Source organism: Amia ocellicauda, chromosome 15 (assembly GCF_036373705.1).
Source record: "Amia ocellicauda isolate fAmiCal2 chromosome 15, fAmiCal2.hap1, whole genome shotgun sequence".
Taxonomy (NCBI): Eukaryota; Metazoa; Chordata; class Actinopteri; order Amiiformes; family Amiidae; genus Amia; species Amia ocellicauda.
This window is the reverse complement of record NC_089864.1, coordinates 3230251-3302339: the sequence shown is the minus strand read 5'-3', so window position 1 is coordinate 3302339 and position 72089 is coordinate 3230251. Positions and strand designations below refer to the sequence as shown.

The window sequence follows — 72089 nt, the reverse complement described above, 5'->3', positions numbered from 1 at the left end:
TCAGTGGTCATAATGTTATGGCTGATTGGTGTATATACTGTTAAGGTACAAACACTTCATGGAGAAGTGAACCCTTTGGCAGCCCTGGACTAGGCTAACCCAGCGCCGTCAGTGCAGGATGGTGGATCCTCCACAGGATACGAGCTCGGGAAGGAAAGTCACAGACACAAAGCCAGTTCCTTTCGCTTCAATTTATTTTTGCTACAGCACACACTTTTATACATACCAATATGATGGTTTTGCAAGAGTTTCGGGGCAGTTCCTAAACTCGTGAGTTTCGACAACATTCTTAGAATAGAACCCTGAAGTTCTGTCTGGACAGGGGTGGGTAAATGTGGTTGCGGTGGAGAGGACATCTAGACTTGCACAAACCTCAACACAGATTTGCACAAATATGTTTTTTCCGCAGATGTTACAGGTTTCGGTTCCTCTCGAGCCCAGGGCCTAACAAAGCAGTATCATAGACAGACATTCAGGATTATACAGACAAAATAGTGATATAGTATAGCAGAGTATTATACAGTGGGTATATATAATTGAAGACTCTGTATAGGACGTTGAAGAAAGTGTTTTGTGATAATTATATAATGTTTTATATTAATACTAGCATTAGAAGTAGTTTGTATACAGACTGAGCAGATTAGACTTAGCAGGACAAGTAAAGGGTCAACAAGGTTGATTTGTTAGAAACTCCTGTCAGTAATGAAAGATCACACAGTGCCGAAATAGCCTACAAATGTCTGCTGAGAATTTGTTTATGACTTAATCGTTTCTCCAGATAGGCAGAAATTGTTTCTGTTAACAAGCGATTGACACTAGGTAAATGACGACCGTGGGATCGCATCTTCCTAGTGCACATCAAAGACAGACATCTGCTTTTTGTATCCATCACCTCTTCACGGGAGGACAGATCGTAAACGGACCAGGACCTGTATCTTCTGATTGGATGAACGGCCATAAGATGTTATGTCATTTTCCTATAAAGCTGTACTCATGTTTGTAAACATTAAGTCTCACTGAAGGAATTATTTCTGACGTGGGGCTTCCGAGCGGCTCGATTAAAGTTCTATTTGCTTTATCTCCGCGACTTCTCCACTTATTTCTGAGACGGTTCTACAATAATACATAGGGGGCAATTTTACCCCAACATATATATATATTTGGATATCCTTCTACATTACCGTTAATCCATATAAATAAAGCATTAACATATAGACTAAAATGTTATATAAAACAGTATTCCTGCTTTTAAAATCATCAAAGAAAAATGTTATAAGTACTGTACACATTACAATACTTCTGATAAGTGTATCAGTTTGTATTGCAAAACCACCTTGTTGTGGCTAAAAATACAAATACAAATGATATATTCACAAACAATATGTTTAGAAAATTGTATTAATTTATCAATATTTTTTATCAATATCATTTTGATTAATTACCTTTTAAAATATGCAGTGTGGCAAGCTTCTCAAAAACAGAAATGCATGATTTCTGTAGCCAGACAATACAGTGATTATTTGTCATGAATACATGAAAAATAACAACAACAACAACAACAAAAAACTAATAATGCCTCACACTGCTAACCAGGAAGAACTGTTTTGCCATCACACATATAAACTTCCAGCTGTGCAATAGGGCGCTATGGTTCTGTATTGGATAATCGAGATGCATAAATTCTAGGCTAAAGCCGTCTTTTCAAAAGTAAATGTGGTCTGTGTAAATTTAAATGTGAATTCAAATAACAGATTGTGGAGAACAATATTTATTTCCTGTACTGCTCATTGGTTGGTGCACTAAAGTGCAGCATAGTGACTTGTGGGGTGTGAAGTCCTTTAGGGGTGATCTGTAGTTCTGGCTACTGTAGAGAGATGATCAAGGATAATACGGTGTAAAGTCAGATTAATATTTTACTTTTAGTAAAATTACTACTCAAATATTGTGAGACAGACAGACAGACATTGTTATATAAATAATTGTATTATTATACATTTCTTTATGTAATAAAAAACACAAACCTTCAAATGATTATAATAACCTTCGAACCTCTGTCTAACGAACGAACCTTCAAACCTTCTAAGACAGCCCTAATATATACACAAATATGCGTAACACTTTACAATAATGGGCATTAATTCCTCATGAATTCCGATAGTACAACACAGGAAAAACACATGAATACATGACGTAGCCGCAGACCTGTCAGGGTGCCCATGCTGACCCGTCCACTGCCGAAAGCACCTACAATGGGCACGTGAGCATCAGAACTGGACCACGGAGCAATGGAAGAAGGTGGCCTGGTCTGATGAATCACGACTTCAAGGTGTTGACTTTGCCTCCAAATTCCCCAGATCTCAATCCAATCAAGCGGCTATGGGATGTGCTGGCCAAACAAGTCCGATCCATGGAGTTCCCACCTCGCAACTTACAGGACTTAAAGGATCTGCTGCTAACGTCTTGGTGCCAGATACCACAGCACACCTTCAGAGGTCTAGTGGAGTCCGTGCCTCGATGGGTCAGGGCTGTTTTGGTGGCAAAAGGGGGACCTACACAATATTAGGCAGGTGCTCATAATGTTATGGCTGATCGGTTTATATACATACAGGTGACAAATTAAAGGAAAAACCTGAATAAATGAGTTGAGGAACATTACAAATGCAGATGAGTAGATAGTAGGGTTTTTTGGGCGCGGCCTATTTTGTTATGACGTATGCCCTAAGCTTATTAATATTCCTACGTCATAATTGGGGGGCGTGATTTTAGGTAGAGTTATTTCCTTAATTATTCCTACGTCATATCCGTCAGAAAGTGTACACCCATAAAACCCTGAACAACAAGGCCTCCCATAACCGGTTGTTCTTGTTGTTCTTGTTGGTCAACTGTAGAGTGTGAATGGGTCGGCTCTTCCTGTAGTGGTTGGGGTCTTTTTTAAATATACATGTAATGGTCCCAGGTCTTAACAATGCCTGTTTTGAATAGTGTGTTTATCATATTCACACTGTCTCTGTCTCTGTCTGTCTCTCTCTCTGTCTCTCTCGCCCCAAGCATTTTATAAGATCAACAAGTTCTGTGGTCTGTAATGGTCCCAGGTCTTAACAAGGCCTGTTTTGAATAGTGCGTTTATCATATTCACACTGTCTCTGTCTCTGTCTGTCTCTCGCCCAAGCATTTTATAAGATCAACAAGTTCTGTTGTCTGTAATGGTCCCAGGTCTTAACAATGCCATTTTGAATAGTGCGTTTATCATATTCACACTGTCTCTGTCTCTGTCTGTCTCTCTCTCTCTTTCTCGCCCAAGCATTTTATAAGATCAACAAGTTCTGTTGTCTGTAATGGTCCCAGGTCTTAACAATGCCATTTTGAATAGTGCGTTTATCATATTCACACTGTCTCTGTCTCTGTCTGTCTCTCTCTCTCTCTCTCTCTCGCCCAATCATTTTATAAGATCAACAAGTTCTGTTGTCTGTAATGGTCACAGGTCCTAACAATGCCTGTTTTGCATAGGGTACTTATGTTAACCCCAATGTATATGGCTCTGTCTCTCCCCTCAAATTTAATTAAAAATAAAATTTAAAAAAGAGGGTGTGTGTGTGTGTGTGGGTGTTTGTGTGTATAGGTTAATTGTTTTTGTAAAAAAAAAAAAAAAAAAAAAAAAAAAAAGCTGTGGTTATATTTTATCTCACACATAATGTGTTCATTCGTTTTACTTAAATACATTCTAGGGTCTTAAAGCTCATAAGAGTTAGACTTAAGATAAGGATATGTTTTTAAGGTATTTTAGCAGTCTCAATCCCTGATGATAAGGAATCATTTAAAAATAAAAACAACTGATCACTCAATGCTAAATAGATCACAACACTCAAGGCTAAATCACTCACACCATGGGGGGCGGGGGTGGGCTCAGACAAACATAGGTATGGCGTGTGGTATCAAAACATTCAGAATACTTTTAAACTATATAATTTATAAGCTTTGTAAAATAAACCCAAATATCTCTTTTGTGGGGATAAACGCTGTTCTGAGTAGTTTGTGACTTGTTTAATACCAAACAAAGCATCGCTATTAAAAAAAAAAAAAAAAAAAAAAAAAAAAAATCACTGTAAAAGCGCTACTTATTTTAGATCTTTATAGTTATTTTCTTGGCTCAGGTTGTTTTTTAGCACGTATAAAGGCCTGAAATATTCTTAGTGTTTATTGACTATAGGTCTTGATGCTTAAAAATGTTTTTTTGAGAGACCAAAAGGTTCTAATAAAAGTTTAGAGTAGAGTGGAGAGAGATCGTCGCCATCTTGGTTTCTATTTGAAATTTGATGCAGGGTCATTTTATTGGTTGGTTTTGATATGTTAATTGGTAACAGGACGGCACAAAGGCCAGCCCAGAACAATGCCTTACAAGCAGATCCGGCATCTGGCCATCAGTATAAGTATGAAGGTCTGGTCTTCAGCTCGACAGACTCGTACTGACCTTTCGATTTAAGCCTAAAGATCAACAATGTCCGGAAACAACATCAACGACTTCGATTTAAACGAGTTTTTAGGTAAGTCTTCAGATTATTTTCATTGACTCAGAGCGTGTTGTGGGCATGTATTGTAAATAAGTTTATAACATCTGTTTTAAGTTCTGTAAAATTATTTTTCAGCCAGTCAACAGGAGTTAATTCCCAACGCTGAGGAGATCATCTGGAACAACGACGGTAAGATTTTTGTGTTTGCGCTCATGGGTTCTTATGTATGGGTGTGTGTGTGGTTTTGAAGCGGCTCATTAGAGTTATGAAAACGTTTTAATATATATTAATGCCGGTCTCTTTAATTACACAGAAACTATCGAAAGGCCTGTGATTAATGTCTCCGAGGATCAACCAAGAGAAGTGGTTGTCCCTAGACAGGCTGTCTGCCGACCGGGTAAGAACTAAACCCCTGTTTGTTTGTATAACGTTTCTGTAAGATGTTTGAGGCCCGTTTTGTTAATTTAAAAAAATTATCCTTCCTAACAGTATTAAGAAACGTGGTTCGAGACAACGAAAGGCCTTCCACATCGAGGGCTTGTTTCGTTTTACCTTCGAGAACCGTAACCTTTCAAGAATCTGAAAGGCCGTCAGCCCCTGTATCTGATAGCGGTGAGTATATATCTGCCGCTTGTAAGAGGTTAAAGCTTTTTATAAAGCGGGGTGGTTAAAGGTTAAACATGTCTCTTACCTCCACAGAAGTGCAAAAAGCTAAACCAGCTGAAAAACATAAGAAACGATTATTCTTTGGAGGTAAGTAAGATCTTTCAAACTTTAATGTTTTTAAAAGGGCTTTGTTTGCCCGTTGAGGGCTAATATTTAAGCGATGGGTGCCCATTTCCTGTAGGGCGGGGGGTTCTGGGAAAGATCTTTAGAAGTCCGGACAGGTCTAGGCTTGTTTCTGGGGCACGTGTTTAGAAATGACCGATTGCCCTGCCGTCTGGTTAGGAAGTAAAGCTGTCCGAAAGGTTTTAGTAAGTTGTTTGGCTTATCTCCCGCAATTATACTTCTGTTTTAAAGTGGCTGTAGGAAAAGGCTTGAAGGTGTTCATTGTATTTAATATTTAAACAGATCGTGAAAACGTTTGTGAAACAGGAAGTCCCTTGATCAGGAAGCGTTTACACTTGGAAGGTTCGTTTAAAAATGAAATGTGTTGTGTGTGTGTATAAAAAGTGTTTTATTAACAATATTACAGTTTTTAAAGAAACATTTAAGAAACCGTTTATTTACAGAGGCTTCTCTGTTTTACAATTATTATCAAGTCCTAATAAATATATTGTCTGTAAATAATAAGGCGTTGTAGTGAATGTCTAAGCCTATTTTCAAAGGTCTAAAAAAGCAAAAGGTTTTGAAGGTCCTGGACATGTTGTTTTAAGTTTGATTTCTGTCGCCGTTTAAAGATGTAAATGTAATGTATATTTTTATTCTTCCCAAGACTCTTGGGATAGTCATTCTGTGGATGAGCTATTGAGGACAATTACCCCGTCTAAGTGGGATCAAACATCTTCCCAGGAGAGATCACCGAGAGGATCCCCCACGGTGGTCTTGGAGACCCCCCAACATCTACTCAGGCCACAGCCTTCTGGGGGTAATTCAACAACCCAGATTCAGCCCGCCGCATTGTCGGGCGGAACAAATACAGGCAACCAACAACCTCAGGGGTCGCCGTCAGTCAGGGTTGACACACCACCCAACGACGGACTGGTTTCAACATCGTCCCCCCAGCCCCGTTTCTTGGCTACAGAAACGCTGAACAGTACACCGCAATTGGCCAGGGTGTCACCGCAAAGGCCTTCTTGGTCTCCGTCCGTGAGTATACACTCGCTCCCTGCCTCCTTCGACCGAGATTTACCGGAGCGACCATCCTTTGAAGCTGAGCCAGGCCACCATCCCCCGGAGCTACTTCCTGAAGGTCGGCATGAGTTGCTACATACTTTGTTACAAAATCAAAGACTTGTGTTAGTGGGGCAAAACCTTGTGATAGAGAGCCAAAACACCCTTATTAATACCCTTACTAACGAATTGTACCGTATTTAATGTTTTAATAGATACAAAACACCTTACTATTGTGGGTTGTTGGAAAAAAAAAAAAAAAAAAAAAAAATGTCCGGACTTGGTAAAAGAACTCACAAACTAAAGGATTATGAACAAGTTAGGGCCCAAAAAAGACCTTCCCGAGAGAACATCCCCGGCCCTGTTGTGAACTCCTCTGCTGTCCCAATGAACCAGGAACTATTACAAATGATAAATGATTTAAATAACCCCCAATCACCACCGATAGAATGTGAATTAACAGACTTACCGGTGAACCCCGACCTGTTACAGATGGTCAATGATCTAAATAACCACCTCCCAACGGTAGCGCTTATAGAGGTTCAACCCCTAGTTCACCCCGATTTGTTTGAAATGGTGGAGGCTTTGTAGACGCTACCCCGACCAAATTCTGCCCCTATTATAAATGATTTGAGACAATTAGAACACAGTACGGCGGCAGAAGCAGCCGTCACTATAGAGGAGGGTCTTGACATTAACCGGTTGGATATCTTTGAAGGACTTTTACAGGCTTTAAATGAGCCTCCTCAAAAAGGTGGTTTTGTAGATGTCAGCAGTGGGGGTGTTCGGAATGTGAAGGGTTCTGAGACTGATAAGGCTGTGGAGGACATGCTCTGTGAGAATGTAGGGGTTGAAGGCTTTGTTCAAAATGATGATGTGTCCAAGAGTACCAGTGATCCCGTGATTATAGATAGACTGGCCTATAACAATTTTGAAATGATTCAGCGTTTTAATTTTGCAGAACTTTTAAATTGTGACAATTATGCAGAAATATTTGTCAACATACACGAGGCCTTGCAAAACATGCTTGAACAGGTTGCTGAAAGGGTCGGACCTCGAGATGTTGTACAGTTAGAACTCAGAGGGGATGATTTTTTTAGCAACCTATCTGTAATGCTGAGTGGAGATAATTTAGATGTTGATGAATTTCTGGCTAAAATCGAAGCGTTATTGCAAAGTAACGCAGCCATCTTAGCTGATGAAAGTCTGTCTCTGGTAATGAATGTGGTTCGTAACCCTGAGGGTGGGGCGCTTAGAAGACTGTCGAAATGCTTGAAGAACGACATAATTAGGAACAAGCTCAGGCAATTAGTGGTGAGTTCCAATGGGGACAATAAGCTCTGTTTTGCTTACAGTTTAATAAAACTACTCACCCCCGACATGCCTGAACCCCAAGCCATGCAAGAGGCTTTAATGCTTCATCAGAGGGCCGGCTTAAACTCTCAACAGATGGTTGCCTTTTCAGACATTACAATGTTTGAGGAGTTGTTGTCTTTAAAAATTGTTGTGTGGTACCGTTGTGAGGTAAAGGAAGTATTTGTGAAATTTCAGACACATCCTGAAACCCATACACAGACACTGTTTCTCTTCCTAAGTGATAGTCATTACTTTGGAATAAAGAGTTTGACGGCTTTTTTGGGTTGTTCGTATGTTTGTCATTGGTGTTATAAGGCCTTCAATGATAAGCTTAAGCATCGCTGTGACGGTTACTGTAACGTCTGTTTCAATCCGCAATGTCGTAAGGGTTTGGCCCCTACCATCCGATGTAAAGATTGCTTAAGGATTTGTCTCTCCGCGTTCTGTTTTTCCGAACATAAGGTACAGAGGGCCGCTGCTGAGGGGGTTAAAAAACGGAGTTATTGTGATCAAACTAAATATTGCCTGCAGTGTTGCCTCCAGTACCGTTTTCATGAGGTTAAACCACACAAATGTCTGGAGCCGAGATGTAGGATCTGTAATGCTGATTTAACCCCGGGGTCTGAACACCAGTGCTTTATTCAGCCGGTTAAAAAGGAGCCGCCGCACAACCGGTATGTCTTTTTTGATTTTGAATGCCGGCAAGAAAACGGGGTCCATGTTGCTAATTATATACACTGTATTGACATGTTGGATTGTGAGTGGTCAGCTAGCGGTGAGAGTTGTGTCAGGGATTTCTTTACGCGGTATCGCGGGCCAAAATACCTCAATTACACGTTTATTGCCCACAATGCTAAGGGTTATGATTCTTACATTTTGATGAAGTATCTGGTGGAAAATGGGGTGACCCCAAAAATAATAGCTCAGGGTAGCAAGATCATGTGTTTCACCGACGAAGCTTTCAACCAACGTTACATAGACTCGTTAAATTTCCTCCCCATGAAATTGAGCGCTTTGCCTAAAGCTCTGGGTTTTGAGGCTCAGAAGAAAGGTTGGTTCTGCCATTTTTTTAATACTAAGGACACTCAAAATTATCGAGGGTCCTACCCGCCCGCCTCTTATTATGGGGTTGATACTATGATGTCTCATGAGAGGGAGGAATTCTTTAAATGGTACAATACGGTTAAGGGAGGTGTTTTTGATTTCCGAGAAGAGATGGCCGCTTATTGTAAAAATGATGTGGTGATCCTTAAAGAAGCCTGTTTGCGTTTCCGCGCCGAGGTTATCAACACATCGGGTCTCGACCCTTTGCAAAGTGTGACCATAGCGTCTCTCTGCATGAAAATGTATCGATCCAATTTCTTGCAGAAAAACACTATAGCGGTCACCACTTCTGACAACTATCGTGCTAGACAAAATAACTTTTCGACTGTCTCCATACAGTGGCTGGAATATCTGAGTGCCCGGGATAACATCTTCATCAGACATGCCAAGTCAAAATGGGGCCTTACTACTTAGACGGTTTTAGCGACGTGTCCGGGCGGCGTACCGCTTATGAGTTTGCTGGTTGTATTTACCATGGCTGTCCTCAGTGCTTCGATCCAAACACCTTTAACCCCGTAACACAAAAACTCTGCGGTGATATGTACTATGATTTCCAGGAACGAATTGAAACTTTAAAAAACACCTATGGTTTGAATGTGCTGGTGATTTGGGAACACGCGTGGACGACCCTGAAGCAACAGGATGTGGGGGTACAACGGTTTATGGAAACCTTGGACTTTCCTGAACGTCTAGAGCCCAGGGATGCGTTATTTGGGGGTCGTACCAACGCCCTCTGTTTACATTATTAGGTAAAGGAGGGTGAGAGAGTAGATTACTATGATTTCACCAGTCTGTACCCTTATGTCAACAAGACCAAAATGTACCCGGTGGGGCATCCAACCATTGTTTATCGTGACTTTCTCGAAATTGGACAGTACTTTGGTTTGATCAAAGTCACCATGTACCCTCCTCGCGAGCTGTTCTTACCCGTGTTGCCTTACAGGTGTTCGGGAAAATTGATGTTCCCTCTGTGTAGAACGTGTGTGGAAACTGAAAATCAAAATACCTCTTGTCTGCACAGTGATGACGAGAGAGCGCTGACGGGTGTCTGGTGTAGCATTGAGCTTGACAAGGCGGTGGAGAAAGGTTACAGAGTCGGTAAGGTGTATGAGGTTTGGCATTTTTCTGAAAAATCTGATACTATTTTTTGCTGATTACATTATGACCCATCTGAAAGGGAAACAGGAGGCATCGGGCTATCCCTCATGGTGTGTTGACTCCGCGGCCAAAGAGCGGTACGTTCAGCAATATTTTGAAAAGGAAGGGATCCGTCTAGAGCCGGGGAACATAACTGTAAACCCCGCCAAGAGACAAATGTCCAAACTGATTTTAAACAGTCTGTGGGGTAAGTTTGGGGAAAGAAAGAACCGTCTAAACACAACCTTGATTAAAACCCCTGAACAGTTTATAGAATTTATGTTTTCCAAACAACATGCAGTATCACACTTTCAATTCTTAAATGACCACGTGGCACAGGTCCAGTGGAGGGCCCCTAAAGATTTCCCCACCAAACAGGGGAACGTTAATGTTTTCATAGCGGTTTTTACCACGGCTTACGCCCGGCTTGAACTGTACAACTTAATGGATCAGCTGCAGGAACGCACGCTCTATCATGATACTGACTCTGTAATCTTTGTCACCAGGCCAGGGGATTGGGTCCCTCCCCTCGGGGACTACCTTGGGGAGTTAACGAGCGAGCTAGATCCTCAGGACCACATAGTGGAGTTTGTTTCAGGGGGTCCTAAGACTTACGCATACAGAACGGCTGCGGGTAAGACCTGTATGAAAGTTAAGGGTTTCACTCTGAACCATTGTAACAACAAGCTCATTAACATCAAGTCTCTGACGACCCTGGTACAAAGTTTTGTAACCGAGAAAGACGCGCCTCCTCGCGAGATTATTACAGCCGGAAATCAGATCTATCGCAATAAAAAGGGGTACACATTGGAAAATAGATCACTAAACAAACGGTTCAGGGTGGTGTACAATAAAAGAGTGTTGAAGACGGATTATACCACTCTGCCTTATGGATATTAGCAGTGGATTTGATAACAGACTTCAACACCCTTTCTCCTGTATTATAGCCGGTCCCTCCAATTCGGGTAAGAGCTATCTTATAAAGAACATCATAGAAGATGTGGACGCAACCGTGTCCCAAGCTCTTGACAACATAGTGTGGTGTTACTCTTGCTGGCAACCTCTCTACGATGATTTGGCATCGAAAAAAAATAATCTGAAATTTGTGCAAGGTCTCCCCGCCTCGTTGTGTGACGATGACCTGTTCCCGCCCGGACAAACTAATCTAGTGATCCTTGATGACCTGATGGAGCAGGCCGGTGACAACAGTGAAGTGGAAAAAGCTTTCACAAAGTACACTCATCATAGGAATTTAAGTATTATTTATTTAGTTCAAAATCTATTTTTTCAAGGTAAAAAAAGCCGCACTATTAATTTAAATGCCAATTATATAATTCTTTTTAAAAACCCCAGAGATAAACTACAGGTCACCGTCTTGGCTCGTCAAATGTACCCTAACCAGACCAAGTTCTTTTTGGAGGCATTTGAGGATGCCACCAAAAAACCCTACGGGTACTTGATTGCGGACTTAAAAGCACAAACCCCAGAAGACTTTCGCCTCAGAACAGGTTTGTGCCCGCCCGATTGGCCGGCAGTATATGTGCTAAAGAAAAGGAAATAAATAAGAATGTCTGTTCGGATTAAAAGAAATCTGCCGCTTTTGCAAATGTTATTTGAGGGGAGCCCGCGCCATAGGAAAGCTGTGCTGGCTGGGGCCCCCTCGGATTTGATCGAGACCCTGTGTGAAATAGCTTTTAACATCTTACAAGGTAATATACCCCTAACCCCTTCTCAACATTCTAAACTCAAAAAACAAAAAGCGGTTATCAAGATCATCGCTAATAAGAAGTATTCTATTAAAAGAAAAAGAAAGAAGATTAATCAAACCGGAGGTTTTATAGGACCGCTGTTGAGCATAGCCGTGCCTTTCCTAAGCAGTCTTCTAGCTTCCAGAGTGGGTTAATAATGGAATATGCTCAGAAAATGTTTTTGATCCCTCAGGAGCAGCTTGAGAAACTGAGAAAAAATGTTGTCGGGCCAGAGCCCATTAGACAAACGGCCGAAAACAACCTGGACTCTGAAATGAAAGCTATACTGGCCAGGGCCGATTTAAATCAGTATTCCAAAGCCCAGATGTATAGCAACACGTTACAGCGCTACCTCCGTCTGGTTAGACAGGGTGAAAAAGATCAAAACATTTTAACTTTAACCATGGCCTCTCAAGAAAATGGTTCTGGGGCTGATGCGGGGGGTACGGTTGATAAAGATGTTGCGGTGCCCGAACCTATTGAGAGTTCAGAGGGAGATGTTGTAACGGATGTTTTGAGAAACATGCCGGCCAGAAGCAAAAGACATGCAGAATATATTCTGCACAAAATGGTTCAGAAACCGCGGGTAACAACTTGGAATGAACAGGGTGAATTTGTTTTTAAAGGACAAGTGATCAAAGGTTCACACATGTTTGATTTGTTGAAGAGTGTCACTAGCACTAATAAGGTACCCGATAGTCGCCGACCTGTAGGCTGGAATGCTTTCCTACAGGCGATGGCCTGTCTGAACATGCCCCAATCAACAGTCCCTAACCAGGAAACGCGACAAAAAATCCGTCTGTGTAAAGAGGTGGTGACTGATCTGACTCCGATATCTCATTACTCTGACCGTGCTGAGCAACCATCCTCAGGATCTATCCATCGTTGGGAAGCTTATTAATCTCATGTTTTTATTTGTCTCCCCTGTAAATAAGGAACCGACAAACAATTTATTTATTTATTTATTTTTTTTCAAATGTTGTACATTTATTTATAACATAACCCTGCTTTGTATAAGATTTGTGTTGAATAAAAACAAAACTAATGATTCAAAGGCTGTTTTCATTATTTTTTCACTTTAACACGCATGACATCTTTTAAAATCCTCACAAGAACACCCCATCTGTATACATGGCTGGCTAGGGTCGTAAGTAATTGTGTTATAAGGGGGGGTCCACAGTGTCCTGACAAACTCTGCCACTTTTTTATCATTTTGGCCTAAATCCTCACTGTACAAGGACATAATATCGGGGTATGACCTTCCTTTAGATCTATGATATAAGAAAAAAACACAGTGTTGACCACAAGTGAAGGTCTGAAGACTTTGTACTTGACGACCGCTGTAAATGGTTTCTTGACAGTTGTTGAGCAGAAAGTTATTGATCTTCCGAGGGAAAGGTCTGAAATCCGGGGGGTTTCCATAGGAATCAAAAAATTCCCCACGGCGGTCCTCCCTTAGATAAATAGCCAGCCAATGTTCTCCGGGCATATTTTTAGGGTGTGTGTTGATTATGTACATTGCAGGTAAATTCTTGATCTTAAATTTAGGCAGCTGGTCGCAGGCGTAGACTCCTTGAAACACTTTCCGTGAGCCGGCCAGGGCATTCATGATGTGGTTGAGCTCTCTGGTGTTCATTTTAATAATAATCATACAGAACGTTTCTCCTCTGATTCACCTCAATAATGTTGTCAAACACAGCATACACGACCATATTTACAGTGCGTGGTAGAGGCTGCTTGAAACGCATCTCCAAACGCATATTGCCCGTCTTCATCAGTGAAAAATGTTGTCCACACTCTTCGTCAGGGGTCAGGTTGAAACCGTACAGGGTGTAACCGCTGCAGTATTCCCGGCGATCGATCAGCAGAGGTTGATCCTTGAGATGGCGACCCGTTGCCAGTACTAGACTGTAATATTCACGAACCGCGTTGCCGTTTTCAAAGTCAGGTTGAAAAGGTCTGGATGGAACCTGCACACCATCGACGTACAGCGCTATAAATTCCGCGTTATAATGTTTAAAGTTAAAGGGGTTCTTGTTGTAAACCCCGGTAAATGCATCATTATCCACGAGACCTATAATAACCTGTTTTGGGAGCTGTCCTAGAAACAGATTTTCCTGGTTCATCACCCGTGTCCCTGCGGGGATACTGTGGACTTTCATATAGACTCTTTCGATCGGGTACTTGGCGTTTGCCGTCATTAAAGCCTGCGCATGTCCTAGTTTAACCGCCGGGGAGACGGATACTTTTTTCACAAACAGTGAGGCCGATAATATGGTCAGTTTATATTTTTCAGTATCAGGGGTCATCAGACAAAAAGCACTTTTACTACGGATCATTTTAATTTTAATGTCTACCCCGTTGAGCATGAGTTTTTCTTGGAAAAATATGTCTGCATGGATATGTCCCATTAGCTCAAAGGTCCTCCCTTCTGTTGAAAAGGCCGTTCTTTTTTGCAAACCCTTATTGAGTCCCTCTGGATCCTTGTCGTCCATAGCTTCCGGGGTGTCTTTGAAGAAAAGGCCGGGGCTGAACTGTTTGCTTAGGGTCTCCTCACTATAATTAAGGATACACTCCATCATGGCCCTATAGGGGTAAGTATTGCTGCTTTGACTAATGAGCCGATCTCCCAGGGTCACATCCACCTGTGAAAACATGGTGGCCACCGGGTAATTGATGACCCCAGCGTTGGCCGTCTTCTCAATTGCATCGCCATCCTCATCAGTCACTTTACAGTTCATTAAAATAAATGTGTTATTCAAATCAATATAATCCTCGCCATTGCCAGCTATAAAAAACTCCAGAGGGGCCGTATCTGAAATTGCGGAAAGAGGGGGTATCTCTACATATATGCTCTTATCTATACACGTTTGAATGTATGGAACTGTAAACAGATTCAGTTCTGATTTGACGCATTCTTCCGATAGACTGTGGACAAAAGACATTTTTAAAAGATGTATCCTGAGGCTCTATTTGTCTTTCTTTGAGACTTTCTTTTTGCAGGTTTTTTCTTGTGCTGCTTCCTTCTCCGAGTGTTTCCACGATATGTTGGAGAATGAGAGATTCTTCGTTTTTTGTTAGCCGCGGATCTTCGTCGCCCTGGTGGACACATACTGTTTCTTCTTTTACCCCCCCTCCTCGCCATTACCATGAGACCCGAACCCTCCTGCTGATCATGGCTAGCTGCCCGGTTCATAACATTGGTGAACACGTCACTAACAATATTTTTAGCCGCTGATTTCAAGTGGGGTCTGGCTATAGCAAAGCCTCTCTTAAGCAGGGGTACGGCCATTCTAAAGAGACCACGAAAGAGTACTCCTAGACCGGCTCCATACATTGTGGGGGCTCCTACAAAACCGGGCAAGCCGTTACCGGCTTGCATCTTATAATAATCCACATAGGCGCTAGGATCTACATAACCCCTCGAGGTAGCCATTTTAATAATGTACACACTGTTTCAGGGGTCGAAAATGTAGTTTGACAATAACTTTACCGAAGCGGAAGGGTACGTTGATATTCTGATCCGATTTTACTTCGATCGTGATGTTGTCAAAGTGGGTCTTTGAGACTGGTACGTAGTGTGGCTTGTCATAAGTAATTGTGACCATGTCATTGCTTTTACCTTTAATAAGTACATTTCTCAAAAGGGGGACATAACTATCCCCGACCCTCTGGTGTGTTATGATATCCGTATACACATAAAGAGTGTAAAAGCCGCCGCTGTTGTCAGCCGGGAAGGGGGCCACCACTTCTGAGAACCTGCTCTCTGTGTCAGAATAGAACCCTAATATACGCCCCAGTTGTCCGTTGGTTTGAATGCTGATACCAGGTTTTGACACCTTGTACACTCTGTTTTTAATAGGGTTGTAATATAGCTTGATGTTGGGGGTGCCTTCTGAGAACTGTTTATGCATCTCATCTAATATTTTATCCACATTGTCATAATAACCTCCTTGTATCGTGAATGTCCATTGACTCTTTTTAACATCATCAAAAATGGCGAAGGTGGCATCCTTATCTTGTAAAACAGCCCAAGTGTAAGGATACTGTATTTCCGCCAACCCCACTTCCCACGACCCCCTTAGATCTATAGATTTTCCAAATTGTACCGTGTAACTGGATATTTCATTTTTAGGGTATATATCGAGAGAGGCGTTACTGGGTAGAGTCACGTAGAAGCCTCCTGATTCCATCTTGAGTATCGAAAGTAATGCCCCCAACACACCCGCGGGCACGTTGTTATAAGGCTTGAATATCACAAACCTGTTGTTCCGGGACCCAACTATTGAACTTTTCAGGCCATCCAAGCCATTTCACCAACACATATTTTTTCCGGTTCTGGGTTTTCTCAGCTAATATCTTTTCAACTCTGTATACAATGTCTTTACCCACAATAATTTTTTGTAACTCGGCTTCGTAAAACATTCCTTCTATATCCTCCCCGTCATAGTCTTTTAACCGGTACACGGGGGGGTCTCTAGCCACCTGTTCGGTAACTGTAAAATATTCGTCAGAAAATGTTTGTTCATAACCTTTGGCAAAAGTACTCCTTAGCTTTGAAACGCGAACCACATCGTTGAACTTATAAGTAGTTTTTCCCTTCTTAATAAATGGTCCGTATAATTTTTTATAGACCTTAAAAGAATGACTTTGATCAACATCTATAGGCTTCATTTTAATACTGGTGTGATACCCTTGGTTGTAAGCATCGATAAAATCCTGAACTTTATCAAAATACTTGAACGTGTTGACCGCTGTAAAATATCTCCACATTTTGGTCTTTATGGTGCGGTTAAACCTCTCCACCACCGATGCCTTAAGCTCATTACCGGTGGTGAAATGATGTATTTTGTGTCTCTTCAGTAGATTCTGAAATTCTCTGTTGAGAAACTCTTTTCCTTTATCAGTCTGCAGTTTTTTAGGACATCGTCCCTGGGACAATATATCCTCAAAGGCCCTTGTCACCGCCCGACCTGTTTTATTATGTAGAATGCGAGCCCAGGCATATTTTGATAACACATCGATACACATCAACATAAATTTGTGACCATTGTTATGTTTTGATAAATTTGACATATCAACTAGATCCATTTGCCATTGTGAGTCTATGTCAGTTGCATATACGCAGTTTCTTTTAAAGTTAATCCTGAGAGGTTTATGTAAGGTATAGGCGTCTTGTTCCCATAACCATTCTGAAACAACCACATCATTAACCTTCACACCGGCCTCAGCGAGTCCTCTTTGAAAACCCTTCTTACCCGCCAAACCCCCAATCTTGGCTGGGTTGTAGTATAGTTCATGCATTTGGGGAGCTTGCCGAGTCATTCTGCCAAATAAACACACAGACCCACACTATGCGCAAAGTTTTTATACAAGGTTTTTTATTCAACTTCAGGAGAGCAGATACCCCTTTTTAGACATTTGAGAAAAGTATAACATACACAACAATTTTTTCTACGGTCCAGACAAAAAGAAATCAGATGATTGGTTACTTGATCTATATCAACAAATACCTGTTTCTTTATCTTGTAGGCACACACCTCAGTTACATATGTAAATAAAACAACAATATGACCTATTTTAAAAGTAAACAGAGGGGTATTAAACATGCTCAGTAAAAGGTCATACAGATGTTGATGAAATGGCCTAATATCATTCTTGGCCCCCTTGAGCGCTTCATCCCAGTGTTCGTACCCCCCGGTCTTTGTTACAGCAACCATTAACTTTTCCAGGTTTGAAAGTTGATCCTCATCGATGGTTAAATCTGTAGAGAAAAGGCTCGCGTTGGCTACTTTTCTGTCAAGCACATGGTGTAATAGCGCTCTCAGGTTAGCTGCAGAGTGTTGATGACAGAACCAGTTGCAGCAGCAGTCCAGAACATTCCCCATGTTCAAAGTCCCTTAGTTCAGGTCAGAGTCTGAATCAGTGGCGTAGATGTCGAATTCTTCGTCGCTGCCCCCAGCTTTAACTTCTTTACGGAAGAAATAAGCTTTTAGCTTGCCAGCGGTTTTTCTACTCGGCTCATCCAGGTCATTGAGCAGCTGCCCAAGTTTCTCTATTATAAACGGCTCCTTTTTCAGCTCCAGCAAAATCTCATCTATGATTTTCTGGACTTGTCCCGCAGTGACATGTATGTGGGAGTAAGACAGAGCCTTGATTAGTGCCGGTTTCAGCCACGGTTTGTTCAGTCTTCTGTAAAACACGTTGAAATAGAACAGGAAATAGTAACGGTCTGGTTCAAACAAACAACTGTGTCTCAACTGACTGGGGTGATTCACTTCACACCCCCGACAGACTTCTTTCAGAGCTCGGTCGATGAGAGCACTCAGAATATGCACCAGGGTGCTTTTAACCACTCTGCTTACTTGGCCACATACCCCGGGCATAAATCCTGCATCTTCATCACGCCCCCGAGACAGTCCGATGCTCATTGGGTCGCCTGGTGGTTTGTGGGGTGTTTCTACATCCATTGGACTGAGCCGCACAGACGGTAGACAGTTCGGCAAAATCGAGGCCCTCCATGAGCTCCAGAGGCTGGGGATCCCCGAGACTCATTTGGACATCCATCGCCCCGCATGTTGTTTCATCCTGAGGGACCGGGGTCTGAGGTCTTGGAGGGTAACCGCAGTCAGAGGGTTCCGGAGTGTATACAAAATCTGGGGAATAGAACCAGGGGTGATCCCGGGTTTGAAGAGGCCTGTAGAGCCTGTCGACGTCCGCAGCTTTCGGGTAAGACATTCTCTTTAATTTTAAACCATGAATGAATTGTTGCGCCTTTTATCCTATCTCTTCACTACGTCACGACACACCGCCCTCTTAGAAGAGAGTAGACCCTGAGCCATTAGACCCCCCTCCAACCCCCCACAGGTCGTCTGTTTTATCATCGTCGTCGTCATTCAAGGGGGATATATAATCCATAATCCAGCATATTCTCCTTCTAACCGAATCCAGTTGTGAACATTTGGTCAAGATGTCAAAACCATCATTTATACAGTTTATGACCTCTTTCAAGAACGGCCAGTCCACGGCGTCAAACATAATTTCAGTAACCTGTTTTTCTGGATCCTCCACAACCCCTTCAATAGGGTTTGTAATCAGGGTACTGCTAAACAAAACCTTACGATCTGTAGTTAGAGATAGACTCTTCACCACTGTACCGTAGTTCTGCAAGCTTTCCCATTCACACCTTTCAAAACTCTGAGTCGGAGACTCAGTTTCGCCTTCTCTTGGACCCTCTTGCAAGCCTTCTAGAGTCTTATCCACAAGCCCCAGGTCTCTCCATGCCATCACCTTCAACCAGTCCTCATAAGAGTATTCAATCACCGTCTCAAAAGGTTCCAACGTACCCTCCTTCTCTCCCAAAGCAAAAAGCTCCACTCCAACATAGCTGGGATCCCTTTTAAAGCGGTAACCCCGTCGACCCCCCCAGAACAACACCCAGGAGCGTTCAATCTTCAAATTGGTGAGTACAGGAACCCTTGCCCGGGATTGTTTCTTGAGGGGTTTCATGTTGATGTCGCTGGACATGTTGAAGAAGCGGGATGTTTCAGATGCTGAGAATTAAAGAGGTATTGCCTAAAAGCAAATAGAGAGGAGAGTTTCGGGGCTTAATAAGCTTAGGGCATACGTCATAACAAAATAGGCCGCGCCCAAAAAACCCTACTATCTACTCAGATGCCTCCAAACAGGTGTACTGCATGATACAATTAAGCAATTCACATCCTATCATGGACCTACACAATATTAGGCAGGTTGTCAAAATGTTATGGCTCAGTATATACCGTTTAATGTCTGTGTGTTTATTGGGGGGATGGGTGGGTTATTAATGTTACTGTGATTATTACTGTTAGAAAGCAGGAAATACTGATTTCTGGGTTCATGGGTCAGCCCTGGGGAACAAGGGCACTGTGATTCGGGCAGCTCGTGGCAGGGCAGATATATATATATATATATATATATATAGGGGCCCGGGTCCACCGCAGAAGCAGCACAGGACAGAAGTGATACGGACAGGTGTTGCTGCATTGAGAAGCTGTTGCTCTGAAAAATAAAGCCTGTTCCCAGAAACACAACTCGGTCTGATTATTTGTGTTTTGGTGGTGAACACACATACAGCATACATCAGATATCGCTACAATATTTACATGTGTATATATATGCACTAACATTTAAAAAACAAATAATTGTATGCCCTTATAGCATAGCATGAAACCCCTATACCCACATATTTCAGTTTACTATAATTGTTTATAGTAATATAATTATAATTGCAATGAACTGCGATGCACTGTGTGTTCTGACACCTTTCTATCACAACCAGCATTAACTTTTTCAGCAATTTGAGCTACAGTAGCTCGTCTGTTGGATTGGACCACACGGGCCAGCCTTCGCTCCCCACGTGCATCAATGAACCTTGGCCACCCATGACCCTGTCGCTGGTTCACCGCTTTTCCTTCCTTGGACCACTTTTGATAGGTACTGACCACTGCAGACCAGGAACACCCCACAAGAGCTGCAGTTTTGGAGATGCTCTGACCCAGTTGTCTAGCCATCACAATGTGGCCCTTGTCAATGTCGCTCAGATCCTTACGCTTGCCCATTTTTCCTGCTTCTAACACATCAACTTTGAGGACAAAATGTTCACTTGCTGCCTAATATATCCCACCCACTGACAGGTGCCATGATAACGAGATTATCAGTGTTATTCACTTCACCTGTCAGTGGTCATAATGTTATGGCTGATCGATGTAGTTCTGACCTATGAGCAGAGTTGCTTTTGTAAACATCTCTTCACTGATTAGGTAATTGACTCATGAAAGGCGGGACTAAGCACTGAGAGCTTTTGACTGGTTAGAATGATTTAAAAGTAAAACCCGGGAGGAAGTGATACAGGAAACTGGAAACGTTATGCAAGCAGATCGACTGTAGGAGCTTCATGGTTAAATAGGTGGCATAGAATTAATGCTGGCACTGTTGGTAGGTGTACAGAAAACATTTAATGTGTTGAGATATCTCAATAAATATATGCAGATGTTTTTAAATCCTTGTATTATTACTCTGTATTTTAATGTGATCTTATTAACAGTTACATTTGTCATTGTTTTCTTGTTTTACTCTGGTTATAATGCCTGTAAATTGCTTTGAGCACCATCAAAAAAGCGCTGAATAAATAAAGGTATTATTGTTATTATTATGATCATTGAATGCCATGGAACGCGTTGATGATCATGCTGCAGCGGACTCGTGTGTGACTCAATTCACAGTCACTGGCCACCGTTTGTAGTAGTACATCCCAAACAGTATGAAACCCCTATACCCACATATTTCAGTATAAATTCGTGCCCCTAGACTAAGGACTTTACAATCATTGTTTGATCACGTAGTGTTCATTAGGAAATACCATGCATAGTGTATGACTGTACTATAATGGTCTGCTCATGCAGTGTTCATTAGGAAATAACATGAATAAGCCATGACTTAAAAATAATTGGCTGTAAACATGAAGTGCATGTGATTAGCTTGTAAATAAGCATGATTCTTTACAAGAAAACGTAACTTGGCATAACGCGGATTACTGCAAGACAAAATTCAAAATTGTGATTAATCCATATATTTTGTTTGCTTTTATTCATGTAGCCAGTCCTGACTTGTACACATGATTAACACCATTTGTTGCAAAGGAATTCATGAGGAACATACTGGTGAAAAGAAGCCCCTTAATAACCATGAATCATAATGAATTCATACCCTCTTCTCGCTCGCCAGGGGGTTGTGAAAAACATGAATTAATGTGGGAAGACATGATCTAGGAGTCACCCTCGATCCTGCGCTCTCCTTCTCCCAGCACATCACCACGCTGACGCACACCTGCCGATTCTTCCTGAGCAACATACGCTGGATCCGTCCCTTCCTCACCGACAACTCAACTCAGCTACTCATCCAGTCACTGGTCCTCCCCACCTGGACTACTGCAACTCCCTCCTGGCTGGCCTGCCTGCATCCACTGCCTGCCGCTCCAGCTCATCAGGACTCTGCGGCTCGTCTGGTGTCTCTCTGCCCCGATTCGCACACGCTACTCCACTGCTCCGCTCCCTCCACTGGCTCCCGATAGCGGCACGCATTCAGCTCAAGACTTTGACCCTCACCTACCACTGTCTTGACCACACTGCACCAAACTACCTTCAGACACTCGTCTCTCCATACATCCCCACCAGACCACTGCGCTCCTCCAGTGCCAGAAGGCTAACTCTGCCTCCTCTCCACTCTCCTTCCTCCAGAGCCGCTCCTTCTCATCCCTGAACCCTAAGTGGTGGAATGACCTGCCCACCGAAGTCAAAACAGCAGAGTCCTTGACCTCATTCCAGCGCTTACTCAAGACGCATCTCTTCCGACAGCACTTGTAATCTTGACAGCACTTAGCTTTCACCATCCAGGATGTAGGAAGTCTCTTACTGTACTTGTGTAAATTGGAATTGGAATTTGTAAAATGTATTTTGAATTGCTATGTTTTAGCTAAGTTGCATTTGTAATGATTGTTGCCTTGTACTTCTCTGTATTTTTGCACTTATGTTGTAAGTCTGCCAAGAAATAAAAATAATAATAATAAAAAAAAAATATATATATATATAGATATATATATATATATATATATAAGAGCCATATATATATATATATATAAGGCTCTTATTCATTAAAAATGAATTTCATATGAAAAAGAGCTTTTAAATCATTATGAATTCACATACTTGAATTACAAATGAATTTCACTGAGTTCACAAGAATTACATCATGCATTCATGTCTTTTTCCTGTGTTGTACTATCGGAATTCATGAGGAATTAATGCCCATTATTGTAAAGTGTTACCCAAATATGTTGCCTAAAATAATTAATAACTGGAAACCAGGAAACTGGTCGTTTACTGTTTCCTCATTAGAGAAAGCCCAGGCACAGAGTGAGGAGGAAGATAAGCAGATGAGGAAGAGAATGCCACCAAATGAGGACTGGTAGGTATACACAGTGACATTGTTATATCTATAATCCCTGAAGAACCCAGCATGTTAAACAAAATACTTGAGATAAAATACTAAAACAAAACTATGGATTTGTACAAACCAATCATGAAAAGTAATGGTGCAATATAGATCCATGATTCTCTCCTCTTACCTAACACAGCCACCCATCAATTCCTGACATGTCTTGACAATCGTTTCCCCGTGTCCATAGAGAAACTAGCCACTGAAGTTATACCACCATCCGAGACTGCAGTGATGCCACCAACCAAAAGTGTGATGCCCGTGGCAGTGCACTCAAAGAAGTCCTCCTCCAAAGGTCATTCAGGAACCTCAACAAGTTAACAACACTGAATAAAAGAAGAGTTATGTATGTGGTTTATATTTGCAGTCTGTGAATTTCTTTACATTTTTTTTCTTTCATTTTATTTTCAGACCTCAAATATATCATAAAGAAGAAGTGGGATACCAAAGAGGTCCAGACTGTGGAGAGGCACATGATGCACTTCATCACAATGCTCCATGTCCCAGGAAAGTTAGACTGTGAAAAATGTCTTAAGGCTGAGCCTTTGATATTCAAAGACAGAGGCTGGCAAGCTGTTAAATTCTACATTTATAACCATATTATGGCACTTGGCAGGAAATTCTAGGTTCTTAATCAACATAGGCCTGTGAAGTTTTTCACCTACAAACAAGGCCTATTTATTTTCTGTATGCACTTCAAGGTCTATTTGCACTATAAAGAATTCAGTTTGTACTGGATGCACTGGATCATCTGTTTTCAGTTCTATGTATACAACTACAGTCCACTACATTTTATTTCTATTGCTGTTATATTGTAACAGTGGTTTTATTTTTTTATGTCAAATGTTTTTTTTTGTTTTTTTACAGTGCAATGATAACTTCCAAAATAGCCTGCAATGTACTGACAGTGCCACTTGTTTTTAAAGTGTTCCTACTCTTGAATTGGACATAGCCAGTGCCAGTGGTTCTCTTTTTCATTGTGTTTGCAGAATGTAGTGCAAATTATATGTTTTAAATTGTACACACGATCTGTAAAACATTTTTGCATTAAAGGATTGAGAGAATGTACCAGGGTTGTGCTGGGTTCCATTTTTATTCTCGGTTCAAAAGGTAGCAAAATATGTTTCCATCAGATACACATCACTCACTATGTATATAGCTAGGCCACTCCACACTAATAGGGATAATTGTCTCATCATCAGATCTATTGTCCATAAAATTCTCTGCAAAAAATATTTTGTTTTTGCTTTACTGTTTCTGTAAAAGAAACATACTAAGGAGATAAAAAAAATATATAAAATCAGCCCTCTAGGTCAACTGTTTTTTGAGAAAAAAATGTATCGAAATCGGTCCTATTTCAACCAGTAAAATGTTATATAAATAACTATTTTTAATGCATATTTTCAAAGTTAGTTTGAGGTCAACCCACAATTCCACACAAAAGGCATTGCAGTTTAATAATATGTAGGACGTTTTGCAAGAACTAACTTACCAATCAAACCACAGTGTGTCAAATTGGGAGTTTCAGACGTAATGTGTCATGTCCACCGTCAAATACTGCGCAAGATCTTCAACCATCATCATTATAAACCCCATTGGAAACCAACTATCGGTACTTGTGATGTACATAGATATTCCACATTGTCTTCAAGGCCACCAATATCTTTATGATCTTCTCCTCAGGATGATTACTCCCAAGGACAGCCTCATATAGGTTCAGGGACATATAGTTACAGGTACTTCTAGATTTTGAGGATTTGGGCCTTGAGGTACACTTAAGTCCCCATGACTCTTATTAACCTGAAAAGTATTCATAGATCACATTACTGAACGTGTGTTTGGAAGCCAGACACTCCATATGTTACATGAGTTTTATACTGGACTGCTTTAGGATGCAGTAATACTAAGTTAGTGAATTAAAGGTTATATTTTGATGGAGATTCTCCTACTACTGCACAAGGCTTTCAGCTGAGGCACTATCAGTGGTAGTATGAGGCTCTCTATGAACAAGTTGTCTCAAGCTGTGGTGATAGCTGTGAGAAAGCAGATCTCTTCTTGAGACAACTTGTTCATAGAGAGCCTAATACTTCCATTGAAAGTGCCTCATATTTGTTTGATATTTGAGAAAGCAGATCGCTTTTGTGCCTTTGGTTGTCAGACGATGCTTCCTTTCATCCTCATCCTCGGCTGTCCGAGGTGGTGTCTGGGGAGAGTGGGTTGGTGATGATCTTGACTTCCTTGTTCTGGACTGAAAGGAGCTGGCAGCCAATGACTCCGCTGCCTGAATAACTCACTGCAGTTTGTCCATATTCTGTAGAATGCTCTTAATTGCCATTTGATCAGTTCTTTTGTGTTAAATCAAACCAACTTAATACATATGCCCAGAATATTGGTTGTCCTCATACTGGTGCATAAACAAGGTGTGTGTGTGTACATGTTAATGAGGTCCCCTGGATTCATGCATTCTTGTACAGGTCTGTGTTTGTATGCAAATGCAGTCCCCATTATCCATAAGTTCTTGTACAGTCCCCAAGAGTCTGGTTTCAGACAGGTTTGGGACATTATTCATCCAATCTAGAATTAAAAGTGATATTTGTGTCAACGAACAACAGTTGAACCTATTTTTTTTCAGACCTGTCGGACCTCTGGAAAGTGGTGTTCCCATAATTGAGGTTCTAGACATGCATCCCCACATGTATATATAAACAGAAGTGTGTGTGTGTGTGTGTGTGTGTGTGTGTCTAATGTAACAGTTCACAACACATCCCCAGTTCCCCACCAGAGGTTGTTATCACCCTTCCTTAGCAGTCACTTCTCCCAGCTGCCTTCATTCAATCCACATTCCTGAACACCTTGTGCACTTTGCTCATTCACCCTTTGCTCCCATTCGCCCTGCACCTCCCAAATTGGTTCCATACTTCCCTCTGCTCCACATATAAACCCCTCACTCACTGCAAAGTTTTGTCAGTGTTAACTACAATTCCAAGCAGTCTCTGTGTGCCGTGTATAACCTTTGAATCATTGACTTTGGCTTTTCCCCCCTGACCACGACTTTAGACTTCCCCTGTTTGCCTGATCGCCTGACCCTTGCTTGTGACCATGACCACGTCAGGTTGAAAGAGGAAGAAAGGAAAGAACATTGTGTACGTGCAATCATGTTATGATTTTGCCTGATGTGCAAGCTCATAAAAAGCTGCACATTTGTTTCAGTTCCTGTTTATTGACAAACGTCTTTTGACCCTCCAACCATGTTGACAATTTTTTTCTTAGCCACACTTGTGTAAGTTTATATACAAACTGCCTGCCTCTGCCTGCGATCAGAGAATTTCTTTCTCTCCAGCATGCTGAATTAAGTGTATTGACTGCTTTAAAGCCAAATCTGATGTGAAGCTTTGTTTCTTCAACACTAAGTTGTGTTATTTATAACAATATAGTTACATAAATTAAGTAATTGGTTTGCAATGGACAGTTTCCACTTTACCAGAGGTACACCAAAATGTGTTAACAAAACCCTATTGATGTTAACTAACTCATAAGGAGCACTAGTAATGCCTTGGTAAGTCATGAACAGATTCCACTACATCAGGCACTTCCAAAAGGGTTAACTAATTCCAAATAGCTTATGTAACCCATTAATAAGACATGAATCATAAATGTAAAGCACACCACACACACAGATGACCCGGATGGTACCCACCCTTCTCAACCTGTTTTGCAGAGGAAGATGGCAGCATGGAGTTCAGCAAGTAATAATCATCTCATTAACCATGATGCACAAATGTCCCAGAAAATATCTAATAAACCATTTGCCGATTAATTAGTTAACATGAATAAGCACTGATCATGTTTAGTAAATATATAAATATTTCCCTTTATGCTAACAAAGGTATTTCCTGTTATTTTTTAAGATCATTAAATCTGGTGACTACTTTGACAACTCTTAGAATTAACAAACATCTAAATATGTCGTCCTTGAAATGAGTCATGTTTATTAATGTTAACTAAGTATCTTGTTCACGTTAGTTACTGCCTCTGAATATTCACATGAAGAAAGACAAACCAATACATTAATTCGTGCAGTAGTTTATTCATTCGTTACCATTACCAAATTACTTTTCATGACTTGTTGATGCATTAGTCTTGTTCATCTTAACTAACATATTAGTTAATGTCTGATAAGTGTTACCTGTTAAACTCTTACCTGTGACCCTCACCATGAGCCTCAGAGTCCCGTTAGGGTGAGCCAAGTCGTACTCTGATCCAGACATTCAGCTGATCATCTGCACTCCTGCTGTGGTAGGAGAAGAACTGCAGGCACTGGAAGCTTCTCTTGGGCTGAAAGGTTTTGCTTTCCAGGTAGGCCTTGTCTCCGGCACTGCCTGTGCATGAAGTGCCCAGACCCTATAGACAGGGCAGATATTTTTTGTCTAGAGCAGTTCACAGTATTACACCAGAGATTTGTAAGGATTGTAAGGATTTTCTATAGCTGGGGAGGTGGTGGGGTGGGGAATCGGGGAGATATTGACAGGAAAATCAAACATTGCATGGATAATAAAAGCTCTTGTCATAGACTTGGACTTCCTCTACCTTCCTCTCCTAAATAACATTGTCATGTTTGATTAGATCTGTAGCTGAAAATGTTTATTTGCTTTCCTGATACAACCTTTGTTCTTAGTACAGAATGATTTCTTGCAAATTGCAGTAAACATACAATGTGAAAAAGGCAGTACCATGTACTAAAATAGATTGTGCAGTGTGTTGAACTTCAATGTGATATCGTGCCTGGCCTTTTATAAACAGGGTCCACCTACTGCTGTTGTAGAGCTTGTTGAGTTTCAGAATGTCCCGCTCACTGAGGTCCAAGCGCTGGCCGATGACATTGGTAAACTGTGGATCCTTGGTGATGATGGTTGGGAGATTTCCGGTGCTAAAGGGATTCTTGTCATAGTGCATCACGGAGGTGTAGTCATACGACACATTCAGGGCATCACTGTTGATGTACTTATCAAAGTTGTGCTCTTCACCTGGAAAAGATGGATAGTCAGGGGTTAGAGTTGATTGTTTGGGCCAATCTTGCTCATCCCTGATTCTTGATAACTCACACTCCAACTCAGGATCCAGAAGACAGCTGTGTAGTGGGAGCCACACATAGGCTGTTTTTACAACAGCTGCCTGTCACCAGCAAAGTGAGATGGTTATCAGGAGAAGGCAAGAAAGGTCAGCGATGAGAGGTTCTTTGGCCAATCTTGCTGGATTCCCTGATTTGTTCTCAACCATGCTAAAATGTTTGTTTTCAACCTACAAATAGGTGTCCAATGATTGATAAATAAATAATTGAATGCTAAATGATTGTATTCTAATTGAAGTAGATGTTTAGTAGGATCATGATTTTGCATACCATTGCTTGAATGACTGCCTGACACACAATTTATTATATTTATGATTAACAATCAAGTGATTCATTACTTAGAAACTAGTTGCAATTAATAAAGGTGCCATCAGTTGTCTTCTTATGAATGACTTGTTTGTCATTGAGTCAGTGTTGCTGATGCAAAGTAGGCCCTTCATTACCAAACACCAAGTAACTAAATTAGGATACAATTATGAGTCATTAGCAAACTGTTAGTTAAACATTAAAACTACTTTACTTTACTTTACGTTACTTTAAAACTAACCTTCATCTGGGTGATCACAGGGATATGTGAATATTTGATCTGTTAACTGGTTGCATACATCAGATTTATCACAAGACTCGTTAGGCAGAGGAAAGCTGTTGCTATCAAAGATCGTCTACTTAATCAACTGAGTCAGTTTACTGGTGAAGGGATCAATCAAATAGGCCGATAGAAGGAAGGTTTGCAAAGTGATTTCATGCTCCCTTGTAAAAGTATTTTTAGTATTTTTAAAATAACAAATACAGTAGTTTATTTTGATACATGGTGTGGCTGCTGTATTTTGTATCTTATTTTAAAATACATTTTGATGTATCTTTGCCCATCCCTGGTTATCACCATAGTAAATGTCTAAGGCCCTATGATGGAATGAACCCATCTCCAATAAAACCACACTAATCATTGCTGGGTTAGTGTGATTCAGTGTGTTGTAGTTAAGAAAAAAACTTAAAACAAATGTTATTATTGGTTGTAATTTGTTATTTAAAAAGGGGAAAAACATATAAAAAAGGGTCATAATTAATAAATCACTTACCTGAATTAGATGTTTATTTTATAATGGTAAAAGAATAATAAAAACAAACAGGTGACAGAGATACGGAGGATCCCAGGACTCAGAGAAGGATCTGAGCCCTGAGAAAAATTGTTAATTTGTATGTTGAGACCTCGAAAGCGAACAAAGAAAAGTCTATATATGGAAATAATTTGGTTGAATCAATGAATATGCATTAAATGTTAATTAATATGAAAGTCTAACAGATTATATTGGATACTGAATAATCAACACTATAGCTAATGAGTAAATATATCAAACTCTTTTCACTTCAGGACTGCTGTAATCTTGCTGAAAGTGTCAAGGCAGGGAAATCAGATGTTTTGAGAACTGAGAGTCTCTGTCTGCTACAGCCTCCTCAAGACACAGACAGAAAGATAGAGACACACAGGTCCTGTATGAGCTGAAATTAATTGAATTAGATAAGTTCAATATAGTTGCTGATCAATACTAGAAATTCTTACAGTATGTTAACCGCAGTAAAATAAGAGGTCATAATGAGGCTTCAGAAGGTGGATCTACTGCAGAAGCGCAGTCAGCAAGGCCATAGTGAGCAGTAGAGAGGACATCATGCCCGGAGAGCTGGAAAAATAAGCATATTAATCTATCAATACTTTAATTAACCAATCAATACATTAATTTAGATCTCAAGCACCAAAATTATTATAATTGTATTGTTATTATTTCTTTCTTACAAGACACCCTTATTCAGTGCGACTTACAAATAAAAGAGCAATAGAAAAGTGCAATAATACAGTATAAAATTACAGGTTCAAATTACAGGTACATACTACAATTATTAGCTGTCATTCTCTGCTCAGTAATTAAGGAGGTTGCCATCGTCTCAGCATGGCATTCACTGGGCTGGACAATAAGCGTATCATATTTATACAGGTTGTACTGGGATCTGGGGAAAATAAATGTGGGTTGCGATAGGTATCAGGACTGCGTTTGATATCTAATCTGGTGGCAAGAATGGTTGGTTTTCAAATGGTTCAATTCCATAAAAGGCAACAAACAGATGCCAAGTTGAGATGGTTACCATTTAGACCTTTTTGTTTGTTGTTTGTTTTCTATTTCGAAATGGGGCTTTAGATTTGGTCTGGTCTCAGTGACTCAAGAGACAAACAGAGTTTCACCTGCATGCAGAGCTCTCACTTCCTGCCCTACACATGGTTGGCTGATTCACTGTAGATGCTGTCACTGTTTCCTCCATCAGTGGCTTCATGAGATTTGAATGCAGCTGTGAAATGTCTGCAAGACACAGGGCATGAGATTGGCCCATATTCCTTAGGGTTAAGGTATGCAATCGGGATCATTCCGTGTCCATTATATTTTAATTGACACTCAAGAAGCCTCACATGCCCTTAATATTAACATTCATGCTGATATCAGTAACAGGCTAATTAGCTACTAAATCAATTAAATCCTTAAAATCCTACATTTCTAAAATTGCTAAAGTTGTATTAATTAAAACTATATTTTATGTGGGACATAGCTGAGATTATATGGATGCAACAAATTGCCTAAAGTTTAAATACACTGCATGTTCCTATTCATGACAAATGCAGTCACCTGTTTAAATTCATCAGGGACAGTTACACATTTAAATAAATTAATTCAATTTTTTTGGAGCTTTTGATAATGCATTGCCTCCATGTAGTGATATCCATCAGTTTATTAAAGTTTATCAGGGTTGCCTTGTCAGGAGTGTGGCCTTGGTAATGGTCATAGCACACCCCTGGAGTCAATCAATGACAAATCACCCGACAGACTAAATACAATCTTACCTCAGGTAAAAGCTTATAGACTAAATCTCAGCTGGCTGTTTATTTCATGTGGTTGAAATGCTTTTGCTAACTCACATGCGTTTGTGGTCCTTATATAGCATCAGTCGTGAAACTCCTCTGGTTGTTCATCTGCTTGCGAATGTCATGGATATTGACAGGAACATTTTGCATGGTTAATAAAAGCTCTTGTCACACACTAGGACTTCCTGTACCTTTCTTGTCCTAGATAACATTGTCATGTCACACAGCAAAGGTAAATTAATTATTATTTTTGTTGTAGCAATAATCATTTATTCACAGAAATCAACACAAAAAAGCTATAAAGATTAGTAAAGGTAAGCAGTAGCTCTCTTGCCCTGAGGAATATTTTCAGATAGATCTGTCATCACCAACATGTTGTATTCAGTTGCTCATCTCCACTAATGAAGTTAGTTAGTTAGAGTCAGCAATGTATCCGTAGAAACCAAACTTGTGAAAACATAGTAAGCATTTTAAATAGAAAATTAGTGAAACAAAAATTCTGTTGCCGCCCTGAACCCAGAACACAGCCCATTTGTGATGAAAGAGGCCTCACTTTAGCCACACTTTCTTTTTTAGTACAGTGACACATATTGCACTACACACCCTATACACATATAAAACATGCGCACATGTGTACGTCATATTAGCCCTGATGTTGCTTAACAGGCTGTGTTAATTAATCCCTTTTAGTTTGAGCCTCTCAAAAGTAATTAGCCAGACTCAATTCAGGTGTCACTCACTCATTGACTCCACACCCACCTTTTTCCCTACTGGCAAGATATCAAAATATGAGATTAACCCTTTTACCCTCCCTTCTAGTCATTCTGATCCTGTGGCACCTCAGGTGACCCACATATCAATAACAAATACAACACCAATACAGAACACTTGAAGCATTTTCAATTATGTTCCTATGATTTTTATGTATTATTTAGTGTGGATTTGAGGAGTAGCAATGTCCCGCAGACTGGTGCTTGGGAAACACTGCTTAGGATACTGAGATCTCGACACATTCTGAATGTGTGATTCAAAATCCTTGATGACACCCAGTTAGTTAGGGGACCTTGTGAGGTCTCCTAAATATTGGTTGAGTTAGTAGTACTTTTACTTCTAAAGAATCTTTATGAATAGCTTTTACTCCTAACAGTAAATGTAGGACCAAATTGACATCACTCTCAGATATTTCAGGCACTTAGGACTGATTTATCACTCTCAGACACTTTATGAATATGGGCACTGGTCCAAATTTAAATCTTTATTTAATTTTTTTTGCTAAAGGGTTTCCATATATTAGCATTTTGAATGGATAATTCGTTTATTTATTTATTTTCACATTTTTTAAACAATTCCCAAAAAGAGTTTTGGTCAATTGCATCTTCAATTTGATATAATTTTCTGGTTAAATAGTTGTGCTTTTTCTTTCTCAGGAGGTGTTTGTATTCTCTCAGGGCATAGTATAGGTTTACCTGACTGTGGTCTGACAGGGGAGTCTGTTGCCTGACTATGAATACATTTTTATTTTAGGGGTCTATGTCCATTATTGCATAGTCAACATGCATTCGTCAGTAGAGCCGAGGAGTAGGTGAATCTCCCCAGAGAGTCCTCCCTGCTCCTGCCATTGACAATATAGTGACCCAGCCCTTTAAAGAGATGCAGTACCTGTTTCCCACTCTTGTTGACCACACTATTGTGGCCGTTCCTTTGTTTGCTCATGTGTGAGGTATGGAGGGGTGTCTCCGAATACGTGGGTGTTGCCCTCTGTGCTGATGTAGTCAGTCCTGGTTTTAAGATCTTCACTGAGCAGAACCAAGACCAGGATTTGGAAGTGGACAATTTGAGTTTGGAGGTCATGGAAACCATCCTCTTTATAGTAGAGGGAGTCAGATGTTGGCATGTAAACTGCACAGAGATCGATTTACTGGTCAGATTGTAAGACCTCTCTTTAAATTTGAAGGACCTCTCTTAACAGGGGAGATTAAGTTTTTGAGTTCCCCTCTGTACCACACTATTATCCCCCCGAGACTCTGCCACATTTTATGTTGGTTGTAGGTACATCTGCACGACACCAGGTTTCAAGTAGGATAATGATGTCCAAATGTTTTACACAATTTACAACTCAGCTATTTTAAGCTTTACTGTTCTTTCACTTAAAAAAAATAAAAAAATAAGTTTTAAACAAGGACAAGGAGACGTTGAGGGAGAGAGCAGCTTTACATTTTAAACCATAATATGAAGAGGTAACTGGAGAAACAGTTTGGTCAATAGTCTGGCTACAATATGAGGCTTTAATAACAGCACAGGAGAAAAGTTGTGGTGTTATAGAGGTGTTATAGTAAAGGTATAATTGTTACAGTGGAGGCTGTTAGTATAGGTACAATAGAAAAGACTTGTTATAGTAAGGGGTTATGCTTCAAGTACAATAGAATACTTCTGGTGAAATGAATTGTAGATGCATTTTTTTTTTTTCATATGGGACGACAGCCATGTTGCAGTAGGTGGCTGTAGTGACAGTAGTCTCTTTATAGTAAGAGTGTGTGTGTGGTGAAACTGCAGTACAGTAGGGGTACAATGGGTGTGCCATCTGTGCCTAGATGTGAGTCTACTGCAGGAGCGAAGCCAGCAAGGACACAGTGAGCAGCAGAGATGAGGCCGCCATCCCAGGGGAGCTGGAAGACAAGCAGAGGTATCGATCAATTAATAAACCCATGAGGTCGCCACACTTCAGGTACAAAAGAACTCCAGACGGCTGTTTAATCACCATCATTTCAGCACAGCGATCACAGGAGTTGGCCAATAGGTTCTCTGATACAGTTAAATGAGGTACAAGGGGATCTTGGCTACATACAGTAAATGTGGATCCCTATAGGTAACAAGAGTTTGGCTGAAATTATATAATCAGGTGGTCAAAAATATTGCTGGATATCCTGAAGCGGCTCAATTTCTATAAAGCCAACACTCAAATCACAGGTCGAGTTGTATTGACTTGGGTTGGTTACAGTCTGGGGCCCCGGTCAGTTGAAGACTATCTGTTAACTCTGGTAGAGTTGGCAGTAAGGATGGCAAATATTTTAGACTCTTTTTGATCCAGAAAATGCCAACTATTGTAATTAATGGCTTATTGTTTGACAGGATTTTTCTTCTTCCAGATTCTGGCTAAACCCACCACCATGTAGAATAATTTTAATTCACAATGACAGCTGAGTAGATGTGCTTCTGATATGGGCCAGGTTCCTAGTCAGTCCAGAGACCACCAAAATCTCACCTGCCAAAGATACTTCCAGACCAGCACCAAAACACATTGCACAGGTCTGGTGTGGTTGGTTCAAATGTGGAGGGCTCTGTGGTTGGTTCAAATATGGTGGAGGGCTGTGTGGTCGTCCAAAGTGTCTGACTAGATCGGAGGCGGGAAACATCTGCAAGAATCAAAAGATTGTCGTTGGACTCCCCTTTGGGCTGATGTAAAATGTGAAAGAAATCTTGGGCACAGAAATGGTTGTCTCAGTTTAGTACACTTGACTCTACAATTGTATTGAACTGAGCTAAGATTGATCACACCAGAGACCAAGAGAGAGGGAGAGATGCCTTTTCCCCATTAGAATCCTGAACAAACAAACAATCTTTGATGTTTTGAGTGTGACACAGGATCTCAATTTTGCACCTTGACAGCCCTGCTGGTTAACGTTACTACAAAGTCCTGTACCCTCCTTCCAATTTAAAATGAAGACAGCAAGAAGTTGTCAATATTGACCACTTAGTGGATCTGTGCCAGGTTTGAATCCCCCCATGCCCAACATCAGCTATTTCCGAGACCACATTGTTGTCTTGACTGTAGTTCTCCATTGGGCAGGCAATATATATCAGGGGAGTATAAAGACATTAAAAACCTGTAACCTGGATCAGCGCATCGCATCAGTGTCAGTGTCTCCATGTGAGCATGAGGCTCAGTTACCAGTTACTTACCTTCCATGGTCAGGAGGAAGAAGACATCATCTCCCTTTATAAACTCTCTGCTCCTTAGTCGGTCGTGGCTGATAAACACATTGTATCCATATCCAGGGCTTCGGTAAAACAACGTTCCGTTTTCATCAGTGACAAGATTCCCAACTTTGCGAGGGTCATCCCAAAACAGACGGGAGCTGCCATTCACTGAGAGATGGATAAACACAGACATGGCAAGAATTTCAGAAATGTCAAAGTGTGTGTGTTGGGCACTTCTCCTCTCAATGTGAACCAGCTTAAAATCAAATCTGAATCTGCAGAACCTGAGGAGTCACATAAGCCGTCCTTCTGAAGCTGTACTTATTGTGTGCTCATAAGACATTTGATGCTGAGGGGCCCAGAATGAGGCACCCTTTCCGCTTGCCATCTTGTTCCAAAATTGAGGTCAACTGGGTCTGCTCAACATGTTTATACCTATCACAGAGCATGATAGGTTAATTGCTTAATTGTATCTTGCAGTACACCTGTTTGGAGGCATCTCCATTCATTATGTTCCGCCACTCATTTATTCAGGTTTTTCCTTTAATTTGTATCCCATCTGTATGTGACTGGGGATGATTCTGTGTTTTATTTTTCCACCCTAATAATGCATTCAACTATTTTTAGAAGTGCAACTCACCTCTAATTACATGGAAGATAAAAGACTTTGAATTGAAACAAAACAAAACTCACATGTAATTGTGCTCATCTCAGGGTCAGTCGTGATACTCCTCTGGTTGCTCATCTGCTTGCGAATGTCGGGGTTTTGGTCCATCAGTAACATTGTCCCCTGTCTCCAAGCGCAGGGCCACTGCAGTCGGTCATCGTTTTCCCCAGAGGTGAGGTGGAAGAATACAGCCAGGTTACCTGGGTAGCTTGTTGTACCATTGACATACACACTAATCTGAAATGTGTATCCCTCATTAGACTGGAATCGTGGACTAAAAAATTGTGATCCAGGTTTAGTGGTCTCTAAAAGCTGAGTGAAGTTTCTGATGTGCCAGGTGTGGGCGGGGCACTGTGTCTCAGAGAGGTTGACATCATCAATAGAGAGACCACCGCTTGAACTTCCTGCTCCTTTTCTGCCCTCAAAGACGACTCGGAACGGCTTGGTTGCGTTCAAGGGGATGTGATGCAGCTGCCAGGAATCTCCCGGGGAACCTGACAGGAAAACACTACACCGCTTAGAAACTGATTTTAAATATAAATAGTTCACTGCATTGATACAATGAATTACAATTCAATACATGATTAATTAATATATGATACAATTAATTAATATATTATTGAATAAAATCCAGAATATTAAAGACACTACAGGGGTAGATTGTTGCCTGTCAATGAGGTTACTGCAGTTTGTAGAGAAAGTCTCAGAGCTCTTTGTGCACATGAGCCTGTTAGCGTGACATCACTATCCTCAGCTTTTTCTATGCCTTGGGACTAGTGTTTTATTAAAGTGGGTCATGTTGGTACTGTGTCAATCTGTCAGTGGTACAGAAGTCCAATAGCACTGGTCACACAGAAAACTATCAGACAGGTGACTGTCAGCAGGTGACACTCATTGGCGAGCCACCATTTTCAAACACGACTTTTTTGAATTTCCAGTTGATCAAACTGAATCTCATCAATTAATCAAATTGAATCTCATCAATTAATCAAATTGAATCTCATCAATTAATCAAATTGAATCTCATCAATTAATCAAATTGAATCTCATCCACCACCAATGAAGCAAACATTTCTGTTGCTAGGGGCCCATTAAACTCTTACCTGTGACCCTCCCCATGAGCCTCAGAGTCCCAGTAGGGTGAGCCGAGTCATACTCTCTGATCCAGACATTCAACTGGTCGTCCGCACTCCCGCTGTGGTAGGAGAAGAACTGCAGGCACTGGAAGCTTCTCTTGGGCTGAAAGGTTTTGCTTTCCAGGTAGGCCTTGTCTCTGGCACTGCCTGTGGCTGTGCTGAAGTGCATGAAGTGCCCTGAGACTGCAGAAATGACAGATATTTAATGTCTTGATGCAGTTCACAGTATTATACAAGAAGTTTGCAACCTTGGTCTTTGAAAGATAGTCACATTAGACAGGGGACCTTGGAGTGAACTGTGTAATGTGCTTAAATGGGGTGGATGTTGTGGTACTACTGCTAGTGATTTTGCAGAGAAGACACTTTGGAAACAGGCTAATAGAAGAAAAATATGAAGGTGAAGAAGAGAAAGAGAAAGAGGAAGAAAAAGTCTTGCCTAATAATGGCTTGAAGATATTTTATCCAGATGTCTGTCAATGACTGGCAGTGGATTGTCCAGCTGTAACATGATTCCCTGATTCTTTCACTCCTTGATTCACTATAGATCTCTACTACAGAACATAAATACACATACGGTTTGACCCCAGGTAGGTGTGATCAGACAAAAGTTTTCCAGGGACTTGTGTCACAAACTTCCAGTCCGCATCGTCCCCTGTGCCTTGAATCATGTCACAGATACTGTCCGACTCAAAACTGCACTGGTCCAGAAATGTCACTGAGGAATCTAGGAACACAGACATGGCAATGCATTGTAATGAATTTCTATAGCTGGGGAGGTGGTGGGGAGGGCAGATATTGACAGGAAAATCAAACATTGCATGGTTAATAAAAGCTCTTGTCACAGACTAGGACTTCCTGTACCTTTCTTGTCCTAAATAATATTGTCATGTTTGATTAGATCTGTAGCTGAAAATGCTTATTTGCTTTCCTGATACAACCTTTGTTCTTAGTACAGGCTAATTTCCTGCAAATTGCAGTAAACACAATGTGAAAAAGGCAGTACCATGTACTAAAATAGATTGTGCAGTGTGTTGAACTTCAATGTGATATCGTGCCTGGCCTTTTATAAACAGGGTCCACCTACTGCTGTTGTAGAGCTTGTTGAGTTTCAGAATGTCCCGCTCACTGAGGTCCAAGCGCTGGCCGATGACATTGGTAAACTGAGGATCCTTGGTGACGATGGTTGGGAGATTTCCGGTGCTAAAGGCATTCTTGTCATAGTGCATCACGGAGGTGAAGTCATACGACACATTCAGGGCATCACTGTTACTGTACTTATCAAAGTTGTGCTCTTCACCTGGAAAAGATGGATAGTCAGGGGTTAGAGTTGATTGTTTGGGCCAATCTTGCTCATCCCTGATTCTTGATAACCCACACTCCAACTCAGGATCCAGAAGATGGCTGTGTAGTGGGTCCCACACATAGGCTCTTTACAAGAGCTGCCTGTCACCAGCAAAGTGAGATGGTTATCAGGAGATGGCAAGAAAGGTCAGCGATAAGAGGTTCTTTGGCCCATCTTGCTTAATCCAATTCTAAACCAAACCCAACTCACACCAGGACTATTGTTGAACACCAGACAGTGACTACACCCACACTCCTTCTTTACAAACGCTACCTTATACAGTAAGCTAAGATCTTTTTTTATTTCACAAGAAACTTCAACAGTACCTGGCATAATCTGATCCCACATGATAGTGACGTAATCGTCACGGTCAGCTCTGGTATGTTCATGCCAGAACCCCAGAGCATGAAGCAACTCATGTTCAATAATGGCAATGGTGTCACAGTACTGTCCAATGGAAAGATCCTGTTTTCCCGTCCGTTGATTCCCAACGTAAGACCAACATCTGCAGGAGAACAGAACAGTGAAGCTCTCTACAGACTCTGCTGACAGCAGACCCATGCCGTCACTGCAGTCAAGCAGGGCAGAGTCAGTACGGCATAACAGGGCTAATTTGTTAGGTTTACATGCTGGTAAAAAGCCAGGACAGTAGAGGCTTAAGCATGACTTGTCCTAAGGTGGTATAGCTGTGATACAATATTAGAGTATTCTGTTGAACTATTCCTGTTTTAGACCTTTATGTTAAACATGTTCACATAAGTAGTGTGCTGGTAGTCATATGCTGGATTTATAATTCATGCATTTTTCAATTATGCTGAAAAGGCACAAAGGCGTAGCACCGCAATCCTTAATTGTGATGAGTACCGAACGTTTTCTTCTATTTCAGAACCTGACAAAAAATAAAAATGTGAACCCCTGTTTACATAACAGACTCATATACAACTCTGGAAAAAATTTAAAGACCACTCCAAGTTCAGAAATCAATATTAAGTGGTCTCTTTTCCAGAGCTGTATATACAGACGGGTGACAAATTAAAGGAAAAACCTGAATAAATTAGTGGAGGAACATAACGAATGCAGATGTCTCCAAACAGGTGTACTGCATGATACAATTAAGCAATTAACATCCTATCATGCTCTGTGACATGTATACAAATGCTGAGCAGGCCCAGTTGACCTCAATTTTGGATCAAGATGGCAAGAGGAAAGGATCGGAGTGACTTTGAAAGAAGGTCATTATTGGGGCATGAATGGCAGGTGCTTCAGTCACACAGATGCTCAACTGGTTAGTGTTTCAATAGGGACAGGGACAAAAGTTACATCTGCATTCATATCTATGGGAAATGGGGTAGAAATTGTGGTGGAAAGCGATCATTCAATGACCGTGATGCTAATGCATTACTGCGATATGTAAGGAAAAACAGAAGAGGAACTCTTTCCTAGGTCAATGTCAATGCAGGACGTGATCAGACTGTCAGCAAGAACAGTCTGTCGTACGGTGGCCCTGAAGTGCAACTGCTGAAAAAATAAAGCAGTGACTGTGAGATTTGGAAATGCTGAAAAAATAAAGCAGCTGCTGCAGCATTTTCAGAAGCAATTACGGAAAGGGAGGGTGCATTGTAAAATATATTTGACTGATGCCATTGGACAGCAAGCAAGTCACGGCTGCTTCTCCGGAAGAGTCAACAGAATTTGAGAACGGGGTGCCAACTGCGCAGTGCACAAAGTATTCATATTTTTGTGATCTCTATCCACTTTGTGGTGACATATTAATAGAGTTAGTTATAGAGCTGTCCTAAAATGTATCAGAAATTAATTAAAGCTAATTGTAGCACTAATTTACCTAAACATGTATATTTTCTTATACAATTACAGTACTCAGCCTATATGTAAACTCTAAGAAGTGAAGGTTCTAATAAGAACCTTTTTGGATTCCCAGGGTTGATACTGTGTTGGAAATCTTAAGGTTGTTATTAGCAAAGAAGGATCCTTAAAGAACCTTAAATGTATGTTAAATCAATTGTGATCATGATGAAAAAGGGTTCTTAAATTATCCCTTGTGTTTACCATGGACCTTTGCAGGTCTACAATGAACCCTTTAACTCACAAAGAACCCAAAGGTTCTTAATAGAACCGCTGAAGAACCTTCAATTTTTACTCTGTTGGGTTTTTTCTGTTACAGTTATTAATTTACTGTAGAAGCTTTATTTTATGTTAACTGTATTTGAAAGATTTTACATTTAAAAAAGTAAAGTTGTCCTGATCCAATGTAAATTACAATGTGTGATCTCACATAAGTGGGGGAGGCTAATTTGAGAGCAATTCCAAGAGATAGAATAACACTCATTAATAATAATAATAATAATAATAATAATAATAATAATAATAATAATAATAATCAATACATAATAATAATAATAATAATGTTGATGTTTATATAAATAAAATTTACTTTTCTTACAACTTTGTGTAAATGGGTTAATTTATATATATATATATATTTATTTTGTTTGCTTTATAATGTATATTGTGCAGGCAAATTTGTAAATGGTTTATTTGAAGTAGCCAGTACAACAAAGGTTAAGGTTCCCAACAGGTCTTGTACAGAACACTACAGACAGGACATAGTTTTAAAGTTAAAGCTAAGCAGAAAAGTACATTCAGTATAAAACACATGTAGAATTAAGACACGTTACAGAGACAATGCAAAAGTCCTTAATAAAATAAAAATACTATTTTATATTAATCTGTTATTTATTTTTGTTTCTTAGATTTTTTGGAGTTATTCATATTTATTAAAACCGTTTGCATTTCCCAAATTAGCTCATGCTCTTGTCTATTAAATCAGTCAAAACTGCCCCTTCTGATGGAATTGTTAATGGATGTTTACTGTTAGTGCTTAAGAATAACAATAAAAATAAAGCACTGTCACACTGCCTTGTAATAATTACATATAGTTGTTAATTTAGTAAATCTAGCTACTTTAAAACCCTATTCTGTCTCCTACCTAAGCTTTCATTCATTTCGGATACATTTTAGGACAGCCCTATAACTCTATTAATATGTCACCACAAAGTGGATAGAGAGCAGAAGATCACAAAATTGTTAATATGAATACTTCCCTTCATAAATTTACACAAAGGGGGCAATTTTGGCATATAAAAAAAAAATCTTACACATGCAATTACTCATTCTGGACAATATATAGTCAAAGCTGTATGAGATGTGACCATCTTACCCGCTGCCCTTAAAGAGTGAAATGTAGTTGGGTTCTCCCTCCCAGGGCTTGAAGTCAATGCTAGTCTTAAGCCGAAATTGCTCAATGGCTTTTAAAATGAGTGCTTTGGCATTCATCTCTGAAAAGAAAAATAGAAGATTGACTGGTTCACAAACAAATCTGGCACTGCAAAATATGGGTGAGTTGGACACATTGCACTTTGAATTTGACCTCAAATACATGCCCCAAGCGACTGAGTGTCTCATACCCTCTGAACCTTTCTGAACTAAAACCAGCTGAGGTAAGAGACCCAGCAGCTCATTTCACTCTGTTTCTTAGATTCTCAGACACTGCAGACACTGAAAGAGGGTTAGATGAGTGAGTGGTAACTGAGCTACCATGACTAGCAAGGATACAATCTAATGACACTAATTGTCAATTGTCAAGGTGAACAAAGTAGAACAAAGAATAAATTACTCATTGCTAAGTCAGTATGAATCGCTTACTAAGGAACATGGTACTAAGTTAATGTCTTCATCAAACATGATCTACTTTGTTGTTATTGGAATAAATACAACTAATGGACAAATGACTACATATTCACACTGTTATTTCATTCTTAGCAGACATGGTTGCGAGAGGCTACTTACAGTTTTAATGAGCCACATATTCAAAGCATTACAAAGTTCACTAATTCAACAGAACAAAATACAATATACAACTATATATAGCATACATCCTAGAACAGATGAGCTAACAAGTGCAGAGAGAACACAGTTAAGTCTTAGTTGTGTGCTAAAGGGAGGGGTAGGCAAAGGAGACGTTACAGTAAAATTATAACAGTGCTAACAATATGCAACTAATCAGGAGCAGGAGAGAGCAGAGTTCAATAAGAAAGTGCATAAGAGCAAGAGTGCTGAGCTGCACAGGAGATCAGGCTGCTGTATTACAGGACATACATAAATCCAATCCACACTTACCTAGGCTGTCATTCAGGTAGTAGGGAACAGGTTGTGGCCACCTGTACTGATCGCCCACGATGGAGTTCCTGTCTTTGAACTACAGCCAAAAAAAACAGGTGTGAACGGCCACTGCGAATTGAAAGTTGTGTAGCAGTTAAGAATGCAATATTGCAGTGATGTGATTTAAAGCACTCATCTCACCTTGCGGACCATTATGTCCCCTTCCATTAGATCTAAACCTGTTTGGCAAAAAGAAACAATAAATAAAATCACATGCCGAGAATTCAAACTGCTGTGTCTCAGCACTGGATCAGTCCAACTTCATAGCCAATTAGCTGACCTTTATTGATGTCAATAATGTTTCTTTTTTCCCCAGCATCAGCATCGGTTTCTGTCAAGAAAAAAGGTAAAATAATTGTAAATTATCTAATATATATATATATATATATATATATATATATATATATATATATATATATATATATATATATATATAATTAATTTGAAATACATTACAAAAACTGTAAAGTGTATGAAGAGCTGTGGAGTTACAAGGGTACAGGGGCGTGGCAGCCGTGTCTCTATGGAAATTACTGTTGTAATTGGGGCTCCTCAGTCACTGTAAGGACCTGAGGGTAAAATAGGTCACAGAGGACCTGGACAGGAGCCGTGGCATACAGCATAAGGAAGAAAAAACACACATTTCCATATGTACAGGGAGGGTACACAGCAGGGTTCAGAGACATGATTTGCATGATTTGTTATCCATCATGACATCTCAGATTCAGAACACGAGGAGCACAAGGACATAGTGTCACAGAATTATACTTCCTACAGTATTGTGACACATAACTGGTTCAGAGCACAGAGGAAATGGGAACCCTTTGATACAGGTAGAGGAGGAAAAACACACATTTATATATAGTGAAGAACATTGCACACACACATACATATAGAGCAGTATAGTATCATAGTAACATGAATTAAAACACATACATTCACAAACTCAACACCCACTGGTTGTTTTTAAGCAGATGTGAATGACCACTAAATGTCAGACATTCAGTTTGGAGTTCAGTAGATTGTCTTGACCAGGACCACACCCCTAAATGCATTGAAGCAACTGCCATGTGATTGGTTGGTTAGATAATTGCATTAATGAGAAATTGAACAGGTGTTCCTAATAATCCTTTAGGTGAGTGTATATATACACACCGATCAGCCATAACACTATGTAAGGACAGAGATCCCCAGTTGTGATGAACCCAGGTGCAGAGCACAATGGACAAGTCAGGTCAGGCGAGGGGTCGAATGCAGGCAAACGGGAACAACAAGGGCTAAGCAAAACTCCAGGTCAAGGGCACTAGCAGGTGGTCAAGAGATCAGCCGAACAGGCTGGTCAGGAAAATCCAAGAATCGGGGATCAAGAGACAAAAGCTGCAGACTGGTACACAAGAAAACAATACGAAAGATAAGGCTCGGAAATGTGGCTATAAAGACGACAAGACTTGCTGGGAACAAAGGGCTAAATATACACAAGGGGATGATTAGTAGGGAACTAGGAGCAGGTGCGGTGAGAAACGATAGGTTGTGAATGCAGCCCCGGTTATCTGAAAAAGGAAGCACTGCCCATGGGGGAGGGGTTTCTGTGCACTTCCGTAGGAACCTGATCGAAACGTCACTCTATCAAAGCTGCCATTGGCTCCTGCGCTCCTCACTCAGAACAGGTCCCTTCCCACATCCTGTTCTATAAAACATGACGTCAGCGCAGGTTCGTCCTCTTTTGCCGGGAGCCAGGACTCCCGCACGACCTTGCAACCCTTGGGCAGTGCTTCCTTTTTCAGATAACCAGGGCCAAGCCATCGCAAGGGAGGAGGCAGCGAGCTGATAAGGCAGCCTGCCCCGAGGTGCACCACTAGGGGGCCTCTGCAACACAACTCCAGACAGTAACCTTAGGGGCCCCGTAGGGCCGTACCTGAGCCATCCAGGAGCGAGGATCATAGTCATGCTCTACCGGGAACTCTTATGCCCTCCGCTTACAAGAGCAAGGCCGGCTGCTCTACTAGTGCATCTAAGAGCGAGGTCGTAATCTACTTGCACAATGTCTGGCACGGGCAATCAAGCACTTGTGCGGCCTCCACGCAGTATCATGGCAGTGGATCCCTGACCCAATTGGAGTGGGGCCACAGACCCAATGAGAAAAATACAATATAATACATAGCTGGCTAGTCAACAGAGTAGCCGAGCTGAACAATATACAATTGAAATGTATCGCCTGACAGCAAGACCTTCATGCTGTCAGCGCGCAGCACAAGAGCATCCAACTCAACTAACCAGTAGAGAGTGGAAGAGCTCCATTGTGCTGACAATTTAGATTTCATACAAACGAACTATATACACCACGGGGCGCAGGAACGAACTCATGCGTCGCCCCATGGAACACAGGAGCAGTTGACGCCTGCTGGTTAGACCGGCTAATGCAGGGCAACATTAGCTCTACTGTGTTAACAAAGGAACTATATACACAGCGCCATCAGCTGGGAACAGCGGCAGTGAACTTCATTCTACAATTTTACAACGGAGCCACAGTCTTGCTGTTTAACACATAATACATATATACACATATATACATTATGGGGTGCAGGAGCTGGCTCATGCGCCACACGTGGAACACAGGAGCAGTTGACACCTGTCGAATAGCGCAGCTAACGCAGGGCAACTACAGCTCTTACCGTGTGAATAAAGGAACTATGTACACAGCGGGGCACTGGAAATTCAAGTGCCCTCCGCTGGAGGACAACAGAAGTGGTCCACTGCTCTATGGTGTAATACAGCCAGAGCGGGCCATAGACCTGCTGACCAATATACAGAGCGGGGTACAGGCCAATGCATGCACCACCGCAGCACAATTATAATGAATGAACTATATATAGGGCAGCCTCGTAAGGCAACATGCCTGTAGGCCGCATGACAAGCCCTGGGAACACATCGACAGGGCTGTCTGTACATCCAGGAGCAGCTCGCGTGGGTGCTCGACTGGAAGGGAAGGGAAAGACACGGTTCTCTAGCTCTCTCAGGATGCACTTACTTGACTGCAGCCAACTCGGTCCTGTCACATCCAATGTAAGCAAAATGGCAAATGTAAGCGGCAAGTGTAACTCGCTCACATGTTTTGCAGAGGTGATTGCCAGCAAAAACGCAGTCTTAAGTGACACCAGCTTCAGCTCAGCTGAGTTCAGTGGCTCAAATGGAGCTTGGGAAAGTGCATCCAGCACTACATCAAGACGCCATGTGGGCAGTGAAAGGGTTCGAGGAGGCCGTAGCCATCAAGCTCCCTCTACAAACTGCACAGCCAGAAAATGAGACCCAGGAGGCTCACCATCAATCCGAACATGACATGCGGAGATGGCCGCCAGAGCGTGGACAGGGACTTGCCCTGGTCAAACAGCTCTTGTAGAAATTGCAATATGACCCCAATGGGGCAATTAATTGGGTCTTGACCACCGTCTTGGCACCAGGTGCTAAACGTCCGCCAGTGGTAGGAATACTGCGACCTCGTAGAGGGAGCTCTCGCCGACTGAATAGTGGCAACTACCGCGTCCGACAGACCCCAGGCAATCAATCGCTCCCGCTCAGGGGCCACGCCCAGAGCTGGAGGAGGCCTGGATTGGGGTGCCAAAGCGTGCCCTGCACCTGAGACAACAAGTCCGCTCTCACTGGGAGTTGCCAAGGCTCTCCGTGGTGGAGGGCAAACAGTTCAGCGAACCAGAATCTGCAAGGCCACCGAGGGGCTATCAGCAGAACTGTCACTCTTTCTCTCCTGACCTTCTCCAGGACCACTGGGAGAAGGGGAACAGTGGGAACGCGTAAAGGAGACAGCGCAGCCACGTGTGGGCTAGCGCGTTGATCCCTAGGGTTCCTGAGCGGTCTCGGACTGAGAACCATAGTGGTCAGTGTGTGGACTCTGCCGAGGCAAAGAGATCAACGTCCGCCCTGCCGAACCGGCTCCACAGCTGTTGTACCACAAGCGGGTGGAAGCGCCATTCCGACCCTGTTGCCGGTTCACCGCTTTTTCATCCTGAGATAAACACCTGAGTGCTTTCTGCTGCCAGGTTCAATTGATTAAACTAGGAAATCTTGTTTTTTGTTCTTGCTTCCAGAAAAAGCTGGCAGGTTTACGGTCTTTGAAGGAGTTAAAAAGGGAACTCACCAGTGACAGGGGATACTGGCTGGAAAACAACAAAACAAATAACAGTAAAAAAAACACAGCAATAGCAATAATAATAATAAATGAAAGAACAAGAAAACTGCAAATTGTAGTTATTTGGGCTTATATTCTAGTTAAAAATTAAGAAATTGTAAAACAAAATGGAATCCACTATTGTATAATGATTGTATAATTATTCGTTTTCGTAAAGCTTATTTTTACATATTAAATAAGGAATAATTTGCCAATAATTTGTGCACTTACCCGACCCCATGCTGTCTGGAGAGACAAACCCAGTACGAGGAAAGCCCAATAAGGAGCCATTCTCTTCAGGTTGCTGCTTTGCGATTCAGTACAAAGATTTCCGAGTTCAGCTGGAATAATAATAATAATAATAATAATAATAATAATAATAAGAAGAAGAAGAAGAAGAAGAAGAAGAAGAAGAAGAAGAAGAAGAAGAAACCACTTGAATTTAATGACTATGTTTTTACTGTTTATTATATCTTTACATGGTGTAAAATCTCTACTAAAGTCTATTAAATACTACATCACTACTACTACTACTGTAATAATAAGTTTGACTGTTATTGTAAGTGTAAGTAGCTGTCATTCATAATGAAATTTACATTTTGAAGAATAATAAGAATGTATTATTCAACTAATAGTTTATGAATTAAAAAAAATGCATTTTAACTAAATTGTTACATTAAAGACAGACCATTATTATTATTATTATTATTATTATTAATGTAAATAGAAGATGCATACCTCCCTTTTTCAAAGTGAGCCAGTCAGTGTGCTCACCTGCAGAGACTCTGCTGCACACTGAACACCGTCCGCTTACTTTCTACTGTATCAGCCATTTATAGTTTATTTTTATTGTATGTGGGAAAAACTATGAGGAAATGCTAATTAAAATAAAACAAAAATCATCACAAATGCCACACAAGACAATATTTCACAGCATTCCCCCTGATGAATGTGGAATATGAGGAAGTGAGTCTGCGGGGTGTGCATCTGTTTGCATTGTTTGAAGAATCAAGTGTATGGATTCCTAAGTGATGCAGATTAAATGCAGTTGGTGCAGGTGTGTCTGTTGTACATACATTTTGTATCATTTCCTGATATTGGAACAATTGCAATAGGCAGATATCAGGGGCATGCACCAAAAGCCATGTTCTGATGGGAGAAAAATATAGTTAGAAAATTTATAAATTAATTTAGTTTCCACCATTGGAGGTGCAAGTTTCCTGTACAGTTTTGGATGATCAATACTACGCCCGAGCTTGTGTCAATCTTTGCCAGTTTATTAATCAAAAGAGAGATGATTCTGTGCTTTACGCCATGTTTAGCTTTTTTACTGAACAATATTATAATCTTAAAAGAAAGCTACATACCCCCCTTACGGAGGTGCCTCAAACCCTGTGAAGGGTTCCAAACTAATAAACTAAAAAAAGAAAGGCAAAGGAAAGAATCAAAAACAGCTCTTCTCAGGACAGGAATCCAGGTTTACGTGGCCGCTATGAGATGAGACCAGTGCTTGCTGTGCGGGTTGGACTACTAGAGAGAGAGAAGGGCGTTAAATAGGGGAGACACAGCTGTGAGGAGACTGACCTCAGTGCAGCAGCTGCATCCAGATGGGAGGTGTAAATGATTAAAACGGCCGCAGCAGCAATGAGAGGCAATCATGCTTCCCCAACAGGTGTGTTCAGACAGGGACAACCTGTCACAGGTACCTACAGTGGCTCTCAAAAGTATTCACCCCCTTGGACTTTTCCACATTTCATTGTGTTACAACATTAAATCAAATGGATTCAATCAGGAGTTTTTGCTACTGATCAACACAGAAAATGTCCATAATGTCAAAGTGAAATATATTATCTGCAAATTGTTCTAAATTAATTACAAATATAAAACAGAAAATAATGAATGCATAAGTATTCACTCCTTCAGTCAATATTTGGTAGAGGCACCTTTGGCAGCAATTACAGCCATGAGTCTCTGTGGACACAGCAATTGTTGCCCATTCTTCTTTGCACAATTGCTCAAGCTCCATCAAGTTGGATGGAGACCTTTGGTGAACACCAATGTTCAACATTTTCCACATATTCTCAATTGGATTGAGGTCCGGGCTTTGACTCCAGGACCTTTTAGTTTTTAAGCAGCACTCAGCTCTGCGGTACTTTGGAGTTGTACATTGTAGGGAATTTTTTTCACTATAAAATAGCTACTTCACCTCCTTCCTGCACTGATTGTCAATTGATAGAATAACCCTGATCCCAGTGCACGCAACTCATAATATGCAAGTTTGAGGGGAGGACAACTCCCAACTTAACTTCTGCTTCCTCCTGCAAATGCACCAAAACTATCCCAGCATTTATTGCTTTCTGTCCCTCCTTCACCCCAAACACTGTCTTTGCAGCAGCTCCTCGGCTCATTGCACCTAGTGAGGGGGTGCTGATTGCCTCATTCTCACAGCCAGGTCATCATTCCCTCAGTCAAGTAAGTCGATTTACCTTCTACATAAGTCTATTGAGACTATAACTGTTAGGTTTTTACACCATAAGGAGAATGGTTCCTGCTAGGCACACATTTTGGAGTTTGTATAATCACCTCTCCCATTCCTGTCATGCACTCCCCGTCTGTCACCTCCTTGATGCTGAACTTCCATAATCCCTCCAGCCTTATCTCTCTGCCTCTCCCCTCCCTTTCCACCTGTTGTGAATCTGGAACTGCCATTCTGCTTCCTACAAATTGATTTCGAAAGATCTCACAGACCTGGATCTACCCCGCAAAATCTACTAGCCCTGTCCTCTCTCTTTGTCCGTCCCATTTTCCTTGTTGATGTGGGCCAGCAGGAGGGAAGAGACCCCTGTCTCTCCTCAATCTCCATTAACACCTTCAAATTTCATGCAGTTAAACTAATCTCTCCACGTCACATTTTCTTACTTGCACCGTACTGTCCCCCTGGTCTGCTCACTACCTTTCTGGATGAACGTGACTTTCTTCTCTCTACCCTCTCCTCAAACTTAATTATTTTAATTGCTCTCTGACTCCATCCTCTTATACAGACAAAGCATGCTCCTAGCTGGATTTTGTTTTCACCAGAGCCTGCTACTCCTCCACTCTCTATGTCACTCCTCTCAACATTTCCACTTCACCACTTCATTTCGTTCTCCCTCTCCTAAGATGATGATGATTACTACCATTATTATTTATGTATTTATTAGCAGGGTGTGTGAGTATGAGTGCAAGTGTGTGTGTGTGCGTGTGCATGTGTGTGCAGTGTGTGTGCATGTATGTGTATGTGTGTTGCCTGTGAGGTCAGATGTTGGGCCCTGGGTCACAGCTATTGCAGATGGATAGATGAATAATGTGACGTTTCCTTATCTACTCTCGGTATTCTGAGAAATGTGGGTTAGTTCTTCATGACATTGTTATGGGTAACCGACACAGAAACTCTGCCTATCAGGTTTCATCACCCTAAGCTTGAAACTAGCCGATCTTGTTTTTTGTTCTTCCTTCTCAGAAAAGCTGGCAGGTCTACCGTCTTTAAAGGAGTTAAAAAGGGAACTCCCTGTCACCCACGGGACACTGAGTATAATGCATTACTCTATTTTGGTATTATTTGTAAGATATTGTTGGGTGGTCTTTCACTTATTCATTCATATATATGTTCAAGTATTTATTTCTAAAACCACATTTACTTTTTCCTCTTGTCCACGAATATGCATGAGTTGTGTTAAATATGCACATGGCTAATCACACATCCACAAGAAGTAACACGCTTATTAGCCAGGTTAAATTGTATTAATAACTTGACACTCATGACACCTGTGAGACTGAGATATGAAGCTTTCAGGTGCCAATGGTAGGAGGGAGAAATCACAGAGAGACTGCAGAGTAAGGGCAAGAAGACCGGGAGCAGAAGAAGAAAAAAACTAAAAATCCAAACAAAAATGGCCAATAAAAAAAAGACTAAAACCCTAACCTAAAGAATAAAGAAAGAAAACACACAGTGTTGGTACAAGAGTTGAGTGAGAGACAAAAAGAAAGTTTTTTTTGTGTGTGGAGCTTTAGAAGGGCTTGTGAAAAAGGAGATTTAATTATTACAACCGGAGGAAAAGGCCACTAGTCAACAGGTTCTGATGGCATTTGATGCTCTATACCAGTGGTTCCCAAGGCCTCCTCTCAGAGAATTTCTGGATGGAAATACTTTGACAAAGTAAATTAAATACTGTTAAGTGTATAATATGTGCAGTGCAATTAATATACCACAAATCTACAGCTGGTATGTTAACCCACCTAAAAGCCAAACACCCTTCTGCGAAACTAGCAATGACAGAAAAGAGGAGCAACAGACAAACTAATATTATTAAAACACACACAGCCAGCTATTGCTATATATTTTGTTTTCACTGTAACTAGAATGCACAGGTATGTTTCCTAATTTATTTAATAAAGTTGTTGTGTTGGATGAGTATCTTAAAGTTCAGAACTTCTTGCAAATGCAAAAATGTTCACATTGCATTATTTCGCATTTAATGTATTTTTTGTTAATACGTTTCCAAAATATTGCAGCAGAGAGTCCTGGTGAGCTCGTTAACCCACTCATGACATTTTGGAGCTGCAAGTTATTCTTATGTATTTATTTAACAGTAATTATCACCTCATATAAACTGCTGTGTATTTTGATCTGAAACTACCAATCAGCGGCTTCACAAACACTGCTGCCTGACAATCCTCTAATCTATAGATCTATTCCAATAATCGAGACCCAATTTCCACTCTTGTGTCTTGCGACAGTACAGTTTGTTTTTAATGTATGTAAGTGTAGAAAAAGTCGTTTGACAGAGAGAGGTCAATGCAAAAGATATCAGTTTATCCAGTGCGATTTTAGCGGGGCGTCAATCAACAGTTTTCAGATCCCCTTGCGGATTTCTTGTGTCTCATCTTGACTTTTTACACATTTAGCTGTTTCCCTGCACCCCCCCATAAAGGGTCTTGCGCCCCCCCAGGGGCCCACCGTTTGGGAATAACTGCTCTATACCATGCACTGGGTTCGAAGGCTGGGCTGAGGACCCAGTTCTTTCAGTCTAAACAACATAAAGAGGAGACTCTGAGGGCTTTCACTTTGAGGCTTGACAAATTGTTTTCCAGGTGGTGCCTGGAAGAGCCACGGGGGTCAGCCCAGGAGGAAGTCACGCCATGGGACCAGTACCTCACTGGATTAATGGCTGGGTCATTGAAACAAGAACTACAGTGGCAGGTGAGGTGGGAGCCAGCAAAAAAATTCGCCCAGGTCTGGAAGGAAGCATGGGCCTTGGAGGCGGAAGGCTGGGGAGGGATTGGCGAGGTGTGGACCCAGGCCATGGTGACCACGGGCCCAGAGAAGACCCCCTCGAGCCCTACAGAGTGGCTTGCAGCAATGTGGGCTGAACTGAAGGAAGGCCCTTTTAAAAGGTACCAGAGGGGCTTGTCAGCTTAAGGGGTTACCCATTTTTTTAATCAATATGATTCCATGATTTTTTATCACCAATTGTTTACATTGAGTACATTGAGACATTAAACTGTGTAAAATTTCAATTCAAACTGGAGAAACAGAGGTGTTCTTGAGGTTGATAGTGGAGGTTGATAGTGGAGTTCCACAGGGATCAGTGTCACAGCTAAGGGTGGCCAACCTATCTAGAGCACCGTATCGACCACGTCACCCCATTTAACAAGGGAGGGAACTCGTGCCACCAACCACACCCCCTGCGCACAAGTTCGGACCAGGACCCCAGAACACCAGAACACCAGAACACCACAATAGGCCCCGGTAGGTAACATTTATTACAATAAACAGAAATGAAAGCAAGACATGATGTCTGCAATCATGAAACTGTGCAATAATGGCAAATCACTAAAACCTAAAACTAAAATTGCCTTTAATAAAACTGGGCGATAAAAGAAGCTAAAACCCTAAACTAATTTAAAAAATGCATAAGAAAAGAAACCAATGCTAGTAAAAGACAATAAAAAATAGCTAAATACCACACTGTTATCTATACATATTAATAAAGATCTCAATAACTTCCCAATAGGCAAAAGAACCACAGTTATACAATCATGGTAAGTATTTATCTAATCGCTATAGGCCTAATAATGCTTTGTTCAAAGAAAAACAGATTTACTTATAATCAACAATGAAACTAGAATAACTGTCTTGATCCTCTTTCGTGTAGATGCTGCAGGAGGGGCTCTCGTCAGGAAAGTGGACATGTTAACCTTCTTCTCAGTTTCTCTGTTTGCCGGTTTCCAGCTGCCCTGCTGACTGCTCGGAGGAATACCCAAGCAACACAGCCCCCAGGTTAGTAGGTCCTGTATGTAAACAAACACTGCAATGTTTGATGTCTTTCCTCAATAGGTTATAATCCAGGGAGGGGAGAGAGAGGGGGCACAGCAGGAAATCACTCACAGCTTGGCGTCTTAAACTTCTCTGCTTCCACACTGCATGGAAATAACGAAAACCGAGGGTGCACTCACTGTAGCCTCTAGAGGAATCCATCTCTCTGCTACACATGCGTCTCTGCTTCTGCCCCTCTGTGCCATGTCGAACTGGGTGCTGCTCCCCCGGTCTGCAACCTCCATTCCTGCCTGCCTGTACTCCGCGGGCCGGCTCCCTGCTGTCCGGTTTCCAATGTGGGAGATCTCTGTCGCTTGTATCAGCCGCTCTCCTCTTGTCCTCTCCCAGGGCAGGGTGATTAGTGAGGACGCATGGTGAAGAGTGCAGGTGGACAGAGGTGAGTTGTGCGGCAGGGATTTGCTCAAAGAAACACAAATAATAAGGCACACGTACAAACAATCAAAATAAGTGAATAACAAATTAAACAATAAGTGAAGAATAAAGTAAACAAAGTAATTACCACAAAATACACAATCATATTGCAAATTAAACTGAAATATAAATATAAGAAATGGTGATTAAGGAGCTAATTAACACGACATAAGTACAGGGCCTGTGCTGTTTCTAATCTATATTAATGATCTGGACTCTGAGATAGTTATCAAACTTGTCAAATTTGCAGATGATACTAAAATAGGTGGCTCAGCAGATACAATCTCGGCAGCACAGGCTATTCAAAGGGACTTAGATAACATTCATCAGATAATATGGCAGATGAAATTCAATGTGGACAAGTGCAATGTATTACATGCAGGTAACAAAAATGTCCAGTATAATTACACTATGGAGTCTATGTGGACTCCAAACTTTCTCCATCCAAACAATGTGGGGAAGAAATAAAAAAGGCAAACAGGATGTTAGGGTATATTGTCAAAAGTGTAGAATTGAGCACAAGGGCAGTGATGTTCAGACTGTACAATGCACTAGTTAGAGCTCATCTGGATACTGTGGACAGTTCTGGGCTCCACACTTCAAGAAAGATATCGCTGCTCTAGAGGCAGTTCAGAGGAGAGCAACCAGACTTATTCCAGGTCTGAAGGGAATGTCCTACTGAGAGACTGAGGAACTGAACCTTTTCACCCTGGAACAGAGGAGACTACGTGGGGACTTGATTCAAGTCTTCAAAATCATGAAGCGCATCGACCACATCAAACCAGAGGAGCTTTTCCAGATCAGCAGGGACACACGCACCCGGGGACACAAATGGAAATTGGGCTTCAAGGCATTCAAGACAGAAAACAGGAGACACTTCTTCACACAGAGAGGCGTCACAATCTGAACAAACTCCCCAGCGATGTGGTTGAAGCTGAAAATTTGGGAACATTTAAAAATAGACTGGATAGGATACTTGGATCACTTGGTTATTAATGGACACCAAACAAGCACGATGGGGTGAATGGCCTCCTCTCATTTGTAAAACTTTATGTTCTTAAGTTACCCTTTGAACTGGAAGTTCCACCTCCCCCAATTGACTGTTAATTGAATTTAATTGAATTAAACCACGCAATTAAACCGCTGATTCGAAAATTAATAAAAACACTTAATGTAGAATCAATCAGTGAAATATAAATAAATAAATAAATGCAATAAACATAATGTTAAATGCTATGTTAAACTGAGGTTTAATAGAGAAAGGTGATTGAGCACAGGCCAGGTCCTAGCAAAGCACATGGGCTAAGGCACTTGGTTATTCTCAGACCAGTCTATGAATAACCACTGGCAGACAAGTGACAAGTGTATACAATTCGTCAGCGATGTACACTGGTCTGGCTAAACACAAAAAACATTAAACAGGAGCTAGCAGAATGTACGTTCATCCCAATTACTTTTGCTTGCATCTGTATAAACTAGGGGAAAGTTGCACTGCTCTTGTGTCACTGGCTGGAGAAGCTACAGCTCTTAAGCAGGATTACTCTATCTTACATCTCTCCACAGCCTTTCGTACACAGCAGATATTTTTTGTTATAACTAACACAGTGTATGCAGTAAAATAAATGCTCTACAATGGCTAAACTGCATCTCCCTTCTTTAATTACAACACTTATTAACTTACTTAAAAGATAGCGTGTCAGGGAGGTTCCCCCTTCCACTAGTGCTACGTGCAGTGTTATAGGGTGAGCCGGACATGATTAGTCTTGTTGGTGACTAATTCCTCCAGCATATCAATGTAGGGATACACTGTGTACAATCAGAGCGCTAGAGCACCTTGTGTATAATGTGGTTATGTGGGGTTTTGAGCAGTTGGTGCCCCTGAGAGTGAAGCTGCCCCATCACTGATCCCCTCTGACTGCGCTGTGGGCTGTAAATAAACCCTTTGAGTGTCCGTGTCAGTCCTTATTCAGAGCATGGTACAATACAGTGTAACAACACTGGTAGAGTACAAAACCCTGCTAAAATGCAGCTTTGTGGAGTAAGTTTCATCATACATAAATCATATGATCTGCATGTAATGCTTAGGAAAATGCAAGATTCATATAAAATATCAGGAAACATTTTAAATTACATCTCCTTACTAATTGTTGTAAACACATTTTGGTATTTTAGCAAATATGGGCCAGTATGGGCCACTTTCTCACTTAGCCAACAACTATGCTATATGTAGATAAAATGGTATTTCAAAATGCTTCCTTATTTTTGTTTATGTAATGAAGATCTGTGTGAAAGTTTTAAAATGCTGTAAATGCACTCTGCTTTGTGTTAGAACTTTCAAAACCATTTATTCATGGCCACATTATATCCAAATTCACATTATATCACGGGGTAGAGATGTATGTTTAAAAAAGTGCAGTTTCTTGTAATAGTGTTTCTGGGCTGGGGATACGTGGGATTGCATTACGTCTATCTGTCTGTGTGATGGGGGTGTGGGGCAGTTCATATTGTTGTTCTTGTAACAGTTAGGTAGTGGGGAATAGTGAGTCAGGGGTTAGCAAAGCATGGGAACAAAGAGGGCACTGTGATTGGGGAAGCCAGTCACGGGGTGTAGAGACATAAATAGGGGTGCCCCAGTTCCCACTGGGAGAGTTTCAGAAGTAGGACAAGAGAGGCAGTGATATGGTGTTGTGGGTAGTGTCACACCTATCAGGGCAGGGCAAGGGGGATCACAGCTGTGAGCCAGGGCAAACAATCCAAAAGGGGCAAATCAGGGGCATTTCTAGGCATAGGCAATCTATATATAGGGGGGCTGTTGACAAATTTGGATAGTGGAATTCATCATAGAAAGACTGGAGAGACGGTGTGAGGGATGCGGGCAGGTGTGCACGGTGGTGAGTCCAGTACGCAGTTGACAGTTTATCCAGTGAAACTGTCCTGACTGCCCTCTGACTGCTGCTCTCATGAAAAGGCTGAAGCCATCATAGGCACAATATAGAAAGAAGAGGAAAGATGAGCAAGAAAAAGACAGAAGTATAGTGGTATGTTTTTTATGGACATTTTTAAAAGCATCTGTGTGTCTCTGGTTTTAGCTATTTGAAATGTAGCGCTAAAGTCACACTACGATTTCTACAGTCCGACCCGATTCTGTGCACAGTGCGCAGCTCACACTGTTTTGCACCGGATTGATGTGTTTTGCGTGGTGAAGCAGCGCGCAGCCGAGCCTTCAGTACAGACACAGACTGATCTGACATCCGGGTCGAGGATCTGCGTCACAGCCTGCAACCCCACATCCCGCACGAACAGAGACCCGCACAGACAAGAAACACGCACGGACGGACATGTGCAGGACACGTCTGTGTAGCGCAGATCTGCGCTGCTCCACCAATGGGATCAGTGGATTTCTGCAGATCTGCGGAAAACTGCGGAAACAACGCGACCATAAGCCGCTGCTGCTGTTTGTGTTCGTCTGTGCGGACAAACACAAAAAGCGTGTAGTATTTTAAATAACCTGCCCCGAAACCACCATTGGTGTTTGAAGTATTTTAATAAACACGCATGGAAATCTTATTTGCTGTCATGTTTATTCTTCTTCAGTCAGCTCGGCTCTCATTGGCTGCAGATGACGTCACTCTCCGTCGTCAATATGAAACGCGTTTAATAAACTCAGCGGCTCCGACTCTCACGATCAGACCGGAGGAGCGACGCGTCAGCCCGGCTCTCGCTGCACGACCAGCGGCGGTGTCTGAGGGCCAAATCGGCCTCAAATCGGGCTTAAAATCGTGTAGTGTGACCCCGGCATAAGCTAGCTAACTAGCTAAACCTGAACTAGAGCAGCAGTAAATACACAGCATGTGCTCAGGCCGGGGCAAAGGGTGGAAGTGGCAGCTTAAAAATCGCTACAACTGCTCCTGTTACAGTAGCTCCTGCAGAGAGCAGCTTCTCACAAGTGTGCTGCTCACACTGCACGATTTTGAGCCTGATTTGGCCCTCAGACAGGTCGGCCCTGATCGTCACGACGAGCTGCCGATGCTCGTGTAGTGAGAGACGGGCTGCGATGCCATGAGGTGCATTAGTAAATATTGTGTTTTTATGTTGTCTTCATTTATTTTATTTTATTATTTTATAGCTGCACACGATATTTTGACTCTCCTTTTTTAAATGTTGTATTTCTAATGTGTTTATATTATTACAATTAAAAATTGTTATTTCCCCTTAAGTTGGTATTTGTTTTGGGGTGGGCAGGGCGATTTTTAGAGATCTCACCTAGGGTGCCAGATTGGCCAGAAACGCCCCTGGGGCAAATCCAGAAGTCAGAAAGATAACAGTTCAGAAGTCAATCGAGGAGGCAAACAGAGTAGTCACAGAAACAGAATAAAGAGCCCAAAACAGACAGCCATAGATGATAATGCTCAAAGTTGACTATCTAGGATAAGGCAAAACTTCACAATAAGTAAAGGAAACTGAGGGATATATATAGTGGGGCAGAGGGAAGAAAGAGACTAAGCTAGGGAGTGAGAACCAGTGGGAGAGGAGAGTGATGGAAGAAGTGCACATGGTGACTTGGAATTGGGTGATTGAGGGATGAAAGAGGCTGAGTTCAGTATTCAGGCGATGATGACCTCTGGAGGTGAGCTGGGGAATAGGAGAGGAGAAGTAAGAGAAGGTGTGAGAGGAGATGTGCCCGGTAGAAGTTAGGAGTGTTACTACAGTTAATCTGTTGTTCAATAAAGTCCGTAGCATGAAACTAGTTTCCCTCTGATTATTGTTGCTTTAGTGGTGAACCCAAAGTAGCAACGAAAAGCAGGCGCATTTATGACACGCATACTTTTGTTATTCTGCGCAGACTTTGACCAATTTAGCCAATGGTTTCCTGATCAGTCTTCTGAATCTGTGCAAATTTTGTCCAGAATTGAAATTCTGCATGTTGTGAACGCACCCATAGAAAACACTAGTATGAATTATTGTATGCATTAATGACGATTTGTATATATATATGGTTATATATATGGTTCTGGATTAAAATTACATCTATAGACAATAATAGTAATACCCACCTCATACCTCAGTACTACACCTGAATATGTTCCCTGCTTTTATTTTTTATTATAGACATAACGCTTTTAGATAGTTAGAAAACGCAAATGTAGGCTAATAATAATTAACGCACCGACTGTCCATAGAAGAAGCATGTTTCACGGCCGGGAAGCGCAGCTCATTCACCTTGCATTTGAAACAGACTTACCTGCGCGTTTCGGGATGAATGGAAAGAAACAGTGATGAAGAAATTCAATTCTAGAAGAAACCGTCGGTTGCAGCTGTACTGACTTTCAAGAAGGCTGGTTCTGTAAGTTCATTTTTAAAGCATTCTACTGTGAATAATGGGATATGCTGCGATAGTATTTTATAAAAAAAAGTTACTTTGCCCATATTAATAATTGCATTGAATAATAATGTACTTGAGCTGCAGTCCTGTCACATTTCGAAGGTACCAATAATAGCCTGTTGTCTTTCCGTTCAGTATAATTTGCCCAATTAAACAATTGCGTATAAGAGAATTGGTTTGTTTCTAACAGTAAGATGTTTTTTTCCTTTTCAATTTTGACTAATCAGATGAAAGTAAGCATTATATGTACATTCCTTTCTGTACGATAACTTGGTGTATATGCGCACCTGTGTATTGCGCGTTGTAGAGCTGCTCACTATATTTGTTTCAAGTGCTCAACTTGACTCAGACGCTACGTTGTAGCTAATGCGGTAATAATAACAATAATAATAATAATAATAATAATAATAATAATAATAATAATAATAATAATAATACAATCTGAAGGAACTGTATATAATATTGTATTGTAATCTATGTCATATGATTGATTCCATTGTTTAATGTTATTATAAGGAAGTAAATGGTAAAGAATATGATTTAATTCATTTTACAAAATGGGCCCCCCCTAAATAAGTGGCTGCCCCACCCCCAGAGAGTTTAAGCTGCCGCCGGGCCTGAGACAGCAGTACTGGTCCGGCTGCAGTTTGAGAAGGATGCCAGTGACAAACCCCAGCTAGAAAGCCCAGAAGCTGCAGATTGGCAGTGACATATGAGACTGTGATAGCGTGTTTAGATGTCATCGATATGGCTGTGACACGATGCCAAAGTGTCAGGAGCAGCTGGTGACACTGCACTCCCACCCCAGCGGTGGGCTCTACATTCCTGAAAGGGAGGCACGGCTAAAAAGCATATGGGTAATGGCCGACCAAAAGCACCACCCCAGCGGGACTTTCCCATCTACCCAGGCACTGTACCAGCTAGAGGCAGCCGAAGGAGAGCTTTTCAGCTTTGGGGATGTGAGTGGAGCCGGGCTTCTAGTACTTCTTCGCTAGGGGCCGCTGCTTCAAAGAAGTTTAGTTTTCACTGCCTTTCCGGATTGAGTTGAGACTTATTAAAATATCAATCCATACACGTTAATATCTAGTTATATTACTAGATTGTGAACATATTACATGTTTTAGGTATGTTATTGTGACGGATACATTGAGTTTAAGGAAGCAGCCCGTTGATGTCTGCTTGTGGTGAGAAAGGTAACTAATCAAAACAAAACGATTTCAAATTCATATTGTTGTTGCACATTTATATTTACTATTGAAATACTAATGTTGTTTTATTTCAAGAGACATTGGAGTTTGTGTTAGTGCCTATTCCTATTTAAGGTCATACAGGAGCAGTTCTAATACTGAACACATGGAATACAGTGGGTTAAGAGATGTATTTTTGTATTTTGTATTTGTCTTTGTAATTGTTGTGTTTTGTGCTTGTCTACGGCAACTGTAAGCCCACTGCCCTATTATTTGGTATTATTGTGTATTATCTTGTATTATTTTGTATGATCTGGTATTATTTCTTATTATTTTGTATTATTCTATATTTGTATGTTGTATTGTGCATCCATTTTATGCCACTTGAGAAAGTCCAGGAAAACATCCTTCCATAGCAACATCACACAAAAAAAAAGATGTTTTAGTGTGTCCTGTCCAGTGTGATGCATCATTTCCATGGACTACATAAGCAAATTAGGAAACTTTTTTTCGTATTTGTCGGATTGTGATGAACAGTTTCTTTTTGACATGCCATGAGGTCAAAATCAAAAGACAAAATCCACATTTGATGAATCACAATCATCTCTTAAGTCTGTCCATTATAACAATTTTTGAAACCGACACTTTGATTAATAGAGCTTATCGAATAACAGCGTCAACTCTGCTTCTTCCCCTCTTCTAGGCACACAGCGCAGAAGTGGGACATAGGTGTCACCTTCTAGCTGCTGCTCTATACTATTATTTCTGCTAAGAAATTATTATTATTAATAATAATAATATCTACATACATGTTATTAAACCTAGCTGTGTGTGATATCAACAGGGTGTGGTGATTTGTTTCTGCCCTGATCTGACACAAAGCCCAAGACATGTGTCAGTTTCCCCTTGGTAAAAAACAATACAGTAGAATAATCGGTAATCCTTATGCTTCTACTAATAGCATTGTATTTAATCAATACATTGGGTGAAGTGGGGAGTGCTTTGACAGCATTATTCATTGCTTTTACATCACAATTGTATTGTAACTGCATGGTATTGTATAATTCCAGGGTTTATCAGATGTCTCCGAAAACATGTCAAAGCTCTGATTCGTGTCAAACATCGAATGTCACTGGGTGTTGCGGCTCCACCATCCCTACCTCCCATTTACCTGTCAGATCAATAGATTTGGCCTTTTCAAATTTCCCATTTATTTTTGAGACCTTAACATGATCACCTTCTTTAAACATACATTTTTAGGGTTTTCTTTTTAAAAAATCCCAATTTCCCATACACCTTCAGGGCATTGTCTGGATATGTCGTGACTGTTCTGTGGTATATGTGGTTATAGCTTTTACATTTACTTTTAACCCTGGTTGAGAAATGATATTGCATGGTCTGTCTGCTGTTTGTTTGGAACACACCCTTGGATGAATATTTGTTTAAATGCACACACTTCTTTACCAGTTTTGTGTATTAATGGCACTGCCCATGCATATTTGAACAGCACATCTACAGGTTAGAATGTATTTCATACCATTATTGAATTTGGAGAACTGACTCATCTACACTAGATCAGCCTACCTGGAACCACATCTTACATTGTCCTCAAACCCATTGGTGTTCCAGGAGACAATTGAATAGTCTTGGCCCTTCCTGAAACCTTTCTTGAGGTCAGCATTGTGACAGTGCGGAGCTGTAGGTTGACTCAGACACTCTACAAAACTGGGTCTTATCTTATCTAGAACATAAGAACATAAGAAAGTTTACAAACAAGAGGAGGCCATTCGACCCATCATGCTCGTTTGGTGTCCATTAATAACTGAGTGATCCAAGGATCCTATCCAGCCTATTTTTAAATGTTCCCAAATTTTCAGCATCTACCACATTGTTGGGGAGTTTGTTCAGGTTGTGACGCCTCTCTGTGTGAAGAAGTGTCTCCTGTTTTCTGTTTTGAATGCCTTGAAGCCCAATTTCCATTTGTGTCCCCGGGTGCGTGTGTCCCTGTCAGTGCCTGTTTGTCAGCATTCAAACTGTTAGGGAGAATCATAGGGGGGTACACACCCTACAATCTCTGAAGATAGACATATGTTGAAATATGCAAACACAGATATCAGAGTTTTTAAATGATGTCGTCAGCTGGTGTGTTCAGTACATGAAAGGGTGTCCATTACTTTCGACACATCTTTCCAGATTCACCTTAATGGAACCACAGTCAAGTTCCTCTTAAACCTCACATTGGCTGGTTTGTGCACTTTGTACGTATATTGATCTGATAACCATTTTCATATGAGCACCCTTTGCCTGTTCACTACTCAGTAGAGCATGGACTCCTCCAAAACTACCTGCTTCATTAGGAATATAGTATCTCTCTTTTAGACTATTCTCATGCCTCATTGCTAAGAAAAAATGTGGGGATTTACTGGTGGCTGAGTGGGACTTTGGACATTTGTCCAATGGACATTTGTCCTTGTAGGTTCGAATCCACAAAATCCACTACAAAAACTACAAAAATTCAACCGCAAAAAACTACAACAAACATGATGGGGGCTGCTGCCAAAATGCAATGCTTCCTACCAAGATGGCAGAGCATCCTGCCAAATAAAAAAACTTCAACAAACATGGCAGAGAGGGAGGGTCAAAGGTCAACTGGGGGAGGTGGAACTTCCGGTTCAAAGGTCAATCAGTCATTTTTTGTTTGTATAGTGCCTTTTGCAGGTTAGCCACAGAGTGCTTTACAGAGTGCTAAACATACTACATCAAAGTAAATACATATAATAAATAAATTAACCTTGAACAGTTTAAATAAACTCAAATAAAGTAAACATAAAACAAACTTCCGGGTGAAACGTCACCCAAACTAGTGGGGCACATTTCAAAATTGATTGATTACATAGAGTATGGTCTGTGACTACTGTGTCAGCAGTGCACAGCAGTACAAATGGGGGATACCCCAGTCAGTCACTCTGCCCAAGTCCTCAGGCTGCACGAAGGATGCAATGAACTGGTCTATTTCCTCACATTGCTCCTTGTCAACAATATCAGGCAGCCTTTGGAAGACGGTCTGGAACCTGGGAATGTGATGCTTCTTGATGAGCCTTGCTTTTTTTGCTGAGGTCTCAGACGTCCACTTCTCCAGGTCAGACTTTAGCTGCAAGCAAAGAGGTTCCAGGTTCCTTTTCAGGCAAGCTTTCTCCTGCAAAGATATCCAGCAGCCCTGGAAAAAGAAGCCATCCACTGACCACTGGAAGTCCTGCAGGACTGACCCATCGGCAGGCTTGGGGAATCCGACATTAAACACTGTCGACTGGCCAACGTCGATCTGCACCCCAGAGTTGAGCGAGAACTCTGCCAGTGTCTCAAGCAAAGCTGACGAAGACAGAGCTGTGGGGCAGCTCATGAAAACCAGGATCTGGTCGCTTTGGATGCTCACTTTGTGGGGCTCGTCTCCCAAAGCCAAACCAACAACCCTCACATCTAGGTGTATGGACTGTGCCAGGGGCTCCAGACACAGTCCGAGCAGCACGGGGGTGAGAGGGCAACCCAGCAGGAGGCCCCGGGACAGGCCCCCTGGAATATTCGAGCATAAGTCCTTTGCATCAGAGTGGGTCAGCACATTTTTCAGCAGCTTTCTAAACTCCGGGGGGAGCTCAAATACTTTGAGGCGCTGGAACAGGTAGGGCCACTTGACCCCATGGGACTGGACAGACAGAGAAATTACGAGTGTTGGGGAGTCGCTGTCCCTGGCCCTGCACATTGCATGAAAGTAGTCCTTAGGGCTGAGGTCCTGTGCTCTGCTCCCTCCCGGATACACTATGTGTTTGAGGATACTTTGCAAGCGCCGGGCCAGGATGCTGGCAAAGATCATGTAGTCCACATTGAAACAGGAGAAGATCCTGCAACTGTCCTCTTGCTTGAGGGACAGCACCTCACGGAAGGGAAAAGACAAGGGTTTCAGGTCAAGGATTTCATTGAAGCAGGCCTGGAGGTGATCAGACACCTGGCAGGAGAAGACTTTGTAGAATGCAACAGGGAAGCCATCAGGCACTGGGGTGTGAGAGTCCTCCTCCAGAGAACAGATGGTGCTTAGGATCTCCTGTCTGCTGACGTGTTCCACCAGCACAGCTCTCATCACATACTGCAGCTCGACCTTGTTCCTGGACCTGTAAAGATAATCCAGGTAGACCTTAAGTTCACTGTTAATGGCAGAGGCACTGGTGAAGGTCTTCCCTTCTCCCACACGTCTCAAGCCAACCTTTGGCCCCTTTCGGAGCCCGTGTGCAAAGCTGAATGTTTCGCACCGGAGTCTGCATTTAAGACCCATCCATATCTTGGAGCTCTTTTTCCTCGAGAAGATATCGATGACACCTTTTAAATGTGAAACACACACTTCATCCTGCAGCAATTTTCTGTTGAACTGCCATAGCTGACCACCAGTGAGGAGCTGCAGGGAAACAGGGGCATGATCTGATATGAAGTCGTCTTTCTCCAGGTATTTTGGGCGTTGGTGGATATTGCAGCTCACGACACGGCTCAGGGTCTTACTGGAGACAAAGAAGTAGTCCAGCCTGGATTCGCCTTTCTTGGACTTGTCAAAATAGGTGTAGATCTTCTCCTCGGGGTGGAGGCATCTCCAGGTGTCCACCAGGTGCAGAGACTGCAGGAAGTCCCTAAGGTTCTTTAGCCTTTCCTTGTGGCCCCGGTTTGCTACCTTGGACGTCTTGTCCAGCTCACAGTTCAAGACAGTATTGAAGTCTCCAGCGATCACCAGTGTCCCCGGCGCTGGCTGGATGTCCGGGAAATGGATCGTCTCATCACTCGGGTTGTAGATATTGACGAAGGTGTAGTCTTCACCATGCAATGAGCAGGTTAGCATGATGTACCTCCCCTTCTTGTCAGCCATGAATTTTAACCCCTCACAGGCCAAGCCTCGTTTGATCAGCACCGCCACTCCTCTGCTGTTCCTCCTGTACACAGTGAATATGGCCCAGTCATAGCCTTGACCCAGGTCCTTAATTTTAGTGGACCCCGGAGGTTCCCCTGCCTTTGGTCCGATGTGGGTCTCCTGCAGTAGGACCACATCTGCTTTCAGTTCCCTCAGGTGTTTCAGGGCCTTTCCTTGCTTGTCCTCAAACCCGTTGGTGTTCCAGGAGACAATATTCACAGTCTTGGCCCCGCCTGAAGTCTTTTTTGAAGTCAGCATTGTGACAGTGCGGAGCTGTAGAGTGACTCAGACACTCTACACAACTGGGTCTTATCTTATCTGTCAGTGCCTGTTTGTCAGCATTCAAACTGTTAGGGAGAATCGCAGGGGGGTACACACCCTACAGTCTCTGGAGGTAAGCAGATGCCATGAAGATAGACATATGTTGAAATATGCAAACACAAAGATATCAGAGTTTCTAATTATGTCATCAGCTGGTGTGTTCAGTACATGAAATGGCATCCATTACTTTCGTCACATCTATCCAGATATGCCTGGGTTTGACAGCAGCTCTGTAGACAGCCTCTGTGTTAAAACAAGAAAACAACAAATCATGACATGAGACATAGCACCAAACCTCTGATCAGCAGCATCTTCTCAAAAACACTGACACAAGGATCTCATCAGGCTTGCTTGGTGGTTTATGTATGTGTGAACTATATTACCTGTGCCATTCTCTGCTATTTCTATAAGTTAAATCAAAATTATATTTTTTCTAAATCCTCCATGCATACATGTGGCACCCAGCATATAGTGTTAATGAATAGACTATGCCAAAGTAGTGCTGTGTAACACACCAATAGTATATTATTATCATCCAATTTCTTTTTTAAAGAAAAGTTTAAAATCACACACTACCACCGAGAGGATGACATTAAAACTATAATGACAAAATGAAAGAAAGTGAAACCAATTTAAACAGATCCAAAACAATGGAAAGAACAACAAAAAACAGTAAAAACAGAAACAGTGGCCAATGTGTATTCTCGGTTTAATCAAAACAAACCAGTCTCACTTCCCTCGCCTGTGTACGGGGAAACAGGGCCAAGTGTCACAGCGGTCTTCATGCACTAAATTAACTGCTGTGTGTGCAGTATAATACTGTCTAAATTGTCAAGAGTGATCCAGCAACAATTGAATAATGAATCACAATCCAAAACATGGTCTCACCTGCTTCATATGGATATGGAAAGAAACTGCATTTTTTAATCTCACTCAATTCCGCACGGTAACAGACCTATTGGTAAAGGTCTTATAGCTGCTGTAGATGAGGAAACAACATTCAAATTGTGCTATACTGATCTTTAATTTAAATCACACTGCCTGCCCTGTGAGTGGCCCTGTTGGCCAAGGGAAAAACACTCACCTCTGTAGCACACTCAGTCAAATAAGGATGTTTCTGTAGGGCTTGTATCACAAATTAGGATGCTTCTGGAGAATCGGGATTGACATTTACTAGTTTTTCAGCATGTCTATCTATCGATCTATCTACTATATTTTCCCTGGTTTATGCCCACTTTGACCCCTTTGCATGTAGCTGTGCTGTGACTATATGCACTTCTCAACTCGCATTTGAATCACCTGAAAAGATTGTAGCACTGTATTTTGTATTTGATTTTCCTTTAATTAAATTAAATTAGCAATGTTTGCAAAGCAGTCTTTCCTCTTCTGTAAAATCATTTGTGAAAAGTGTCTATTTATGTGTCTGAACTATAAGTAGCTCTGGTTAAGGTTGGCAGGTAATAAGGAAATTACAATACTAATGATTGGCGCCACTGGCCTTATTTAATTGTTTAATTGACGTCATTCTTGGGATGTATAGTCGAATCAGCTATTTATTTCAGGTCTGTGTGAAAGGTGCCAGAGAGGCTGGGGATTGAATTGCCAGCAAACTAAAAAATATGTAAATAAAGAGATTAGCATCTGTGCAAATGCGTCAACAGGGTTTGTTTCATACAGGAAAAAAGATCTTGCATTTCTCTCTCTGCATTGGGAGCTGTCACAGAGGGGACAGGATTCTATGTTGTTTTTTAACATTAATATTATTTAACTCATAAACATGGCCTGAACAAAAACATTACCATGAGGGCCTGAAACAACATAAGATAAAGAGGCTTCAACTGGCCTCTGATTGCAGGCCTGTACTCAGTGCTTCTCTGAGCTCTCCATGTGAACCCCACTCCTCAGAGAGGCCCTGCACAGCCTCTCCAGGGTGATCATGCAGTGTCACTATACCGTTTGATCTCATACTGGCCACTCGAGCCTGCAGCTGACAGTCTTGTACAAACTCTTTGTGGCTGGGGAAAACCTCACCTGCCACTCAGGACAAAGGCACAGGTGAAGAGAATGAGAAAGAGAAGCTGTGCCCAGGAGAGAGCGAAAGTGAAAGTAAGCAGAGCTGATGAGGGAGATGTGGACAAGCATGCAAAGAATCTGCAGCTGATAGACCTGGGCCCTGATAAAGTTGAGGAAGTATTTACAGATACTAACACTGATGATAACTATAGTGCAACCATGTTTAGTGTGACAAAAGCAGCCTGGATGCATAATTTTAGAAGACCTTGTTCCTGCATGTGAATAATATATATGTGTATTAAATCAATGTTAAGTGGTCTCTTATTTTTTTCCAGAGCTGTGTATATATATATATATATATATATATATTTCTTTAGAGCTTTGAGTTTCATTCCAATTGATGGATATGTGAATTCAGAGGCAGGTCCATCTTTTACCTATTTTTAAAATAAATGCAAAAATTGATCAGCATTCAAATATATAGAAAATGAAGCCTGACAGACATAGGGATTCCAAATTAAGTACCATGTTTTTTTATGTTCTTCTATCAGTAGGATACAGAAATTTAAAGAAACACATGAACAGAATATAGAATGTAGAGGATTATATAATAGAGAGGCAGGAGAGAGGAATTAAGAAAGGAATAGTAATACACAAGTTAGGATACAGAGACAACAAAACAGAGACACACACAGATAGATGTGTGGCTGAGAAATGTATTTCAATACACTATGAGTAACAATGGACAAAATACATATGTGCAACTCAACAGCTATTCAGCTATTACTCAATCTGCAATTCAAACACAGTGTCCAACTCAATTCGACAAAATGCAATGTAAAAAAAAAAACATTTTGTGTCGTGTTCTAGTCAAACGCAATGCTGGACTGGATGTTGTTTTATGATTTTCAGCATACTTTAAGGGATACCTACAGAAGATTATAGCAAAGGAGGACCAAGAGGAGGAGTATGAATTTGTAACAAAGTTACAACAGATTCATAGTTTCTGCTGGTTTAATAATGTGACACTGAAATTTTCTTGCTCACCTTCAGTCATTTATTCATTCAGACAAAAGTACATGCATACAGTCATTACATACATTCACACTTACATGCATACAGTCATTACACGCAAACATTCATGCTTAAATGCTTACCGCTTACCTTGTCTATATGTTTGGAGACCAAATCACTGCTGTATGACTCTCTGTAGCTCAATATGTCTCAGTGTCTCTCAGTGTCCTTCTCCTGGAACAGTGCCACACCTAGTGTACCTGTGTCTCACTTCCTATTTTTCACCCTGTCTCTCTCTCTCTCCCCCCCCCACCTTCTCTCGCTCTTTCTCGCTCTTCCTGCATCTCATCCTTATTTCTGTACCAGACTGTGTTATTGCTGTTTAGCTTTCCTGTTCCTCCTCTCCTCCCTCCATGGGTCCTGTCTCCTCCTACTGTACACATGGACAGTATTGTACTTCCTGGATCAAGCCTCTGTACAACACACTTCATGTTGTATGTATGTATGTGTTGTGATACAGGGTGTGGAATGGAAGCAGGGGAGATTATTTGGGGTCTTTCTCTCTAAACCAGCTGACGCCTCATTTTAATTGAGTTCAAGGTCCATCTTAACAATGCACCATGATAAGGTCGTCTGCCAAGAAATATAAGTAAAATAAATAAATAAATGTCAGATGCCCATTGCAATAATTACAAAATGTGGTCATAAATACATTCAAAAGCATTCAACAGTATTCAACATTCATCAGGATAAAACCTGAACATTTATCAGGATAAAACCTGAAAGAGTCATTCAAATCTCCTAAACCCAACCAAACCCTAATTTACAAAGAAGACGAAATTTTGTGCTGAGGAGAGGGTGATGGAGCTGAAAATACATCTTTATTCTTGTTAGAATGTCATACAATGTCATTACTTTTATGAACGATCACACCTCACTGAGTCTTTTTGTTATGAACACACAACAAACACAGACAAGATGCCCAGAAGTGTTTACAGCACACAAGAGAGGTTTTGTGCTCTTGGGAGGGTGGGGAGGGGATTCACAATTGCTTGTTAAATCTCTGAGCTGTCAGTCAAATTCATGAGGTGTGACTGACAGAGACATCTTTTAAATGGCACAGCAGTTATATATATGATTACAAAATGATACATTGTACAAAAACAAGAAGTGAAAAACGATGGAGCATTTCTGAACCACTTGCCCTGGTCTTTGATCTTTGGCCTATGTCTAGTGCCAAGGCCTTCATCAGCTACTCTCCCGCACACCCCCATCTCTCAGAATGGAGGGCTGAGATAAAAATAACAGCCGTCAGTTTTACACACATTTTGTTTTCCTTTTCATACTGCTTTAGTTGCCATGCAAACAGTCCACTTTTATAACAGTTTGAAGAGGTCACTTATTCTTCCTACTGATCATGCAGGACTAAGCTGTCAGTCAGTCGCCCTGGGCCAGCCGGTCCTCAAGGCACTACAGAAAGTTGTGTCATAACGTTTCCTGTTAACAGTGAAGAGTAGGGAAGCTCTCTCCCTGGACACACTCACCTCGCCGGCTGGCCTTGATCTCACACAACCCCACAGCCAGGATCATGGCCGCCAGGACGCAGGCCTTAGAGCTGGTGTAGAGAAGCATGAAGGTGGAGAAGCTGCTGATCGCAGTCTGGCCACCAGGGGGAGACACTGCAATTTGGCTTGGGCTGACCATTTGGGTGTGTTCAGAGAGATGCGTTGGCAGTCTCTGTAGTTGGAGAAAGTGTATGAGTGCATGAGTAGCTCTGACTAGTCATTTGACACAAAACAGTGAAATAGTGCATGTGTGTTTTTAAACCTAAGAGAACAGTGTTTTGTAGTAACAACATACAATTGGCTCTGTGAAAATTTAAAAAATTAGATTAAAATTAAACTCATTAACACTACAACATTACGTAAATGTATGGGTAATGGGACTCATTTGCATATGTGTTGCCTTTGGTTTCTGTAGAATGAAATATCAAAACCTATGTTCAAAATAAGTTTAATTATGCTTAAGAATTGACTGTGTCGGCTGTGAGTGGATTTCCACACAGACTCCTGTGACCTGATCATTGTAGGATTTATAGACAGTACAGACAGAGTACAATCCCAAAATACAAGCAGACGGCATTTCTCATTTATTCTAAAACAGATACCTGTCCATAGTCCTAGCAGACAGGCTGCTCGTCTATTCTGAAATATATAAAACCACAGCAGCGTCTGTGAGGTCCTAGATACTGAATGACTTCCTTACATGATGTTAACATCAGGGTGATCAAAAGCAGAAGTGTGTGATCATTGTTTAATGTTAAAATCTGCTTTGTCTGCATGGTCCTTATATGGAGTTGTTTTAAGTAAACTTTGTGCCTGTCATGGTCATTATCCCCTCCAGAGGCCGCCATTTCCCTGCCTTTCCTAGCACTCTCCCAGCAATCATCCTATTAACATTCCTCATCACCCTTGTGCACTCTTGCTTCCACCCTCTGTTCCCATTGCACCTCCCTACCTAGTTTCCTGTTCCCTTATAATCCCCTCACTTCCGTCAGTTGTGGTGAAGTTTTGTCAGTTCACCCTGCAATCCTGAGCATTCTCCTTGTGCCCGTTCCGTGTAGCCTTGTTTCCTTGAACCCTTGCCTGTATTCTCGACCATGACTCTGTCAATCCCTTGTTTATTCTGTTTGCCTGATCGCCTGACCATTGCCCATGACCACGACCACGTCTGTGCCTAGCCCTGTATTGCCCTGATCTGCCAACACCCGACCCACACCTGTCTGACCATCCCTCGATCATGCACTGCAATTGGGTCCCCAGGTTCCCGAGCCCTGCGAAACGTGACAGAGCCTGTGAAATGATGGTTTAAATTCAGAGTTAGACATACCAGGGTACTGCCCCTGTGTGTGCCCTGGTTCTCTGAAGACCTTCTTAATAAAACAAAAACCCTGTTGATTCCTGACTCCGGACTCTGACTGCATTTGTGAAAGAAAATACTTGTACAGTTCTGTAACAGGTCAGCCCAGTCACGGTTAAAGTAACCCTCGTATAACGTGCATGTGTATTTAGTTAATCTGAAGAAACCATCTGAAGAGGCACCTCTTACCTGTCTTCACCTGCAGATACACAGATTGACCACTGCATCGATATGCCCCACTGTCACTGCTCTCCACATTAGAGATGGTGAGGCTGAAGTCTCCGTTGAGCCACAGTCTGTTCTGCAGATCAGGCCTGGATGTGATGACTCCATTCTCATCTCTGGTCACCAGGACCATAAGATAATCACTCTTCCTGCATGTTCATGTGAGAACCTCGCTGGCTGAAGGGGGTGCTGAGAGGCCACAGGGCAGGGTTACTGACCCCCCAGCTGTGGCAACGTACTTCCCCACACCTGTACACAGAGGATCAGTGGTAACTCTTCAGACTGCATTTCTTATTCTTCCCTTATTACTGTTAGTTACTTATTAGTATTACTTACCTTGTTGCTGTTAGGATTGTGTTGTTTGTTTGCTGTATTGTGTTTTGGAGCTCAGCTGTTAAAGATACAGAATTAAAATCTGTCTGACATGACAGTAACCTATGCAAGGAGATGTAGTGATCTCTCTCTCTCTCTCTCTCTCTCTCAATTCATTTTGCTTCACAATAATACATTGGTATTGCCAAAGCATTATACAAATAAGTAACCATATAACAATATTTAAACAATACAGGAAATACATACATATACCAGCCCCCACCCCACATCCTCATACAACATTCTCTCTCTCTCTCTCTCTCTCCACACAGCTGGGTCAGGGTTAATGAGACTCCTCTCATAGACAACTAGAAGCCATTGACCATCAAATTCTGCATGTTTTACATCACAGCAATGAAACCTGCAGGTCATCTTAATACTAATAAGAAAATATCATAGATAGTGTTCAAATATTGTTTGTTCTAGTTTCATTTTGTTAAATACTATTGATACTATACTATACTAATACTATTTAGAATGTTATGGTACACAGATTACTGTTTATATGTGTGTAATAACAAACCTATTAAAACTGAATACAGTTATATTTCCTATATACAGGAAAATATTTTACCTTGTTAATTAAATGGCATACTTAATTAAATGTACTTACCATAAACGGGGC

The 72089-nt window shown here is 41.4% G+C and overlaps 1 protein-coding gene across 1 annotated transcript; it reads right to left on the bottom strand.

Annotated features, from left to right (window-relative positions):
* Window positions 1-32948: 32948 nt before the first annotated feature.
* LOC136771715 (meprin A subunit beta) lies at window positions 32949-47138 on the bottom strand. The gene is made up of 15 exons (XM_066724191.1): window positions 47037-47138; window positions 46530-46639; window positions 46269-46287; window positions 42399-42449; window positions 42260-42297; window positions 42077-42155; window positions 41118-41235; window positions 38206-38384; window positions 37622-37834; window positions 37112-37261; window positions 36505-36720; window positions 35428-35895; window positions 34717-34902; window positions 34019-34169; window positions 32949-33422 (listed from the first exon to the last, which is right to left on the bottom strand). Exons 2-15 carry the CDS (start codon window positions 46587-46589, stop codon window positions 33356-33358), a joined length of 1995 nt encoding a protein of 664 aa, XP_066580288.1. The 5' UTR covers window positions 46590-46639; window positions 47037-47138; the 3' UTR covers window positions 32949-33355.
* Window positions 47139-72089: the final 24951 nt, after the last annotated feature.

Coding starts and splice junctions, on each gene's coding strand:
- LOC136771715 (XM_066724191.1), bottom strand. CDS start 46,589: ATGGCTCCTTATTGGGCTTTCCTCGTACTGGGTTTGTCTCTCCAGACA. Junction 42,298..42,398: donor CATTATTGACATCAATAAAG/GTCAGCTAATTG, acceptor TTTGCCAAACAG/GTTTAGATCTAATGGAAGGG. Junction 34,170..34,716: donor CTTCCTCCTGACCATGGAAG/GTAAGTAACTGG, acceptor TGATTCTTGCAG/ATGTTTCCCGCCTCCGATCT.